We start from the raw sequence: 68,978 nt of genomic DNA, 5'->3' as shown, positions 1-68,978 counted from the left end.
CTAGAGCCCAGGAACTGCAACTACTGAAGCCCGTGTGCCTAGAGCCTGTGCTCAGCAATAAGAGAAGCCACCACAGTGAGAAGCTACTCAACACAACTAGAGAGTAACCCCCACTTGCTGCAACTAGACAAAGTCCAAGTGCAGCAATGAAGACCCAGGGCAGCTAAAAATAAATCAACAAATAAATAAAATGAAAAATATACATATAGAAAGAAATACCATTAGCTTGAGAGAAAAGATTTATGTTGTAAAGATACCAGTTTTCTCCAAATTTAATGCAATTACAACTGTGATATCAATGCTGTTATTTTTCTTTTGTAACTTTATGAAACTATTCCAGAGTTTTGATAGAAGAGTAAATCACTAATAATGAAATTACTGGGGGAGAGAAGTAGATATGATTGGGGGCAAAGGGTGAGAGGGTACTTGCCCTAGCCTATATTCCAGGTGTGTTAGAGTTACACTGGTCTTAGGAGTGTATGGCTGGCATGAGGAGACAGGCTACACTAGAAACAGAGGCAAGGATATATGATACAGACACGGCAGGACTGACACCTCAATCAGTGTGGTGTAGCTGTGGCTTCAGACTTGCTTTAGAGATGAATTTTCAGGATGGCTCTCTAGTTAGTAGGAGTAGGTGGTGATTCTTGAAGGCTATGGGAACCTTAATTGTCCACATCAAATATATATTGGGGGGAGGTTGATAGATATTGTAGGGGCTCAAGTCCCCTTGTTGTTGTCGTTCAGTTGCTAAGTTGTGTCCAACTCTATGACCCCATGGCCTGCATGCCAGGCTCCTCTGTTCTCCACTATCTCCCAGAGTTCACTCAAATTCACATCCATTAGCTACCCTTTCTCTTCAACTCAGGTGGAGAAATGATGATATTTCACAAACAGATTAAACAATCAGAAAAATAAAGCTAATCCTGAGCTTAAATATTAAACCAAATTCAATTCTGGACAGATTAAAAATTTACATGTTCACTAACAAAAACACAAAAATGGTGACAAGCCATTTATTTGGAAATGTTGAGGCTGGAGAAAGCCTTTGCGAGGATGAAAGCAAAACAAGAACACAGTCACACACCAAGGACATGTGTACCAATGAGGCCGCAGCAGTGTTGTTGACAATGGAAAGAAAGCAATATACATTGGAATCAGAAAGAAGTGGGAAATAAGGAAGTATTGGTTCAGTCATACTTTGTCTCATGCTGACAAAGGAAGATGCCCGCTGAGCCATGAGATTTTGTTAAGGGGGAAAAATGGTGGAAAAAAGCATACAGAAGAATAAATCCGAACTACTAAAATGATTCTCACCAGGCAATGAAATTATGGGTAATTTTTAACTTTCTTGTTTATACACGTTTTTCCTCAATGTTTTTATAATGTGCATACTATGAATTTTATAATCAAATAAAAATGTTCTTTAAATTAACAAAAATCTTTACATCACATAAACTAAATGATGTAAAGTTGGATTTATAGAGTGAAAAACAGGAGGGCAATAAATGCAAATTTTAATAGTGGTTTTCTCTATCTGGTGGGACTGCGACTGGTTCTTTCTGAAATTTCCCAATGGGAGCATATATTTTCATAATCAGAACTCATAAAAATATGTACAATTCCTAGTCTAGATGGTAGGAAATGAGATGAGAAAGGCAGGAAGGAGCTGAGGCTACAGAGAGGATCTGGCTGGGGAGGCAGACAGATCACCATGAAACATGAATGAATCAGCAAAATGGCACATCTGCAAATGCTCTAAAGGCAAGAAACCAGGGACTAGGAAGGAACCCAGAGTGGGGAGAGGTGGCCTCATCCAAAATCACTTTCTCTCACTCCTCCACACTGAGGTCCTGTCACCCCCTCGTGGCCCTAGTTCCTTGAGGATCAGGCAGCCAGAACAGAAATGGAATGCTCTGTATGGAGGAGCCAGTTCTATACCACAGCCAAGCAGTTGTACAGCTTGAAGCTAGGCCCTAAGGTGGCGAGGGGAGGTAGGGGGGGAATGGGACAGTGGAAGATTCTAATTCCTCACCAGAACCAGAAAAGTAGATGAGAGACTCCTTTAACTTCTAGGAACCAATGGCTATGGGGACCAGGTGGGGAGATGGTGCCCAGGCAGTAAATCAAATATGATCAGTGAGATGAATTACATTCCCTGAGCAGCAGTCCAAACTGGCCAACCTCTGGAAGTTGCAAAACCTGCTTTAGGGCCTGCAGGCTTTTTAAAAAAAGATTTATTGGAGTTTATTTGCTTTACACTTTTGTGTCAGTTTCTGCCATACAGAAAAGTAAGTCAGCGATAAGTATACATGTGCATGTGTGCTAAGTCACTTTAGTTGTGTCCAACTCTTTGTTGTCCCATGGACTGTAGCCTGCCAGGCTCCTCTGTCCATGGGATTTCCCAGGCAACAATACTGGAGTGTGTTGCCTTGCCCTCCTCCAGGGGATCTTCCCTACCCAGGGATCAAACCCATGTCTCTTGTATCTCCTGCATTGGTAGACAGATTCTTTACCACTAGTGCCACTTGGGAAGCCTTATATGCATACATATATCCCCTCTTTTTTGAATTTCCTTCCCATTCAGGTCACTACTACACTGAGTAGAGCTCCTTGTGCTATAGAGTTGGTTCTTATAGTCACCTATTTTATACATAGTAGTGTATCTGTGTCAATCCCAAATTCCCAATGCATCCCACTTTACCCCCTCTGGAACCAATACATTTGTTCTCTACATCTGTGTCTCTATTTCTGCTTTGGAAATAAGATCATCTATACTTTTTTTCTAAATTCCACATGTATAAGTCAATATATGATATTTCTTTTTTTTCTTTCTGACTTACTCCACTCCATGATAGTCTCTAGGTTCATCCACATCTCTGCAAATGACATGATTTTGTTCATTTTTATGGCTGAGGAATATTCTATTGTAAGTATGTGTTACATCTTTGGGCTTCCCTGGTACCTCGTTTAGTTAAGAATCTGCCTGCAACGCAAGAGACCAAAGTTTGATCCCTGGGTGGGGTAGATCCCCTGGAGAAGGAAATGGCAGCCCACTTCAGTAGTTTTGCCTGGAGAATCCCATGGACAGAGGAGCCTGGCAGGCTACAGTCCATGGGATCACCAAGTGTCGGCCACAACTTAGTGACTAAAACATCACCACCACATCTTTATCCATTCCTGTGTTGATGAACACTTAGGTTATGTCCATGTCCTAGCTATTGAAAATAGTGCTTCAATGAACATTGAGGTGCATGTATCTTTTTGAATTATGATTTTCTCAGAGTATTCTCGGGAGTGGGATTGCTGGGTCATATATTAGTTCTATTTGTATATTTTTAAGGAACATCTATACTGTTCTCTGTAGAGGTTGTATCAATTTACATTCCCACCAACAGTGTAAGAGGGTTCCCTTTTCTCCACATCCTCTCCAGCATTTATCACTTGTACATTTTTTTTTTTTTTGATGATGGCCATTCTGACCAGTGTGAGGTGATATCCCATTGTAGTTTCAATTTGCATTTCTCTAATAATTAGTGATGTTGACCATCTTTTCATGTTGTTGGCCATCTGTATGTCTTCTTTGGAGAAATATCTATTAGGTCTTCTGCCCATTTAAAAAATTTTTTTTATATTGAGCTGCATGAACTGTTTGTATATTTTGATTAATCCTTTGTCAGTTGCTTCATTTGCAAATATTTTCTCCCCTTCTGGGGTTGTCTTTTTGTCTTATTTATGGTTCCCTTTGCTGTGCAAAAGCTTTTGAGTTTCATTAGGTCCTATCTCTGTATTTTGTTATTATTTTCATTACTCTAGGTAGTGGGTCAAAGAGGATCTTGCCGTGATTTATGTCTTAAGATAAATGTCTTCTGCCTATGTTTTCCTCTGAGTTTTATAGTGTCTAGCCTTACATGTAGGTCTCTAATCCATTTTGAGTTAATCTTTGTGTATGGTGTTAGGAAGAGTTCTAATTTCATTCTTTTACATATAGCTGCCGAGTTTCACCAGCACCACTTATTGAAGAGGCGTTCCTTTTTTTTCTTGATGAGTCTGGCTAAAGGTTTATCAATTTTGTTCATCTTCTCAAAGAATCAGCTTTTAGTTTCATTGATCTTTGCCATTCTTTTCTTCATTTCTGTTTAATTTTTTCTGCTCTGATATTTATGATTTCTTTCATTCTACTAACTTTGGGGTTTTTTGTTCTTCTATCTCCAGTTGCTGTAGGTGTAAGGTTATGTTCTTTATTTGAGATTTTTCTTGTTTCTTGAGGTAGGATTGTATTGCTATAGACTTCCCTCTTAGAACTATTCCCTGGTAGCTCAGATGGTAAAGAGTCTGCCTGCAGTGCAAGAGATCCAGGTTCTATCCCTGGGTTGGGAAGATCTCCTGGAGAAGGAAATGGCAACCCATTCCAGTATTCTTGCCTGGAAAATCCCATAGGTGGAGGAGCCTGAAGAGTCGGACATGACTGAAGCAACTTCATTTCATTTCATTTCCCTCTTAGAACTGCTTTTGCTGCATCCTAGGGGTTTTGGGTTGTCATGTTTTTGTTGCCATTTTTCATTGTATTTTGATTTCCTCAGTGATCTCTGTTATTTAGTAGCATATTGTTTAGCCACCATGTGTTTGTGCTTTTTAGTTATTTTCCTGTAGTTGATTTCTAATCTTATGGTGCTGTGGTTGGAAGAGATGCTTGAAAAGATTTCAATTTTCTTAAATTTACTGAGGCTTGATTTGTGACCCAAGATGTGATCTATCCTGTAGACTATTCCATGTGCACTTGAGAAGAAAGTGCATTCTTCTGCTTTCAGATGGAATGTCCTACAAATATCGACTAAGTCTATTTGGTCTAATGTGTCATTTAAGGCTTGTGTTTCCTTATTAATTTTCTGTCTGGATGATCTTCCATTGGTGTGAGTGGGGTGTTACAGTCCCCCACTATTATTTTGTTACTGTCAATTTCCCCTTTCATGACTATTAGCATTTGCCTTCTGTATTGAGGTGCTCCTATGTTTGGTGATCTTTCTGTGTTGTTGGGTGTTGTCATTATAGACATGCCTGAACCGGCTAAGTCTGCTCCTGCCCCTAAAAAGGGCTCTAAAAAAGCTGTGACCAAGGCCCAGAAGAAGGATGGTGAGAAGCGCAAGCACAGCTGCAAGGAAAGCTGCTCCATGTACGTGTACAAGGTGCTGAAGCAAGTCCATCTGGACACCAGCATCTCGTCCAAGGCCATGGGAATTATGAACTCCTTCGTCAACGACATTTTCGAGTGCATCGCTGGTGAGGCATCACGCCTGGCTCATTACAACAAGCGCTCGACTATCACATCCAGGGATATCCAGACCGCCGTGTGCTTGCTGCTACATAGGGAGCTGGCCAAGCACGCCGTGTCTGAGGGCACTAAAGCTGTCACCAAGTATACCAGCTCCAAGTAAATATAATATGCCTTGCCGCTGTTAACGGAGAAGGCAATGGCACCCCACTCCAGTATTCTTGCCTGGAAAATCCCATGGATGGAGGGCCTGTTGGGCTGTAGTCCATCGGGCCGCTAGGAGTTGGACATGACTGAGCGACTTCACTTCACTTATGTTTGGTGCAGAAATACTTACAATTGTTATATCATCTTCTTGGATGATTATATCATCTTCTTGATCATTAGTGTCCTTTCTTGTCTCTTGCAGTAGTCTTTAAAGTCTAATTTGTCTAATAGGAGTATTGCTAGTCTAGCTTACTTTTGATTTCCATTTGCATGGAATATACTTTTCTGTTCCCTCACTTTCAGTCTGCATGTGTCACTAGAGCTGAAGTGAGTGTCTTGTAGACAGCATATACATGGGTCTAATTTTTATATCCATTCAGCCAGTTTGTGTTTTTTGGTGGAAGCATTTAATCCATTTACATTTAAGGTAATTGTTAGTATGTATGTCCCTATTATCATTTTCTTAATTGTTTTGAGTTTGTGTTTGTAGATCTTTTCCTTCTTGTTTGTTTTCTGCCTAGAGAAGTTCCTTTAGTATTTATTGTAAAGCTGGTTTGGCGGTGCTGAATTCTCTTACCTACTTGGTTGCAGGGGGATTGATCTTATCCTCTCAGGTGTCCAAAGTCTTCTGCTAATGTTGAGCAGGTGCTCTGTGAAGACTGTTTCATTTGTAGATGTATTCTTAATGTACTTGTGAGGAGAGACAAATTCCACATCACCCTATTCCACCATCTTGACTCCTCCCTCCCTGCAGGCTTTTAAAAAAAAAAAAATCATTATTTAAAGAAAGGCCCCGTCCCCAACACGCCTGAAGCCTCAGATGCTGTGTGGGAAAACAGTGCCATCTGCAAGTCTCAGTTAAAAAGTTATTCAGGAGAGTTAGCCTTGAAATCAAATTTATTTAATTTTACTTGTATTTTTCTTTTTCTATAAACACCTGAAAGATCTATGAGAAAAATCATCATCTGATGAAGTCTCATAGAGCTTTTTCAATAAGTACAAAATAAAAATTGTATGCACTAAGAAAGCATTGTATCATATATTAATTGTAAGTATGGCCTAATTTCTAGGCCGTGCGATTGATGTCATCTTAGATTTGATGTGTCTACTGAAGACCAGAGGCTGGTGGCAAGTGACACCTATGATGCTTGGTGAACATTCCTGTAAAGGTAGTGGCTCCAGGAGGCTCAATCTTTTCTGAAAGCATGATTCTGGTGCCCCCACCTCCAATCATCAGAATTAGAGGCAAGGAATGTATTTGGACTTGAATTTGGAGCCCTCAAGCATGGTTGTCACATCTTGTATGATCATGGTATCCAGAGAGGAAAGAAGTGTGCTTGCCAAGGATCATAGTGGCAGGTACCCTGCCCACAATGTCTAGGAGAGGGCAGCAGGGAAAATGAAGGGCAATAGGGCTCAGGGCTCTGGGAGCTTACTGCTTTAGCACCTTCCTGGCTTAGGCTGTATGTGTGTTATTGTTGTTGTTGTTCAGTGTCCGACTCTTTGCAACCCCGTGGACTGCAGCACACCAGGCTTCTCTGTCCTTCACTATCTCCTGGAGTTTTCTCAAACTCATGTCCATTGAGTCGGTGATGCCATCCAACCATTTCATCCTCTGTCACCTTCTTCTCCAAAGTATTGGAGCTTCAGCTTCAGCATCAGTCCTTCCAATGAATATTCAGGGTTGATTTTCTTTAGGATTGACTGGTTTGAGCTCCTTCCCGTCCAAGGTTGGGACAAAAAGGATGTGTGGATATTATGAGCCATATAATGGCTATCCAGCCTTGGCTTTGGTTTCTCAGCCCTGAACAACCTGGTCAACCCATGTTACCCTGTTCAGACCTCTCAGGACCCCTGGCCCAGGTCTTGAGATGCTTGTGCTGGCTCCTAGGGTTTCTGAAGGCTCCTAGAGTTTCACATGTGCTTGCTAACTTCACATGCCAAATCTGAGGTTAGGCTGCTTCCTCTTACAGTCCATCCTCTGGGAGTCATCTGCTTGGGGAGGGGGATGTGAAAGGGAGAGACAGGGGGGCATTCTCAAACAGAAAGTCAAGATCAGAGTTGTGTTTCTGAAAGTGTGGCTCACCCAGGGGCCCACATCCACATCATAGAGCCGCCAGCACACTGGATATTGGGTAAGCATGCAGACTTTGGGCTCACCGTCAGGCCTACTGCTTCTGTATGGGATACAGAGCAAGACATGAGAGCTGCCATGATCAAAAAGCATACTAGAGGATTCTTGTGCATCATAGTCTTTGATAAATCCTGGTCTAGGGTTCTTCTACCCTTAGCTGGGAAAGATGATCAAAGGGAAAATGACTGTTCAACAAAAGGGAGGAAATTCCACTGCCAGGGTAGGGGCACTGGGGACCTTTCAGTAACTGAGGGATCTTTTTCTTCCTCTCACAAAAGGACCAACCTCTAATTCCAGGTAGTTCCTCAGCTGCCCTCAACCTCCCAGTGCTCTGGACCATCAGACCCTGGATTCCCCAAGGACCACTCTGGGCCACATGGATGAAGATTCTCAGAGGTAGCTGGAGAGGCACAAGCTGCTCTGACAGCCCTAGACCTGCAAGTTCAGGATCAATAGGCTCTCTTCTTGTTCCACTTCCCCTTCCAGAGTTTGTCAAAAGGACATCAGAGCTTGCCAGGAATGTTCCAAAGTCCAGGGTGAGGGCCATGCTGGTAAGGGTAGAACTTCCATTGTGATAGTTTGCATACTTCCAGGCTGGATGAAAGAAATCAACCCAGAAGCACCCCCTGTGCCACACCATTTACCCCAGACTAGTGTAATTTTTTAGTTGCTGTTGATTGAGACCCTGTTGAACCTAGCTCTGTGCTAAGCTCTTGGCTTGCATTGTCTCAGTCAGTCTTGACAAGGATTTTTGAAACTGAGATTATCATTCCCATGATTTATATGAGAGACCTGAGGCCTGGAGAGGTAAAGTCACTTGCCCAAGGCACCCAGTGAGCAAGTAGAAAGCCTGACTTTGAACCTAGATGGTCTGACTCCAAAGCAGGATGAAGTGAGGAGCAGGCAGAGGTGCTGAGGAGGATGTAAGTGATCAGGAATAGGAGCTAGAGGATAAGCTTGGTGAGGAGGAAGGAGATAGGAGATGGAGTGCAATCTGAGTGAGGTGATGGATGGTATTGGGGTGGGACTCAGGAATAGATCATGGACCAGCTGAGAGTTGAGGAATATGATGGATGGCATTGGGGGCTGTTCTGAGGTCAAGGCCAGGAAGAAGGTGAAGGTCAGAGCTGGGGTTGGAATGGGGAGACTCTGGGGGAGTGATTGGAGCTCTCTAGTGTCACCAGGAGCTGGCCTGGAGTGAGAACCCCACCAGGCCGGGGTTAGAATCAGGATGAGGTAGAATCAGGATGAGGTAATGGTCAGTATAGCAGTCCCCCTTCCCAGCTTTGCACCTCTGCCAACTGTCTTCTTAGGTCTTTTCCATGTTTGCTAGTTTATTGTCTCTCTCCTCCAACCAGAAGGGAATCAGGGCACAGACTTAGTCTTTTTGATTCACCTTTATGTCACCATCATGAGGCAGAATTCATGGAACATAATAGGTGCTCAATAAATGCTCAGGGGCAAGGCTCAGGGGAGTAATGATGGATTAGAACATGGGGTTTGGCTCTCACTAGAGTGTAGGCTCAGGTGGGGTGATCTCCAGGACAAATGAGTTTGAAGGAGGGGTCAGGCCCTGGGAAGAGCTGAAGGGCACAGTGGGGTGCCCTTTGTGAACTCTCAGGTTCACAAAGAGTCCAAAGAATAGAGTGAGGTGTTGGGGAGGAGGTAAGGCTTCAAGGGCTATGGTACAATTCAGTTCAGTTCAGTTGCTCAGTCGTGTTCGACTCTTTGTGACCCCATGAATCGCAGCACGCCAGGCCTCCCTGTCCATCACCAATTCCCGGAATTCACTGAGACTCACGTCCATCGAGTCAGTGATGCCATTCAGCCATCTCATCCTTTGTCGTCCCCTTCTCCTCCTGCCCCCAATCCTTCCCAGCATCAGAGTCTTTTCCAATGAGTCAACTCTTTGCATGAGGTGGCCAAAGTACTGGAGTTTCAGCTTTAGCATCACTCCTTCCAAAGAAATCCCAGGGCTGGTCTCCTTCAGAATGGACTGGTTGGATCTCCTTGCAGTCCAACGGACTCTCAAGAGTCTTCTCCAACACCACAGTTCAAAAGCATCAATTCTTCAGCTCTCAGCCTTCTTCACAGTCCAACTCTCACATCCATACATGACCACAGGAAAAACCATAGCCTTGACTAGACGGACCTTTGTTGGCAAAGTAATATCTCTGCTTTTGAATATGCTATCTAGGTTGGTCATAACTTTTCTTCCAAGGAGTAAGCATCTTTTAATTTCATGGCTGCAGTCACCATCTGCAGTGATTTTGGAGCCCAGAAAAATAAAGTCTGACACTGTTTCCACTGTTTCCCCATCTATTTCCCATGAAGTGGTGGGACCGGATGTCATGATCTTCGTTTTCTGAATGTTGAGCTTTAAGCCAACTTTTTCACTCTCCACTTTCACTTTCATCAAGAGGCTTTTGAGTTCCTCTTCACTTTCTGCCATAAGGGTGGTGTCATCTGCATATCTGAGGTTATTGATATTTCTCCTGGCAATCTTGAGTACAGTTTGTGTTTCTTCCAGTCCAGCGTTTCTCATGATGTATTCTGCATATAAGTTAAATAAACAGGGTGACAATATACAGCCTTGACGAACTCCTTTTCCTGGCTTCAAGGGCTATAGTACAAGAGCTCCTTAAATATATGCCTTCTTGCTGATTTCAGCGTCCACGTAGATGATTCAACTCCTTGGTCTGTCAGTCCATTGACTTTCTCTTCTCTCTACCTATCACAGCAACTTAATTTTCTGGTCATATCCTAATACCCATCCTTATCTGTCACTACCACCCTTCCATAATCGCCATTATATCCTGCTGTCCCAAAGCCAGTTCATTCCTTTTAGTTCTACAAGAACTGCAACAATCCTCCAACTCCAGCCACCACTGGGGACCCTTCAGACAGCCATACTTTTTTTTCTACTGCCTTTTACCAGACCCTGAATCTATCCTTCCCTTCCCTTCTTACCCAGCCTACAATCCAAGATCAGTCATCAAAATCTCTCTTTTGAATCCACTCAAAACTCCTATGTCCCACTCCCGTTTCTTTGTACTCAACTAGCAAAACTCGGCCCTGATAAAATCCAACTTTCCACCTACTCTGTGAAGTTCAACATGACTGGAGAAAACCATGCAGACATGCTGAGTAATTTCACTTTAAACGAATGATCATTAAACCTCAAGTGAGCCCTTAACGCAGCCCAGCAATCATGTTATATTTCCATAGAACATCCAGCTCTCCATCAGCAGCTGATGCCCGTCTCTCACCCTTACTCCCAGCTGGTGGCCTGGTTTCCTGTTTCAATGAGAAAATAGGATGCATCAGAAGAGAGCTGCTCTGAGCTCCAGCATCACCTCTCCCACCTACGTGCATCTTGGCATGTCTCTCTGGCATCATCAACTGTTCCCTCTTTACTTGCTCATTAGCACACATATGTTGCTATGCTGTAATTTCTCCCATATTAAAAAAAAAAAAACAAACACTTTCATGTGGTCCCCATGTACCCCTACAATTACCAGTTTCCCACTTCTCTGCTCTCCTTTACAACACAACTCCTCAAAAGAACTGCCAGTTGCTACTCACTGGCATTTCTTTTTTTCCACTGTAGATTGAAAGCATTCTCAGCTGCCTTGTTTCCCCACGTCTCTCTGGAAATTGCTCTTAAAGGATGGGCTGCCCTGGTGGCTCAGAGGATAAAGCATCTGCCTGCAATGCAGGAGAACTGGGTTTGACCCCTGGGTTGGGAAGATCCCCTGGAGAAGGACTGATCTCCATGTTGCTGTAATTCTTTGTCCTCCTCTTATCTGTCCGGTCAACAGGACTTGAGGAGCATATGGGTCCTTCCTTCTTGATACACTTTCTTCAGTTGTTTCCACTTTCTCCTGGTTTCCCCCACTACCTCATTGATCACTCGTTTATTTGCTGGTTCCTTCTCAGCTATTGCCCTTCTAGATGTTTGCCTGCCCAGGGCTTGGTTCTTGGGTTGCTTTTCTTTTTCTACACTCACTCTTTTGTTGATCTCATCCAGTCTCATGACTTTTAGTATGGATTAGATGCTAATTATTCTCGTATTATATCTCCAGCCTTGATGTTACCCTTGAACTCCAGGCTTCTCTAAACAACACCATTGCCATCTTCCTCAATTCAGTTCGTGTACTTCCATCCTTCTTGTTTCTCTGAATAAAATCCTGAGAGCTGTCCTTGACACCTGTCTTTCTGTCATAGCCTAATACCAATCTGTCATCAAATTCTAGTACTCTACCATCAAAATGGACCCCGAATATGCTTACCTCCTACCACCTCTGCTGCATCACTTAGTGGGAGCCACCATGACCTCGCACCTGGATTATTTCAATTAATCTAGCATGTCCCTAAATAGTCTGTTTCTGCCCTTGTCTCTTTATATCACTCTAGCAGTCGAAGTCCTTACAATGACTTTCAAGGCCCTGCATGATTGCTCGCCACCCCCATCGTGGCATGTCTGATCTAATCCCCTACTATCTTCCTCTCTCACTTGCTCTACTTCAGCACACTGACCTCTTGGTTGACCCTAGGACATGTGAAAACTGTTGCTTCAGGGCAGAGGGTGTTTACATACAGTGGTTGTGGAAGACCTCACTGAGAAGATGGCACTTGAGCCAAGACTCTTCTCTGCTTCATTTTTCTCAACACCCAATATCCTGTATATTTGCCTTCTTTGGAGTTTCTTTTTTTTTTTTTGTCTCAGTTCCATGAGGGTAGGAGTTAATGTTTATTTTGCTGGCTTCTGTAATCCTGCATTCTAGAACAGTCCTTGGTACATATTAGCACTGAGTGAATACCTGACATCTTAGCGTGCAGAGTGCCACAGACTGAGTGGCGTAAACAAGAGATATTTGCTTTCTCACAGATTTGAAGGCCAGAAGTCTGAGATCAAGATGTCATCAGGGTTGATTTATTCAGAGGTCTCTCTTCTTGGTTTGTTAGTGGCAGCCTTCTTCCTGTGTTCTCACATGGTCTCTCTCTGTGTATGTCTACGTCCTGATCCTCTTTTTGTTTAAAAAAAAAAAAACAACTTTTGATTTATTTTTTCATTTATGTATTTATTTATTTTTGGCTGCACTGGATCTTCATTGCTTTGCTCAGGCTGTTTCTAGTTGTGCAGAGTGGGGGACTACTCTTCACTGCAGTGCTCTGGTTTCTCACTGGGGTGACTTCTCTTGTTGCAGAGCACAGGCTCTAGGCACATGGGCCCAGTAGTTGTGGTGCACAGGTTTAGCTGCTTCACAGCATATGGGATCTTCCCAGACCAGGGATCAAACCCATGTCCCCTATATTGGCAGGCAGATTCTTATACACTGAGCCATCTGGGAAGTCTGACTATTTCTTCTTATAAGGACAACAGTCAGATAGGAGTTGACTCCACACTAAAGACCTCACTTTACCTTAATTGCCTCTGCAAAGACCTTGTCTCCAAATATGGTTATATTCTGAGGGGATTCCCTTGTGGCTTAGTTGGTAAAGAATCCGCCTGCAATGTGGGAGACTTGGGTTCAATCTCTGGGTTGGGAAGATCCCCTGGAGAAGGGAAAGGCTACCCACTCTGGTATTCTGCCTTGGAGAATCCAATGGACTGTATAGTCCATGGGTTCTCAAAGAGTTGGACACGACTGAGTGACTTTCACTTCATTTCACTTCAATTCTGAGGGGATTAGAACTTCAACATATGAATTTGAGAGGGGGGTGTAATCCAGTACATAATACTAGATTAATTTATTGATCAGTGTACAGAGATGGATTGAGACACTGATGGAGTAAGGATCAGTGTTAGGCTCAGGAATACAGCAAGGCTTGGTGAGGACATAAGAGATTGGTGGGCAACAGAGCTCATAGGAGCAGTCAATTCTGGGCTGGATGACAATGGGGTAGAGAGTGATGTGCCAGGGTTGAATAAGACTGGAAGAGAGTACTTTTCTCAGCCAAAGGGAGAGGCCATGGCGAGGAAGATGATGGAGTCAATGCAGTTGAGGGGTGAGGAAAGGAGAGACTGGCCAAAGTGGGCAGAAGGGAGGAGGGAAGGAGTCAAAGACTGGTTGGGTGGTTGAGACCTTGGGATGGGACCCTCGGGAATGTTGGGAATGTCCTTGATGGGCAGGGTCATACATATTCTTTGATGGGCCCAGTGAAAAATTCAGATCTCTTACTCAAAAAGTATTAATAATTTTAAATGGTGACAGCAGAGCCTTGAACCAAACACAGGGAACCTTTCTAGATATTGAACCCTGTCCAACTCCATTGGTCCAACAGCCATGGGCCTGGTCCTGCCAGATGGGCTCTGGATCAGAAATGGAGACAGTTTAGAGGTTCAGATCAGGTTGGGGTGGAAGATCTAGCCTCTTGCATTGCATTGGGCATTTTTATATGATCTACCTTTTGCCATCTTTGTGTCTTATTAGGAACTGTACCACACACTTTTTTGAAGCTGGGTCATCCCACAATGTACCCTACACATGTGATTTTCATGTGTGCAAGGTGTGTTTGTTGAGATCACCAACGTACTAAGGGAGGCTGCTCATTGAATTTGATGGAGATGGAGGAGAAGTGAACATGCACAAGAAGACCAGGGCAGGTCTAGAATTCAGGCAATGAAGATCTGAACTGTACAAGTAGCCTGGGAGAGGTTATAAAGGAATTGTGATTTGATTGGAAAAAGAAAACCCCTCGAAGTGCATCTAGCTGCCCAGTGCCTGGCCAAGGCAGAGAAACCAGTATCCAAGCCCTTGCCATCCTGGTGCAGAAGGGGCTGTTCAGACCATGATTTACAAATGGGGCCAGAGGGAAGATTGCAGCCCTCCCCATCCAGTCCTTGGGAGAGCCTGGAACCATCCTGAGGGGTGATGGAAAGCATTCTGAGCGGGGCAAAATCTGGAAGAAGCCAGGACACAGGCTCCCACAAGGAGGATGCAGCGGCTGGGGCTGCTGGTGCTCTTGGGGCAATATCTTGGTGGTAAGTTGAAGGCTGACTCTCACTCCAGCTTCTCACTGCACCCCAGCCTCTCCTGCCTCATCTCTGCAAGAATCTACTGAGCCTGCTGTGGATGTGCCTCTCTGTTGGATGCTAGGGACACATGAACAGACAAGGTCCCTGGCCTCAAGATAGAAGAGGCAAATGTGCAATGCCAGTGAGCAACCAAAGAACACAGCACAGCTGGGTGTGGGCAAAAGCTAGCATGTGTCAGACTCATACAGCAGGCACACTTGATGGGATTATCCCAATTTGCCCTCTTCCCCACCATTGGAAGGCTCCCCAGGTAGCTCAAATGGTAAAGAATCTGCCCGCAATGTGGGAGACCTGGGTTTGATTCCTGGGTCAGGAAGATTCCCTGGAGAAGGGCATGGCAACCCATTCCAGTATTCTTGCCTGTAGTAGTCCACGGGGTCGCAGAGTTGGACATGACCGAGCAACTAACACAACCACTGTTTGAGGCAGGTACCATTATTGTCAGTCTCGTTTGACAGATGAGGAAACTGAGATGCAGACAGGTTAAGTCACTTGCTGAGAACTGATGTGTGGTACTGCCAAGAGATCACGCAGGCAGCATGCTGCAGACGCCCTGCTGTTATTCCTTCTTGCCCTTGGCACCCACAGAAGGCCCCACATTTATAGTCTCTGCAGACAGAGAGCTGGGAATGGAACAATCAACACAGGGCCCAGGGTGGAGAATCCCTAAGACCTCAAGAGTAGAGATGTCATCTGAGCTCCTTGGGAAAAATGAATACAAGTGCACAGAAGCTGACGGTGGGAGGAAAGGAATTCTGGGCAGAGAGGGAACTAGAAGTAGACTGGCTTTGCTGCATCCAGAAGCTTAGCTGGGGCTGCTGGAAGACGGTGAAAGCCATGGACCTTCACCTCATCCTGAAAGCTTGTAAAGTCATCTGTGAAGATCAGGATGGAGGACACAGTGAAGGAGTAGGGGACCCAGGAAGTGCGGTCCTGAAGAGCCACAGACCATTTCCCCACGAACTAGGGCGCAGGATCTCAAATCAGGGTGCCTTGAAAACATACATAGCCCTCTGGGCCCTGAAGGAGCTCCATTCGCAATCCTAGGTGAACTTGATTTTTTCCGTGGAAGCCCACTCAACAGGCCAGGGAGCTGGGCTTGCTGCCTTCGTTGGGGAGGGTTCAGATGGTCTGTGCTGAGCAAAGAAGGCTCCCGCAGCCTTGGAAGAGCAAGCCAGCCAGGAGAGGACTCTGCAAACAGGGGGCAGGGTTGGAGAGGAAAGCACCACTGGGGTGGGGGAAGGGGAGGAAGAGGGGACCGAGGCCCTGACCAAGGCTGCTTTCTCCCATTCCCCGCCCCCGGGACAGAACCGGAAGCAGCTGGGTGGTGGACGCTTTCCTGCCAGAGCAGGTAGGTATTTCTCTGCTTGGAATCGGGGGCGAGGGTAGTTCCGGGGTACGTCTTCCAGGCTCATTATGCCCCCAAAACACCAAATTAGGGGGATGCATCAACTCCCTGGTGGGGCTGGGCTCCAGAGGTGCAGAGAACAAAGAGAGCCCCCCAGAATCCAGCAGGCCTGATGGGCCTCTCCTGGGAGGCTTTAGCAGCCTGGGCCCCAGAACTGACCTGCCATCTGTCAGCCGCCCACCTCTCCTGGGTTCTCCCCTCACATGTGTCAACCCTCTACCACCAGGGTCCAGTCGGTCCTACTGAACCTCCCACAGGGCCCCCCACCCCCAACCCGGCGCTCCCCTGACAGACCCAGAAGATTCCATCCTCGTCCATTTCTGTGCCCCAAGAGTCCCCAAGCCCATCTCTTCCTTTATTTCGCGGCAGCACCCCGCGAGGGCGGCGGGATTCTTCCCATTTGCCAGACTTGACCAGAAAGAAGGCAGCCATTCCGGGGCAGGGGTGAGGGGTGGGGGTAAGTGACGAAGCCAAGGTCACCCAGTCATGGGCAGCGGAACGTGGCCTCGACCCGGCCCTTCTTCTGCAGGCCGGCTGGCACCCGGCTGAGGCAGGTTGGGGCGGCCGGCTCGTGCCCCTCTTGGCTCCGCGGGCAGTGGCCGGCCAGAATGACAGGTGAGCCGGGACGGGGGACACTTAGGGGGTTGGGCTGCGTGGTGCCACCTGGCGCGCCGCCTTTGGGTGCGGCCGCCCGAGCCTGAGGCGGCGCGGGGCCTCCGAAGGCCAGAGCCCCTGGGTAACGCCGGGGTTGGCGCCTCAGGCCGAGGGTCGCGGGGGCGCCCCGGGCCCGCCGACCAGGCCCCGCCCCCTGGCGGCACGGGCGGGGGCAGGGGCGGCGCCGGCGGAGTGGGGCGCGGGCGCGCGGTGCTCGGTGCGCGCCGCCGCCCCTCCGGCCCAGCTCGCCCGCCCGCCCTACCCCCTCAGCCCGCTCGCGTCGCCCCCCACCCCTTCTCCTCTCCTCGGCCTGGCGGCCCCGCGCGCGGTGCGACGCGACAATCGCGGCCTGGCGCTCGGGGCGCGGGGTTCGTGGCGCTCGAGGGTGGCGCGCCAGGCGCGGGGCGCGAGGCCAGACCTGGCGCGGCAGGGAGTTGGGGGGGCGGGCAGCAGCGGAGCCCCCAGAGGAGAGCAGGGCCAGGGGGGTACAGAGGTAATGGGTAGGGCCTGGGAATCCGGCTGCGAGGGGCGGGGAGCTCCAGGCGCACTTTGGCCCGGGCCGGGCTGAGCCCCGGGGCGCTCAGGGGTAGCGGGGCGGGGAGGGAGGGTGGGAGGAGACGGCGGGGCCGGGCCGGGGGGCTTGGCCGACGGGGAGCAGGTGGGCGGGGACAGGGGCCCTGCTGGAAGAGGCGCCGCAGCGAGGTGGCGGGCTGCGTGCACAAACAGGGCGGCCGCCTCCTGGGCCTGGAGAACGGTGAGGCCGCTGGGGTTGGGCGCCCCGGCCCCGAGGGCACGGTTCCGCGTCCAGGACCCCTGAGCCGGGCGCTGGGCACTGTCGGGGGAGGATCTGGAGGCCTGGCCGGGCCACAGCGCCAGGGATTCTGCAGCCGACCCAGCTGCTGGGCCAGAGGCAGGAGTTCTTGGGCAGCGCGCCGGTGGCGGGCACTGGTGGCGAGCGATGGTGGGCGAGGACAGGCACCTTCAGGGTTAGCATGAGTGGAAAGGGGACGAGGAGGGCCCAGAGTTTGAGTTGGAGGGTCATTTGGGAGTTCCGTGTCACCGGGTGGGTTGATGAGTCATGAGATTTGGGGATCACAGAAGCCTTTCCTGGTGATCAGTTCTGAGTGAGGGCAATGAAGAGGGCTGGGATTTGGAGAAGCGTTTTTGAGGCCACCTTTGGGACACTCGGTCCTCCTGTGGCTGCCGGTCCCCCGCGAGGGACTTTAGAGCCGACGTCCCAGAGTGCTGGGATGGGGCAGCTGCGGTCCGGGGAGGGGTTAAGGAAGGTCTTTGTGGTGGCGGGTCCCAGCCTTCCTTCCTTTCCAGGCCTTCAGGATTCAGCTGAGTTCCTGTGGGGAGTGGGTTAAAAATTCCTCCTGCCTACAGTCAGCCTTAGAGTATCCACCAGGGGCAGGAGGGACATATACGTGCGTGACTGCCGCAGCATTCTCTGTCGTGGAGCCCTCGCGCTTCCTCACTGTTGCCATAGTAACGGCCTATTGATGGTGTATTTATAGGGAAGAAGCAGGCGCTAAATTTTGGGGAAGGAGGGGGAGGAGGCCTCAGGCAGCAGCAGTGAAGGCGGTCACGGAATTGTTAATGGAGTGGGCCATGCCCGGGAGCTGTTTGGGAGAGTTACTGGCTTGTCTGAAGCTTAAAAATGAACTAATGACTTATGCATGTGTCAGGCTAACCTAGTCGGCCTGTGATACCTGTGGGTGTGCGTCCACCATGGTCGGGTGTGTTTGGGACAAGGCATAGCTATCTAGAAGCTGTTACATAATTTCTGCACAGAAGAAAAATGTAAAAAACAACACTGCAGTTCTCATTGATAAGCAATGAGACATGTATTTTTCTGTCGTCACTTATTAGTAAGCCTTTACTCATTCTTTTCAATTCCTGACAACAGCTCCATTTTTCTTCAATCAAAAACCTTGCTGTTAGGCACGCCACACCCACACCCTAGACACATGACTGGCACTGGCCTTAGGGGAACCTCAGAGATCCAGAATGGAAGCAGGATTTTGAGATAATATTCCATCTTCTCTCTTCTAAACACCAAGGGTCAACTTTTCTCACCATGGCAGGCCCGTCTGTGGAAAAATTCCCATGTTAAGAGTTTTGGGTGGGATTGTTGTGGGGTGCACAAGAGAAAGGCTCCCTCAACATGGTGTTTCCATAGATGGATGTTAGCTTTGCTTTTTTCCTTCAGTTTTCATTTCATTTATGATTCACATTCTACCTGTTTGCCAAAAGGATTAGAGGATATATTTTAAATATACATAAGATTGAAAACATAAGGAGAAAAGTGGATACCATGTCACAGGGGAGAAAGCATATGTGTTTAATAGCTAGGCTTCCAGGGATCCTGTGCTTTATGGTTAATGTTAACACTGAACTTCTTGACAGCCTAGGCAAAAAGGGTAGCCCCGTGGGTGACACCGTTGTGTCTAACATTCAGTTAGTCATAAAACCAGAGCTTCTGCTTGGGGAGGGGAGCCATGGGGTGATTGCTCCCAGATGTGGACACCTTGGCCAGTGCTCCAAAATATGTGCGTGAGTGGGAGTGTATGTTGTGGGTGGGGGCAGTGTGCTGCTGTCATGGTTTACATACTGGCTGGATAATTCCCGAGCTTTTGGCTGATAGCTGCGATTAGAAGGAACAGTCTCATCTAGCCAGCAGCTCAGTTTTGAACATGTCCATCCATGTCTAGGTCCTCTGCTGCTGTGTTGTTTAATGCACAGAGAGGAGAGATGACTCTGTTTCAGGAGATCCTTGCCAGCCTGTCTGGTGAAGAGGAACACAGCAGGTCCTCTGGGCTTGGGCTGTGACTTTGGAGATGGTTGTTGTGGCTGTGGGAAGCATTACCAGTGCCCACTTCTTAAACACGCATTGCCTGGTTTCAGGGACCGTGCTTGTCATTAGAGGTATGTGAGACTTGCCATTGTGAGGAAGCTTTGTTCCCCAAACAGGTCCTGTTTCTGTCACTGTTGACTTGCTGGACCTTCCCAAAGTGCCCCTCTTTTCTGTGGGGTGTTTTCCAAGTCAGAAGTGCACATGTTCATCGAATCCAGTAAGGAAGGCAGAACCTCAGACTGTAGGAGTTTTTCTTTTTTTTAAAAGAGAAAAGATCAAGCCTTAGGTCTAGACTCTCAGACTGTGTTCTTGGGGGAAATAGCTGGAAGGTTTTCTGTGGGCTCTGCTGTGCCTCGGGAAGCTCTACAGGAGAGCTTGGACAAGGATGAGAGTGCCAGGGCTGGGAGTGGCTGCACAGAGGGTGATGTGCGCCATGAGGGACTGCTGTGACGTTTGACCAGGCCAGTGTGGGCGGGGTCACATCTCAGGGCTGAGAGGGTGCCCTGTAGGTTTGGGGGTGTGATTTCACCATGACTTTGCTTTCCTCCTTTGCCAGGTGAGTGACACACTGGATCTGACAGAGAACCATGGCAGGTGAGTTTGTCTGGGCCCTGGCCAAGCCGGGAAGGGCTGTGCCTAGGTCTTATGGAAAAGTGCTAGCCTACCTTTCAAGGCCTTTCCAGCTTTCATCATACTGAGGGTGTTCCCATGGCTCCTGTTCAATTGTCTGGGTCTCATCTGTCCACTCTCAACTCTTCAGCTCCCTTCTGGAGCACAGACTCCCCTGGAGAGGTGCGCCTACCCAGGCTACTCGGAGAGAAGCTAACATGGCAGGCCATGGGGGTTTAGGGAGAGATGCCTACCTGGGACCAAGAGGGCCTGGCTGACATGAGGACTAAGAAATCCCAACTCTAGGGGCACACTAGGAGCAGATGTCACCTCTTCTTTCATCTTCCAAAGTCTCAGCTCAGGCTTCTGGGGTTGCCAGTCAGCTCAGCTGGAACTGGGGGTTCCCCTTGGGAATAAGAGGATATGGCTCCCACTCCATGACATTTTGGCTGGAGGCTATCTGTGCCCAGTTTCCAAAGGCCTAGATTCTCCATCTCGAGCCTGCTACCCCTCTTCCCAGAGGTCCTCTCAGATTCATGTGTGTCCAGTCTCCCGATCTCCTGCAGCAGGGTTTGTACTAGACCGTCTAGGGCAGGACTCTTGATACCAGGCCATCCGACAGCCCAGGTGGCCATTCAGGTGGGGGATGCCAACATCAGCCTCACAGGGAAATGCATCCTTATGATAAAGGCTCTGATTTTCTCTTTTGGGCGTGAGGCTGAAGATACTGGGGACGTATTCACTGGTGACTATAACATTCAAGATGTGTCATGTGCAAGGTTCTCATGCAACACACACTTCCCTCTTACGAGGGCCCCATTGTCCTCCAGAGTCTTGTCGGCAGATACAGCATGGTATCAGAAAAAGTCAGCCCTCCCATCTGTTGTACATGTCCAGGAGGGTGTCCTGCCTGCTAACTCTGTCTTGCTTCCCTCCATCCTTGACCCTCTGTGCCCAGGCTGAGTCTGGTTGGCAGGTGCCTCTGGGCCCCTCCACCCTCCAGGCCTCAGTGCAACTTTCTCCTCAGTGTTTCTGGAGGCCAAGAATGCCCATTCGGTCCTGAAACGCTTCCCTCGTGCCAATGAGTTCCTGGAGGAGCTGCGCCAGGGCACCATCGAGCGGGAGTGCATGGAAGAGGTCTGCAGCTACGAGGAGGTCAAGGAGGTTTTCGAGGACAAGGAGAAAACGGCACGTACCACCCTGGGGCTGGGTGCTGGGAGGACAGCTGGCCTCGGGAATAAGCCATGCCCACCCTGGGATCTCAGATGGATCAGAAGCAATGAAGGGAAGCCATCCGAGTCCAGGGAAGGGCCACTGGAGCCCTATAAGAACAGCTCACCTGTCCTCAGAGCCCCATCTGCCAGACCCATGGCCATTGTTGTCCTTGGTCCTCAGGGCATTCCACGGCCTTGTCAGTGGCTCTCAGAGGCCAGTCAGGGTAGGGGCAGGCGCAGACCCTGCAGAACTTGATCCCGACCTGCTGAAGTCAGAAGTGCTTACGTGTGAGTGTCAGCTGCCCTTTTTCCTTCTTTTGCAGATGGAGTTCTGGAAGGGGTACCCGAATGCGGTCTACTCAGTCCGAGACCCTGCACAGAGCTCAGATGCCATGTACGTGGTGGTGCCCCTTCTGGGGGTGGCGTTGCTGATCGTCATCGCCTTGTTCATCATCTGGAGGTGCCAGCTGCAGAAAGCCACCCGTCATCACCCCTCATATGCTCAGAACCGGTACCTAGCGAGTCGCGCAGGGCACAGCCTCCCCCGGGTCATGGTGTACCGGGGCACGGTGCACAGCCAGGGGGAGGCCTCCGGGCATCGGGAGACAGGGAGCCACCCACAGGTGGTGCTGGGGCCCAGTCGGGGAGGCAGAACCACTGTCCGGCTCGAGAGCACCCTCTACCTTCCTGAGCTGTCTCTCTCCAGACTGTCCAGCGCCACCCCTCCCCCGTCCTATGAGGAGGTGACCGCTCCTCAGGAGAGCAGCAGTGAGGAGGCAAGCGTGTCTTATAGTGACCCACCGCCAAAGTATGAGGAGATTGTGGCAGCCAACCCTGGCTCAGACAAGTAGAAGGACGCGTGTCTGGTCCCATGTGAACGCCTCGTTCAGGGGCCTCCTGTTTCCTTTTAACTTTTTTAAGACTGTGCCACCACAAAACAGCCTTAGCCTCCTCGTTGCCAAATAATTTCCTTACCGTGGATCTGTAGGAAGTCAGTTGTCAGAGACAGGTGGAGGCGGGTAGGGATCATGCATGCAAGCAAACCCCCTGGTGAGAGCCACGGGCAAGAGAGCCCAGCTCTTCCAGAAGCCCCTACACCCCTGCCATCCGGCCCTCCTGTCAGGGACTGGCTTCTCTTACGCCAAAGGAATCACCCCATGCAGTTGACTGTGGCCCCAGGCCCAAGCCCTGGGATCCCACAGCTGGCCAGAGACCTGTTTGTCCAAAGCCTCACCGCAGAGTTGAGGGAGAGAAGCCAGCCCTCAGCGCCCTTTTCCCTCACTAGCCCTGTGCTCTCTGTCCTCACTCACATTGGACAAGGACAAGGACAGAACGAAAACAACAGTAATAACATAATGAACACAATACAACAAAATGATACCACCTGGGCCACTGATAGGGGTTCAAGGGAGATCAGTCACACAGATGGGTGACGCCCCCCCATACCCACCCCACACTCCCAACCAGGTTCAAAGGAATGTCTGGAGCCACCTGAGAGGAGGACAGGCTGTGTGAAGGATGAGGGCTGGGAGCTGGCTGGCCAAGCTACCTCCTCCACATTGGGGACGTGGTCATCTGGAGGGACTCTGGTCCTACTGTGCTTGGCCTCCCTCAGACGTTGGCTCTCCAGGTTCTCTTTCAGCTGTGCTAAAAGCCACTACCCATTGGCCTGAGCCATATCATGGCCTTGGGAAAACAGATAACGCTAGCCCTGCCTATGGAGCCCGTGGCCTTTGAACGGTTAGGCCACAGGCTGGGGTAGAAGGCTGAAGTTTTCTCCTTGTGAGGTTGGCCTATAGGATGATTAAACCCACGAACTCGGTTTCCTCAGCATTGTGCTCTCTAGCCTTAAACTTTTAGGCAACTGCCCTTTTTTGTGAGTAGGTGTGTTGAGATGAACTTGAATTTCAGATGGCTGATTTCTTCTTAATGATGGTGCCCACCTGGGGAGAAGATCAGAAAGTGTCCCTTTTTAGAAATTTCTTTGTCGTGGAGATGGGGAAGCCCATGACCTGGGTTTGAGGGCCTGTCTGGGATATGCTCTGTCATTGCCAGGTGCTGGTCCATTTTTAGCAACCCCTTTCTGTGGCCCAGGAACTGTCCACCTCTCCATTTCAGTGAGGCTTTGGGCAGCAGTGGGGCAGAGGTGACCCGCCCTTTAAGTGTCAGTGACCACGCAAAAGACACTGTCAACACTGCCTCCCCACCCCTCCATCTTCATCCTCCTGGCCTCAGCACCAAACCATTTTTCCTCTGTGGTGCTTTAAAAAATGTAGCAAATTTTTGTGGGGCCCAAAAGAGTGCACAGCCAGGGTCTATTGGCAACCACAGCAGTTTAAAACCCACTGAGAAGATAAGCTTCTCTCTGTCTAAACAGGTCTCCAAGGCAGGCCTTGTGCCTCATTCTTTGAATGTGGCCCTGCCTAGAGGCCACAGATAACTTCTGGAGGCCCCTCCGGTCCTCACTCACCCAGAAACATGCCACAAGCAAGGAGGCTTGTGTTCTTACCCCAGCGAGGCCACCAGCTTGGCCAACTCAACCCTGTGGCCCGGTTCCATCCTTCCCCTACCTCACAGGCCTGCTGGAGGGTGATTGAGCTAATGCCTGTGCAGTGCTTGAGACACCAGGAAGCCCAGTGCGGTTTGCCCTTAGGAAGATTCTTCTAGAAATACGTAGATCACGAGGCACCTGTTTTAGCAGAGGTCTTTGTAGGACTGTGAAGTCAAGTCTCAACCTGGGGAGTCAGTCTCCTGCCAGTTGGACTGTTCCTCCCCTCTCTCTCCCCACCCACTCCACCCCGAGAGCTCCCTGATGCCAGAGGTGCTGACCAGGTGGCATCCCACCTTTCCTTCGTCCCTCTTTTCCTCCTTCTGGGCCTCCAGCACCGCACTCCTGCCCTTCCTCCCAAAGGCATTTTGGGTGTACACTGTCCATGAGGGATGCTGGGATCCATCCTCTTCAGCCATGTTGGAGGACCCTGGGCAGCCTGAGCCTCCAGGGCCTGTCCCTGCCATCCCTGCGTTTTCTTGGGGGCCGTGCCTGTGTGTCAGCCAGGAGCATGGGAGAAGACACTTAGCCCTCTGTGTCTCCTCCTCACTGGGCAGAGAGCCAGGGGTGGGCCCCGCAGACCCGAGCCAGAGGGAGGACGCTGGGGAGTGCCTGCTCCCATTGGCCCGTGTGAAGCCCTTTCCTGCCGAGCTGCTCACTGTTTGGAGCCAGTTTGAGGTGGGAGCCGGAAGGATGGCCGGGAGCCCATTGCAGGGCGGAGACCAGCCTGCATCGTGCGGGTACCAAGCTCTCCGGTTCCAGGCCTTTGCAGCATTGTTCCACATGGGGTTCAGTGGTCCCCGGGACGTTTCTCACAGTTTATCTTAGACAAAAAGGCTGTACAGTACACCATGGTCATAACTCCCTTGCCGTGCACATTTGGCTTTAAGAACGCCCTGTACATATCTTTTCGAACTCTGTATGGATGTCGATTTGATACAATGTTCAATCTGCGATAGCCACATTTTTGTTGCTTTTGGGCTTCGGGTGTGTGAGTGTGTGTGTGTGTGTGTGTGTGTGTGTATACAAGTGTATGTGTTGTTGCCTTTTCTCACATGCTTATCTGAAACAATAGCCGGTGTGTGGCTATATTTGTACCAGGAGGGTTCCGGTCTGAGGGGAGGAATGTCACCTCCCAGGGCTAGGCAGTCTGAGGACAGGACCCTGAGTCAGGAAAACTGAGATGAGCTGCTGGAGTGAGCCCTCCAGAGTTACCACCTTCTGCCCTCCTTCACTAAAGCTTTTGGAAGAGGATGAAGCAGCTCTATCCTGTGGGCCTCCCTCCTGTGGGACCTTCGACTCACACACTCTTTTGGAGCAGTGCCCCCAACCTCGGCTCCTGTTCTGTGGGTGTCAACAATGGAAGGAAATCAGCACTCCTGGGCCTTTTTGGTTTTTCTTTTTCTTTTTGGTGGAAAGATGTGTGACTGTTGATTTTGGGGTATGGCGGGCTGGTTATTTAGATATTTTTCATTTTAAAACTAAAAGGCTTTAACAAATTCCATGGAATGTGACTTTCACGTGTTTTCAACCAAAACCTTTTTAAGACTTTTTGAAGCAAGCATCACTATCTTGTCCCTCCCCTGCTACTCCCCATCACCTGGGGTTTTTCAAAATGAAAGCACAAGCAGAAGTGTGTGCGGCCCCAGGACAGCTGCCTTGTGCCCTGGCTGACGGACACGCGACACTGTGCCGTCTTACCCAGAGGCCAGGGGCCTCCTCTTCAACTTGCGAATCCCACTGCCATTAGTGTGAATTCCTTTGGGTGCTTTGGAAAATAGGAACCTGCCCAATCTGTTGGACTGTGTCTTTCGGCTAGCCTGAAGATGACCGATCTGGGATACAAAAGCATCTTTCTGCTAAGGAGTTGGAGCCAGATGGTTCCTCTCTGGCTGGGGGTTGATCTTTTCACAACCAAATGGCATCACACAAGAACTAAGAACAACACTGCCTCTAGATTATTCCTTTGTCCAAAAGAGAGAGACAGAGAGAGATTACTAAGAGCATTTCTCTTACTCACCTGTGCTCTATCTTTCCAGGAGAGTGCATGTGTGTGCTATGTGTCATGTGTGTGCCCTCACATTCAAGGCCAAGATGGAGAGCTGGGTAGCCAAGCTGCTGTCTAGGCTGCTTTGAACGCAGCTCCATCTCAGGATTGCACCAATTCAGAAACAAGCACATCCTCCCCACTGAATTCTAGTCATACTAATCAGTGTAATTAGCTAATTTAAAAGTACTGTAATCAAACTGCCTGCAACTGTGGTAAAAGCCCATTAATTCAAAGCCCACTAGTTCAAAATGTAGGAAAAAAAAAAATCACTTTTTTTTTTTTTTTTTTGCCAAACTCTAGATAATGCATGGTATCTGCAATTTTTCCTCTGTAGAAATATTTCCAATATTCTTCCCTTGAGTCAATTTTCAGGTTCATATGTGTAAGAGGGATCTAGTTTAAAACGAGTCCCTTTTCCCAATAAAAGGCTCACGATATGATGGATCCCTTCACTGTGCCTTCAGCAGTTCTCGTATGTCAGGCTCTTCGTGTACACGATGACCTCTGTTCTGTCTCTACTGTGTGTATGCTGGGTATGGCAGCGTTTCATTCTCCTCCTTTATTTGCTCTGTGAATAAAAGAGTTTGTGAACTAAATTGCAATTTAAAGTGATATAACTGTGCAATAGTCTGTAAAGCAGATATTTCGCTATCAGTCTGGCCACTCCCATCATTCGCCCCCAAATATTCAAACATAGCAAGCTTTCCCTTTCCCAGGCTGTGGGTGGTGAGGCTCATCTGAGCAAGAATTTCCCTGACAAAGAGGTCCAAACAGCGCAGCCCACCCGCTCAGGCTCAGTGCCTCAACAGTTGTCCCACTGTCCTGAGCTATGTGACTGGCGCCCAGTGCCTGCCCCCAGCCCGCCCCCAGCTGGAGCATTAACACAGATATTTAAGATGGGGACAAGTCCCACAGCTTTTTATGCCTCCCCATCTGTCTCCCCATATGGATGCCACTTTCCCAGGCTTGAACACACCTGTTCTTTCACTCTGATTGTGACTCTGTGACAGTGGAAACCCTGATATGTGCAACCGAGCTTCTAGACGTGATTACTATGAAATGGATTCATTTTGGTATCACTTTAAACTGTGCTCGTAATTCGTGCTTTGACCCATGTTGGCTGGCAAATCTGTACATTCACTCATATGTCAGGATTTCACTGGAGCCTGGGGTAACAAACAATTGTACTTCTGCTTTCTCTCTCTCTCTGTAATTGTTGAGTTTAGCTGTTAAGTTTCGTCTCTTTCTGTACCAGAAGGTAATGAATAATAATAAAAAGCAAATGGCATTTACTTGTGTTCTCTCCTCACCCATCTTGGATCGCTGCTGACTCTAACTTCCTTGGGATATGGAAGGTTGTGGGCCAAACTTGTTTTTCCAAGAGTCAGACTGTAGATAAGGAAACAGCCTGAACCAGTTTAGAAGCAGGAAGCAGAGAGGTCCTGGGTCCTAGAGCTGGTCCCATATGTGTAAGATGATCTGCTGACCCATCCCCCTGGGAGGAGGTTAGTAAGGTCTGCCACAAATCATGTTAACAACTTCCCTGTCGCCTGATCCCTGGTTACTCATCGAGATGGCCTTTACTAGAAAAGATGTTCTGCTTGATTTCAGAGCTGGAGGAGGGGCAGGAGGGAGGAATTTTTTGGAGCTCTACATAGGTGGGATGTAATCCTCAGCTTTTGCTCTGGCTCAGTGTCCTGAATTCTGAAGGTAGCAGGAGTCTGAGACTATTCAGTGGGCACTGACAGTTTAGCCTCCCCTTGGAGGAAGCATGGTCTTAGCCCGGAACACTGCCAGCTGTTTATCTGGAGTGAGATGGGGCCAAGGGAAGTTATTGGTAAAAGTTGTGCCTGTCCCCCATAAGGAAAGTAATCCATCCTTTAATAGGAAAAGCCATGGCAGTGATGAGACAATGGCAGTGACATTCACAGCCTCCTTCGAGGATTGAATGTGGAGGCCCAATGCCAAGAATGACAGCCAGAGGCCTTAGGTTCTTTTCTTATCCTAAGCTGGCTTACTGAGTGATGCCAATCTTCTGAAGATGCTGGGCAGTCAAATGAAGACTCCTCAGGCAGACTCCAGCACACAGATGGGGTCATGTTGTAGACATAGGTTTGGAACTTTAATTCCTTTTTTTAGAAACTAGCACTCTAGGCAGCCACTAAGGGTCCCAGCCTAGCCCACACAAGGAAAGTAATACACGAGAGCGTCCCCCTTTCCCCAGCCCCCTCTTGTACCACAGCCACACCCTTAGAGCAGCTGGCTTGAGATCTCACAGAATGAAGGCACTGAAGGACAGTGGAGAGGGGCCACAAACTGGGCTTGAAAATGATCACAACCAGCCCTTATTGAGCACCTGGTATATGCCAGGCCCTGTATAAGGATTAACTGAGACGATCCTCCCAACAAACCTGTGATGTCTGAGAGAAGCAAGGACCAAGAGAATGCCATTTGACCAAGGCCTCCGAGAGAAGTGCTGACCTCATTGTGTGAACCCAGGTCTGTCCAGATTGTCCCACCCCCGGCCAATTGTACTGCATTGCTGGTCTACTCTGGTGATCACTTTGCTTTTGTGTTCTTGTTGACTGTTCATCCTCCCAGCACCCATCCCTCCACCTCTTTCTACCTAACTGTTAATTCCACAAGGGCAGGGACCATGGATAACTTTTGTTCTCATCATTTCTTCGCCAGAACTCAGCTCAGTGCTTGGCTCACACTCAGTGTTCAATTAAAAAAATGTGTTGAGTGATTTTATTCTGAAGTCATAACTCAGGCCCCTTGTACTAGTTTGCTCAGGGTGCTGTAACAAAGTCCCATAGACTTTATAGCTTAAATAATAGAAATATATCGTCTCCCAGTTCTAGAGGCTGGAAGTCTGAGATCAAAGGTTTGGTAAAGTCAGTTGCTCCTGAGGCCTCTTGCCTTGGCCTGTAGACGGCCATCTTCTTCCCGTGTCTTCATATGATCTTCCCTTTGTTCATGTTTGTATGTTAATCTCCTCTTCTTATAAGGTCACCAGTCATATTCAATCACGGACCACCCTATTGACCTCATTTAAACTTAATGACCTCTTTAAAGACCCTACCTCTCAGTACAGTCACATTCTGAGGTACCAGAGGTCAGGATTTCAACATAGGAACTTGAAGAGGGGATATAGTTCATCCAATAATACTCTATTCATGGTGGACAGGAGTCTTTGTTGCCCTTTCTCCCAACCCTGAGCGCATCATACACACTCTGGAAAAGCTTAGGGGTGGACATTATGACTTCGCTGAGATTCTGGCAAACACAGGGGCACCTTGCCATTCTCAAATCACACTCCAGAGCAGATGCTCCCCTGCCACAGATGGTGCACCCAGGACAGCTGTCAGAGTTCCCCACAGGGCAGGTGGACTTCGGTGAGGCGACATGGGCTTCAGAATGGTTTTCCCAGGGTACCTCTTTGGAGAGTGATGGGCAGACCGAAAGCCTGAAGAATAGACAAAATATTTGTGCCCCTTTAGATTTTTTTTAAATAGACAAACGTTGTTTTCATGAATCACAAGCCTAGCAGCTCCAGTAACAGTGGCTTTCAACAATTTCTCTGAAGAGCTCAAACTGTGTGATGGATTCAGTTTCACTGGGCTTTATGTACTGTAAAAATAGAGGCTCTAGAGGCTGGGTAACATTTGTATCATGCTGGTTACACTTAATCACAGGAGCACAGTGGGTGGGCTGGTGGATGCCAGCACCCTGGAGTTCCGGGACTCACTGGGCATAGAGGGAGGGACGCTGGTGGAGTGCAATGTTTACCAACCTGGGAGTGTCACTGCTTCCACTCTGGCCATGGGACTCCTACCTGTTTGGAACGTTGGGCCTAGCTTGGTGGGGGAGGCATGAGATAAGAGATAGCAGCAGAGCATGTAGAACTTTCTGCTACAGGACAACCATGGGTCTGGAGGTGGAAGATGCCAGAGAAAACCTTCCTGGAGAAGCCACGTCCAACCTCAAGCTTACAGGATGAGTATAAATCAGTAAGGCAAAGAGCATGAAAGAAAACAAAAGCAGGCAGAGGGACCTCACGTGAAGAGGCCTGAAGACCAACAAGGCCATCATGATTTTAAGGAAACAGGAAGCCAGGACAGCAGAAAGGGAAAGACTTGTGCAAGACTGGAAAGATAGAGGGAAGCCAGTCCACACAGGACCCGCTAGGCCACACTCGGCGGTCTTTACTCCCTGGATGACAGCCATAGCCTCCTACCTTATCTCTTTGATCCCGTTGAGCCCGTTCTCCATACAGCAGGCAGAGAGATTGTTTCAAATAGGCTTGCTCATGGCCTCTTGCTCCCACTATCGCCAGAGTAAATCCCATGTGGCTGTGGGATTGGCTAGGCTGGTGAGACGGGAGACAGACAGAAGTAAACCCCTGGGAAGATTTGTGTTCAAACACTGAATTATATATTTAAGAAGTTGTATTAGGGTCCTCCAGATACAGAATGCATAGGAGATAAAGTTCTACAAATACAAATATACCTATCTATACATATAGAGATATAGAAAGATATTGATTTATCCTAAGGAATCACCTCATGCAATTGCAATTATGGAGTCTGGGAAGTCCCTCACAATATGCCCTCTGATAGCTGGAGTTCTGTGAAAGCCATCGGTATGAGTTCTAGTTCAAAGGCAAGGGAAGATCAATGTACCAGCTCAAGTCCTCAGGCAGAGAGAGAGAGGGAAAGGGAAAAAGATGTGTGTTTGTGTGTGTGTGTGTGTGTGTGTGTGTGTGTCGGGGGTGGGGGGCTGAACAAGTTTCTCCTTCTTATACCTTTTGGTTCTATGTAGGCCCTTCATGGATTATATGATGCACACTTACATTGGAGAGGGTCATGTGTGTTACGCGGTTCACCAATTCACATGTTGATCTCATCTGGACACTGCCTCACAGACACATCCAGAATTCATGTTTAGCTAAATATCTGGACACCCTGTCATCCAGTCAAGTTGACACACAAAATTAACCATCACAGAGGGAACAGAACCATGTACAGTGACTGAGTGGGTTGTGAGAAAGTTGGGAGGACCCTCACATATGAGTTTAGGGGCTCAGACAGTAGGATAGATGGTGAGCCATTCTAGAAGGTTGAATAGGTTCACTTCCACTGGAGGAAAAGTAGGTTGTGGCATGTTGAGTGTGTGGTGTGGAGTGTCTTAGGGGAATGAAAGAGGGAGGTCTAAGCTGAAACAGCAGGTATTGGAGTCACTTGAGGTACCACGAAGATGCTAAATGAAGTCTGGGTATGGGCTCGATGGGCCAGGCAGGCAGGAGACTATAAAGTCCTAGAAAGCAAGGGAGGAGAGTGTTTTTAGCAGAAGAGAGAGGACAGTAATACAAAATGCTTCAAGGAAGTTGAGTAAGATGAGTAAGATGGATTGAGCTGTCAGAAGGGCATTGGTGACCTTGGCCTGGGGCACTTTTAGTTTGCTGGTGGGCCGGAGTCAGGTAAGCAGAGGAACGTCTGGGAGGTAAAAGGGTGGAGACAGAGTTGGGGCAACACTTTCCAGGAGTTAGGCTTCCCTGGTGGCTCAGGGGGTAAAACATCTGTCTGCAATGTGGGGGACCTGGGTTCGATCCCTGGGTCAGAAAGATCCCCTGGAGAAAGAAATGGAAATCCACTCTGGTATTCTTGCCTGGAAAATCCCATGGATGGAGAAGCCTGGTAGGCTAGAGCCCATGGGGTCACAAGGAGCCGGACACAACTGAGCGACTTCACTTTTCCAGGAGTTGAGAAAAGATAGTAGCACCAATGAGACAAAACACCATGGTAAGAGAGTTGGGTTCCTTAATATTTGTTTGTTTACCATTCAGGTCATTTTTATTCAATAATTATGAGTTTCTACCATGAGGGACACAGTGCAGTAAGTGCAGGGGAGACAGAGAGAGGCAAGCAAAGCCCACAAGGTCTCTGCCCTCATGGAACTGCTATCAAACGCTGAAAAGGATGTGGCAATATTTTTGTGCTGAAGAGAGTGATCCTGGAGAAGGGAGTACCCAAATGCCCAGGAAGCTGCATAGATAAGTCCCTGATAGAGCTGAAGCTGAGCACAAACATGAGGGCCACCAGCTCTGCCAAGGACGGCCTGCGGGCAGTGGGAAAATCCCATGGTGCCAGCTTCCAGTGAGAACTCTGCTAGAAGCTGAGTGCTTCACAGTCCGTGGCCCCTTCCCTGCCATTTTCTGAAGGGATCACCGAGGTACATTGCCTAGGGTCACACAGCTACTCTTGAGGAGCCATGGCAGGAAGGGCAGAGCAGCGGGATGGCAGAGCCTGGACTCTGACCCACCCCATCCTCCCTGGTGTGTCCTACTTGTGTTATGACCTGTCTGCTGGCCCTGTCTTGCAAGAGTAAAGGGCAGGGCAGAGTGGGTCAGGGGCAAGAGGATATTTCCTGAAACTCTTGTGAGTCATTTCCTCCCTTGGACCTCCTCCTGTTCTGTCCCAGGGTCCTTGAGTTAAAGGCAGGGACCTAGCCTCATGGATCTGCATCTAAGCCCTGTCTATGAATTGCTATGTGAACTGACTCACAACCTTGTCCATCAAGGGCCCCAGATTGCCTGTCTGTAAAATGGAGGACCCTGGGAAGAGGATCGGCTTTGTGGATCTTTGGAGACCTTGTCATTAGTTTGCCAGGCCTCTCTCTCACTCACCCGGGGTTATCGTCTCTGTGTCTTCCTCCAGGTCAGAGGGGCTGCCGCTGGATGTGCTTTTGAGGCTTCAGCGTTTGCGTCTTTACAGAACTTTTTCCACCTCTCCATTATTGTGGGCCATGTTCCTTTGGCCCCTGACTGTCTTGAATTCTACAGACATGTCACATTTCTCTCACTGGATATGGAAACAATGGAAAGCAGGTGCAGCGCTTTGTGACGAGTTACCTGGCAGGCAAGGCCAAGGACTCGGTGAGGTCACCTGGTCCAACCTCATCCCTGGGGAATCAGGAGAGAAGTCCTTCCCCACCCATGACAAGGATTCCCTGCACCCGAGGGACTGATAGGCAGTTGTCTATGCCCTCCGGGTTTTTGAATCTACTGCCAGCTTCTAGTGGAAGGGATTTGTGGGTCAATGGGGAGATGGAAAGGAAGAAGGAGCTGCGGGGTGAGCAGCTGCTATGCTGGGCTAGCCGGGGGAAGGGGGTAGAGGGTGAGCTTCCTGTCATCACACTTGCTCTTGGCCCTGCTTCTGTTCCACCTGAAGGGCAGTCCAGAGTTATGCTTCGGGCCATTAGCCAGCAGCTATCACCCTAAACTAGGTGGTTACATCTCCCCCTGACTTGTCCAGGCGGCCACTCTTCACAGGAGGAGCTGAAGGAACTCAGAGCATCTCAGTGGTCCCTTTCTGCAGGTAGGCTCATCAGCCAGGTCTGGGCCTGTGCCAGTGTCTTTAACTCACTTCTGCTGGAGCTGCTTCCCCCACACTCCCAGGGAAGCAGAATGTGGCAGTATTAAGGGCAGGACCAACACAAAACAATGCCCTGCTCCTCTCCCCATAGAGCCATGGACTTCCGACCCGTCGGTTTCTATCTGTCCTCGAGAGCAGGAGCCCCATGAGGATGGGGACCTGGCCCCTAGCCCCAGAGCCTGACATGCAGGCAGGCTTTTTTAAGATGGTCCTTCTGGATGAGAGAAGCCCACACGTGGAAACCAAGGAACCCCCTGTCGCTTCCCACTGATGACTGTGTCCCCTGCCATTTATTTCCCTCTCTCTGCTCATGATGTGGCCCCCCTTCCCTGGGCCAGCTACCATCCTTGAAGTTTGCTTTCTGTCCTTCCTGTTTTTTTAAGGAATGGAGGGACATCTGCCAGGCTCTGGCTTGGGGAAGGCCCTGGGGCTCCAGGCATGACCTCAGTACCAGCTGCTTCCAGAAGCAGGAAGCAGAATTGTTTACAGGTTCCTAAGTTTCATTAGCAAGTAGAGAGGAAGCTCCCAGATGCCTGGAAGAACTGGGTTTGCAGCCAAAATCAGGCTTACTAGCTGGGGCTTGATGTGGAGTTGCCTGAGACTCTGCTGTCCATGGAGCGGCGGGCAGCAGACCGTCACACCCACTGGGTCTGAATGGTCTCTTCCATAGAATCCCAACATAAGAAAGGGCTTAAAGAGCACTGCTCTGGGTCAAGAGGGGCTGGAAGAACCCCACCATACTTCCCTGAAACCATGAAACAGTGGGAAGCTGGATTTTAGCCCCATTTTCCATGTGCAATGAGAAACTGAGGCTCAGCACAGAGGAAGCAATTTGCCTAAGATGCTCCAGGGTCAGAGGTAGGAGACGCTCACAGGTGTACTGACCCCAGGCCTCGGTTCTCACCACCTCCCACTTCTGCTTGCAAGGGAGGTGGGAGCAAGTAGCAGCCGTGGCTATCAGACCTCAAGCCATTCAGGAATCTCTCCACAGAGTGCGTGGCCGGCTGAACAGCTGGGAGAGGCCAGTGGTTGGAAGCTATTGGTGGGGGCAGGTGGTTGAGCAGGCAGAGAAATAGACAGACACAAGACGAGGGCAGACAGGCAGACATGCAGAAAACAGCCTGAGGTGAACCCTTGCTCTGTGGGGAGGGCGGGATTGGAGCTGTCTAGATTTCAACATGAACTTGTATGCAATTAACTGGGTTTGTTTGCTCCCCAGTGGAGGCTCTACGCTCAGGATCACCTTTAGGGAAAAAGATGATATGTTTTCTTTGGAGACGCTTAGCTTGAAGGGAGGGAGAACTTTCACCCCCAACCCTTTCTGTTAATAAAGTAGCTCTTATTTTAATAAAGATTCAAGCCCTCCAGCAGTCAGTTCACAGGAAAGAAATACAGAAGATCAATAAACATATGAAATATGCTCAGGTTTATTCATAATTAAAGCAATATAGATTCAAACAACAATGAGATAGAGATAATTTTTCACCCATCATAATGATGCCTTATGGAAAGTTTCCTAATATCTTCCACTGACATGGCTGTGAAGAAACCAGCACTTTCTTCCCCTGGCTGAGGTCCCACTTGGTCCAGCCTCTTCAGAGGGAATAGTGTCAACAGCATTCAAAACTGTCAGCACGTGCACCCCTGAACCCCACAATTCCACTCCTAGGCTCCAGCTCTACAAAAAACATGTTTGCAAAGAGGCATGTCCAGGAATGTTCCTTGCTCCATTGTTTATAAGAGAGAAAGGCTCTAGACACCCCACTGCCCGCGAGTACGTCAATAAACAGAAGTGCAGTAAAATACCATGTTGGGTTCAAATGACGTGAGGCAGATTTGTTCTGACACGGGAGATCCCCAAGGCACACTGTTCACTTCAAAAAGTAAGTTTCAGAACAGCACGTACTGCAAATGTATGATCTCATTTGTGTAAAACACTGCAAATACACAGACACATACATCTAAGCCAGACGTTCTCTGCACCCATCCTCCCCGCTTCCAGGTCATCAGTCTAACCTACAGCTGGGGGAGATATTTGGGCTCCCTGGCTCTCTTGTCTGGAAGCCTTCCACTAGGGTTGAGGTCTCTATAGCCCACCACTCACACTCGGCCCTGGGCCGTGTTCCTGGCCCCCCTTAGACTTAGAATACCGCTCTGTTCCCGGGGTGCTCTCACTCTCTGGGCCCCTAAGGTTGTCCAGCCAGACAGTGGGGCTTCTGGAGTGTTTGGAATGAGAGTTTGGGGCAATTTTAGAAGGAAACTGTGGTGTTGGTGCCCAATCCAAGAGAGGTGGACATGTTAAGGTGGTGAAATGCCAAGGTTTCTGGGTGGCACTGGGGGCGTAGGGATTGGGAATGAAGTCTCCCCACCCTTTTTGCTTGGATTTAGGTGGTAGGGTACTTTGCCACCAGGGGACAGTTCTTCTGCATGCACCTGGTCCTAGTGACCCAGTGCCCAGGAGTGACCCGGGCACCCAGGGCCTGGGAGTGACCCGGGGGCTAGAGTCAAGGCCAGTTGGTAGTCAGAGAGGAATCTGATCTGAGGTCAATAGTGCAAAGTCATGCCCATACCTGGTGCTTCCCAGGTGGCATTAGTGGTAAAGAACTCACCTGCCAATTCAGGAGACATAAGAGATGTGGTTCGATCCCTGGGTCATGAAGATTCCCCAGAGAAGGAAATGGCAACCCACTCCAGTATTCATGCCTGGCGAATTCCATGGACCAAAAAGCCTGATGGGCTACTGTCCAGGGGTCGCAAAGAGTTGGACACAGCCAAACAACTTAGCATGCACGCATATCCATACTTATTCAGCTCTGCTGACTTGACCGCTCTCAAGATCAGCCACCCTGTAGGGAGGAGGCTATTAGTTCAATTTTCCAGTGGGGAGACTGAAGTCCAAAGAATTAAGTTCGTGTGGAGGATAGGCAGGGCATATGGCTGCCACGTAAAATACAGGGTACCCAATTAAATGGGATACTGTTTTAGTGGACATACTTCCCAAATGTTGCATGTGTGAGTGTGAGTGTGAGGGAAAGGGACTGAACCTGGGTCTTCTGCATTGCAGGTGGATTCTTTACCATCTGAGCCACCAGAGAAGCCCACATGTTGCTTACTTAGGCTAAAAAAGAAAAAAAAAGCATTGTTTATTTGAAATTCAAAGCAAGTGGGCATCCTATATTTTTCTCTGTTCAATCTGGCAACCAGCGCCTGCCAGAAACCTACGGCTGGTTTCTGCTTTGCAGGCTCCTAAGTCCCACAGAGCACACTTCTTTCTCCTAAGGTGACCCTTCAGAAAGCTCAGATTTCATCACAGCTGCTCCACCAGAGCTGGAAAGGGCTTCTCCTGGGCCCTCAGGAATGCAGGCAGGGCCTCTGTAAGCTCTGTTCTAGAGAGCTTGTTCCTAGCACTGGACAGGTGGGACCAGGGAGGAGGTTAGGCAACCCAGATCAGCCGCCCTCTCTAAGGGAGCTGGCCCCTCACTTTCTTCTTCCTCACTGTTTTCTTCCTCCCTTCCTCTCCTCCCCCCACCCCCGTCCTCCTCTCCCTCCCACCTGGCCCCAGTTGTGCTTGGTTTCTTTACAAATAGCCTCCTCTTCCTCAGGAGCTCTGAGGCTATTCCCAAGAGCTGAGGGTTTGCCTTTGGTGGCTGTATGAGTCAGAGTTCTCCAGAGAAACGGAACCAATAGGATGTATGTATGTGTATGTATGTGTGTTGTTGCACTCACTCACTGAGTCGTATCTGACTCTTTGCGACCCCATGGACTATAGCCCACCAGGCTTCTCTGGCCATGGGATTTCCCAGGCAAGAATATTGGAGTGGGTTGCCATTCCCTTCTCCAAAGGATCTTCCCGACCCAGGGATCAAATGTGGGTCTCCTGAACTGGCAGGTGGATTTTTTTACCACTGACTTACTATGCATATATGTGTGTGTAAAGAAAATTTTATTTAAAGAAATTGGCTAATGCCATCATAGAACTAGAACGGCCAAAATTTGCAGGACAAGTCAGCAGGTTGGAATGTTAGGGAGGGGTTGAGGTGTAGTCTTGAGCAGAATTTCTTCTCTGGGAAACCTCAGTCTTTGTTCTTAAGGCCTACAACTGATTGAATGAGGCCCATTCAGAGTATCAAGGATACATAATGTCCTTTACTTAAAGTCCACTGATTATAGACATCAACAGCTAAAAAAAAGTCTTGATAGCAACATCTAGACCAGCACTTGATGGAATAACTGGAGACCTTAGGCTAGCCACATGGACCATAAACATGACCACTGAGGTCTATTCAGTAGGGAAGCTGAGGGAAAATTTGACTTAGAATAGGGGGTGCAGGGCTGGGGACACTGGGGGCTCCAGTAAGCAGGCCCCTCTTCTCCTGCACATCCCTCCTTTGGTTCTCATGGTTTCTGTCCAGGCTGATCCAGGGCATCAAAAGCCATGTCCCTTGCCTGGGAACTCTGGATGGGGGAAGGAAGGATGCACTCTGTAGAGGATGCTTTCTGAAGGGGGCTATGGCCTGGACTACTAGCCAGAGCTGGCTTTGCAGAAACCATGATGGGATCTAAACCTGCTTTGGCCACTGACTGACTCTGGAGTCCTGTGCCAGCCCCTGCCTCTATCTAGAAATGAGGTCAAATCGGATGAGCTGAGAGCTAGGGCAGTTTTCCCAGGCAAAGATTCAGAGCCTATCGCTTCTCCTAAGTTGCTTACAGAGTAGCAGAGACGAAGACCTTGAACCCAGCCAGCAAGATACAGCAGGAACAGGAGGTGCTGGGTCCAAGGCTTGAACTCAAAGTGGGAGTCTGGCTCCACCCCTGTGTCCAGCTATATCTTCCTCAGAGAGCTGATTTCCCAAGCCTCCTCTGAGCCTTGGTCCCTGTGCCTTCTTGGCCATTGCTTACAATTGGTGGTGATGGCAGGAGGAGCAGTCCCTAACCTTAAGGAAAAGATGCAAGTGCCAAAGGATGAAGACCTGCTTCTTGGAAGCTTTAGGGATAACCAAGAGTGCTCAGTGGCAGCAGGTAAGGAGCCCCCGTAATGTCCCTTCCCTTGGGTATCTGCACCTGTGCATGTATGTTAGAAAATGCACAGGTGTGGCTTGGCAGAAGCATGAATGTGTGTTTGCGTGTATTTGTGGGTACCTGTGTTTGCGTGTATTTATGGGTACCTGTGTGTGAGGTAACGGGATTGATAAAGTGAGTCTTTTGTAGCGTGTGAGAAGGAAGGTTGGATGAACACCCCTCCCATTGCAAACCACCAATGGGTCTTATTGCAAAACACTCAGTGGGCTCAATTTATAAGATCATTCAAAGCAATTCTCTCTCCTAACCTTCCAGTACCTTTTTCTGCCCTTTAGAGTAAAGCTCCTTAAGATCCACATAAGGTCACCTCCTCAATATACTTACTGCTGTGGCATGCTCACCCAGTCCATAGTGCCTTTAAGCCTGTCCTATAACATCCCAAGACTCTTCTTCACAGCCTTTGCACTAGGTGTTCCCTCTTTCCCCAGATTTTCTATGGCTGGATTCTTTCAGGTCTCTGCCTCAATGTTGTTTCTGACTTTTCTAGAAGTATCCCCTTCTTTCTGTCTTGTTATCCTGTTTTTATTGTTTTGGGAGCATGCATCTCTTGATTTGCACTGATGGATTATTTCCTGTAACCCCCGCTTTTTCGTCACCACTTTCTTTGTACACATACAATCAATTTTTTATTGGTGTGATCTTATTTCTTGGCCATTGCTTGCTCTTTAAGAACCTAGCCCAGAGCTTGACACTCAGTAAACACTTACTATATTTTGAGTACATGAAGAAATTGAGATCTGAGATTAGCCAGTAGATATCAGAGAATGGGTGTTGAGTGCTTCCTAAGATGTTGGGGGACCCTATCCTATTTTTTGGTGTATTCTGTGCCCATGAAGCCTTGGGATAGCCTCTATGGGTGTTCCTTGGGTCTCTGTTCTTCTCCCTAGAAATGAAGGAGCATATGTCTCGGTTGCTGGGTGCTTCTCAGCGGCGACAGAGGGTGGATCCAAAGGCTGTTGGCTCTGCTGTGGTTTGGAATACGGCTGCAAACCAGTCCAAGAAGATGGTACTGTATGGCATTTGGTGGCTAGCTTGAGTTTGGGGGAGTTTCCTACAGTTGTAGCAGCTCTGGTATGGAGATGGTAGGTCAAGCAGGGCAGATGTTGACTTTGGGGGAAGGACAAAGCTCCTGTGTACTGGGCAGGCAAATGAGGGCAACGAAGTCTGGCAAGAGATCATGGCCATTCTTTGTTAGTTCAACCTTGAGGGTCCAGAATGTCTGAAACACACATTGCTTGGGGAGTACATATCTACTTTCTTTTATTAATAAATGAGTAAATATATCTATATTTGAATCTCTATATGTATATATATGTTATGTCTACTTCTCTCTATATATATATTTCTGTATAGAAATATGCAAAAGTATAAAAATCATTATATATATATAGTTGCTGTTTAGTCTTTAAGTTATGTCTGACTTTTTGAATCCCCATGGACTGCAGCACGCCAGGCTTCCCTGTCCTCCACTATCTCCCAGAATTTGCTCTAATTAATGTCCATTGAGTCAGTGATGCTATCCAACATCTAATCCTCTGCTGCCCCCTTTTCTTTTTCCCTTTAATCTTTCCCAGCATCAGGGTCTTTTCCAGTGAGTTGGCTCTTTGCATCAGATAGCCAAAGTACTGTAGCTTCAGCAACCGTCCTTCCAATGAATATTCAGGGTTGTGTATATATATCTAAGCATATATAAATATAGATATACATGTATCTATATCTATCTTAGGGCTGGGACTAGGATAAGGCAAGTGAAATGCCTATGCTCTCTGGCTACTAGGAAATCCAGTCAATTGAATCTGAGCATTTTGTAGCCAATTCTTTAAGTTACATTCTATATGAGTGAGGGAATGTTCTAGAAAAAATGGTGGCTATGCTGTTGCAAAGGATACTGGGAAAAGGCAGCTATTTTGGAGAAGAGGAAGTCCTGACTCTTCTTGGGAATCACATGAATCCCATCATCCTTCTGTAGCCAATTCTTTTAACTACATTCACCTTGGGTGACAGAAAGTTTTAGAAGCATGGTTGTTAAACCATTGCACGTTTACTAGGAAAAGGCAACACCTTTGGAGAGGAGGGAGACCTGACTTTTCCAGGCAATCATGTGAGTCTCATGTTGTGCAGCCCATCTGATAAGTAAGCTACTTTTACTGCAGATGCGGGCAGTTTTAGAAACATGGTTGTTATACTGTTGCAAAGGTTATAGGAGGTGGAGGGAAGGCAAACTGACTGGAGAGGCAGGGAGACCTGATGTTCTAGAAAATCAGCTGAGTTACATTTTGTTCCCTTGTAACGAATTTTTTAAATTATGCTAACCATTTGAGGGAGTGTTGTGGAGAAAATGGTGGCCATGTTGTTGCACTCAGTTCAGTTTAGTTCAGTCGCTCAGTCGTGTCCGACTCTTTGTGACACCATGAATCACAGCACGCCAGGCCTCCCTGTCCATCACCAACTCCCGGAGTCCACCCAAACTCATGTCCACCGAGTCAGTGATGCCATCCAACCATCCCATCCTCTATTGTCCCCTTCTCCTCCTGCCTTCAATCCCTCCCAACATCAGGGTCTTTTCAAATGGGTCAGCTCTTCGCATCAGGTGGCCAAAGTATTGGAGTTTCAGCTTCAACATCAGTCCTTCCAATGAACACCCAGGACTTATTTCCTTTAGGATGGACTGGTAGGATCTCCTTGTAGTCCAAGGGACTCTCAAGAGTCTTCTCCAACACCATAGTTCAAAAGCATCAATTGTTCGGCACTCAGCTTTCTTCACAGTCCAACTCTCAAATCCATTCATGACCACTGGAAAAATCATAGCCTTGACTAGACAGACCTTTGCTGACAAAGTAATGTCTCTGCTTTTTAATATGCTGTCTAGGTTGGTCATAACTTTCCTTCCAAGGAGTAAGCGTCTTTTAATTTCGTGGCTGCAGTCACCATCTGCAGTGATTTTGGAGCCCAGAAAAATAAAGTCTGACACTGTTTCCACTGTTGCCCCATCTATTTGCCAAGAAGTGATGGGATCAGATGCCATGATCTTAGTTTTCTGAATGTTGGGCTTTAAGCCAGCTTTTTCACTCTCTTCTTTCACTTTCATCAAGAAGCTCTTTAGTTCTTCTTCACTTTCTGCCATATCTTCTTTACTTGCATTAAATATGGGGAAAAGGCAGCCATTTTGAGGAGGAGGGAGACCTGATTGTTTCATGAAATCACTTAAGTCTAGTAGTTCTGTGGATGATTCTGTTAGCTATATTCACCTTGGATGTGGGCAAGCTGCTTATGTTCTAACTTTGATGTAGAAGGTGGGGGCACTGAGAGGGATTTAATTAATCTCTAGATTAATTAGAGTTGCCTGTTAGGACTAGAGGAATTTACCTTTAAAAAATAGAGTCCTTATATTAATTGTACAAATTAAATTTAGACATTTAGAATTAAATGTATCAATTCTATATATTTATTCATTATTTATTTTTGAGTAAAATGTTAATGGAATGCTATTGCCTCTGAGAGAAACACATGAAAGAAAAAAATCATAATACTACTCTGCTCATTTGGGAAAAAAGTGTAGTGTGCCTTAAAAATATATGAAAATAAAAATAACATTTTTTGGAAATAATTGACAGAGGGAAGCTGCACTTGCTGCAATTCATAGATTTAAAAAAATCCCCATCAAATGTAAATAAAAATCTGATGTTTTGAAATGTATATAACTCTAAGTAGAGAGTTTCTAAAATTAAAAAGAAAAGAGAAAAAAAGACAACTCCTTTGAACAGTTAGACCTGTCAAATGATTGGTGATCACAAGTTATCATCAGGCTTGCATATGTTGTTAAATTAATTCTTATGATATTGATGTGTTAAAAATAAAATGTTTTACCTCAAACAAACAAACAACACATCCTACTCACTCATCATTATTTTACCTTCAACTCTCTCAAAAAGCATTTTCTCCTTCTGATCCCAATCTATAAGAAAATCAAGGGGGTGGTATGGAAATTTTTCTAGGAGAGACTCTCCATTTAATATTTCCTAGGCAGGTTGATAGGGAGTCTAGGGGTCCCCAAGGAGAGAGGGGTCTGGAATTCTCAAGGAGGAAGAAAGGACAAACTTTTTTTCTTTCTCCACATTCCTTAGGATTATATAACAATAATGTATCCTGCCTGAGGACAGTCTCTGGATTAAGGACAGTCTTTGGATTAAACCTTCTGGCTAATTCTGTTATCTTAAAATGTAAATTATGGGAGTAGGTCTGACGAGGTCTTTACAACCTCCAGACATTCTTTGGATTCATTAGAGAGTATATAACTTCATTGTCAACACTAGCAAGCGGGTACTCTTTCTGCCCCCTTCTGATGCCTATGTCAGAAGCTTTCTCTATCTCCTTTATACTTTAATAAAACTTTATTACACACACAAAAAAAAAAAAAAAAAAAACTCTTCTTTATAGTCCTGGAGTCTTCCTGACACACACTGTCCTTTTAATGCTGTTTTTGAGATATCTTACTGCTTGCAATGCAGGAGACGTGGGTTTGATCCCTAGGTCAGGAAGATTGCCTGGAGTAGGAAATGACAACTCACTCCTGAAGTCTTGCCTGGAGAGCCCCATGGCCAGAGGAGCCTGGTGGAGGTGGGGAGGTGGCAGGCAGCCAACTTGTGTGACTCTCAGGCTCTTCTGATTCTGGAGGATCAGGCACCACATGACTCCCAATGGGGTGTGCTGATGCTCCCAGACAAAGTATGGGCCCAAGCAGGATACTTCGACTGATGGTTCCTTTCCCTAGGGGCCGCAGCTGCGGGGAGTTGGAGTGGTGGGAGAACAAGGCGATGGCGGTGCCCAACCCCAGGAGAATCCTGGCGGCTCCCAGGGCATGAGGTCCCAGTTTGAGCGGTAAGAAGGACCCCATGGACCCTGCGGGAGAGAAAGGCCAGGGCTTTGTGGGCAGGGACCCAGGGAGTTGGCAAGCAGACTGCCCAAGAAGGAACAGTGAACAGCTGGCCATGCTTGGAGTATGGGGGCTCTGTTGCCTCCTCACCACAGCCATAGAGCCCCCTGGCCCCTTGCCTGTTCAGGGCCTCCTAGCATCCCACAGCTGGGCCAGCTCCCAGTCCTCAGGCTTCAGGACCTGCGACCAGAGAAGGGGAAAGCTCCAGGCGGACAGACTTACGGTCCAGAGGAGTCCACAACCTTACCCATCTGCCTTTATGGCTCTCCTGGGACCACCAGAGGCTCTGACTCTCTGTGTTTTATTTCCCAGCAGCCGAGAGTTAAATACACTGGCTGAGATTGGTCTGGAAGAGCTCAATGAGCTGGAGATGGAGATCATGAGAAGACAGGTGAGTGTCTGATTGCCAGGGACCCACTTGAAGGTGGGAGGCAGAATCATGGTGAATGGGTGGGTGGGGCCACCCACCTTGAGGATACCCAGCCTCTCCAATCGTATTCACCTGCTAGCAGTGGAGGCGAAGTCAGGCTTGCTTCCCCATTCACCCAGCCTTCTTGTCCTCAGTGTCCTATCTTGAAGCCTAGACTCAACTCCATCTCTCTGCCTGACATGTGGGAAGGGAGAAGGGAGAAGAGGAGGAAGAGGGAACATCAGAGGATAAGAGAAGTTTATTCATAGAGAGTGATGCCAAGAGGTCTGATCCAGGGGTCATGTTCATTCAGGCCAAATTCAGGTCTCCTTGGTTTGAGACCCCAGCAGGCATGGGCATGGGCAGGAGGGATGTCTTCCCTGGTGGCCCTCTCTGGCCTTGCATGTCACCCCATCCTGAGGCCCTCATTCTGGTGCTGCTGCCCCCATCCCCTTCCCTGGCAGCTGGGATGGGCTGGCTTCTTCCAGACAATGGGAAGAACTGGTGATGGTAGGGGCAAGGTGGCGGGGACTGAGAACACAGACCACCCAGTCTCTGGGTTCCACTGGGCCCACCCCCAGCCCCTGGTCAGCTGCTCTGCCTGTTTGTTGCCCAGAGACCCATTTCCTCCCACAGTGCAGCAGAAGCCTTTTTTGGTCTAAAGTCATATTTTCCCCCCATTGGTGTGTTGTGGACTTCCCTAGAAGAGCCTTGTTCACCAGCCAGCTCTGGTCTCTCTGCAGCTGTTCATGATTACTGAGCGTCTGCGCTACCTGGAGGACCAGAGTGCCACCTGGCACCAACGGGAGGTGCTGTTATTCACCATGCTGCTGTCTTCCTGCATCACCAACCTCTGGCTGTGGATGCGCCAGTGATGTTTCCTGCCGGTCCACCGAGCAGCTAGAGCCCTTCAGTCCTCCCCTTCTTCCCTTCTCTCCCTCAGCCACCTCTGCCCATCCTCCTTCTAACTTTCAGCAGCCTTCAACAGCATCATGACCATTTTCCACCTCTGCCCGAGGGAGGCCCTAGCTGCCAGGAGGTGGAGGAAGTGTAGAATCGTGAGGGTCAGAATGGGCTGAGATCGAGCCTCTTTGCAGGGAGAGGATGGTGGTTTCCAGTCCCCACAGTAACAGCAGGGGTATGTGCTTCCTCCTTCCCTGTCAGGGCTCCATGGTGACCATCTTGGAGCTAGACCTTGCCTCTGGGCCCTCAGTGTCTCTTCTGTTTCATCCTTAGCAGGAGCTTGGCTGTGTCTTCCCTGTTTTCTTCAATGTTGTGCTCAGGGCTCTGCACATAGAATGTTCTCAATAAAAGTTCAGTTATAGCAGCAAACCCTGGTGACTGAGTTTCTTGCATCCAGAACTCGAGTGGGGACAGCCCCTCTGGACAAAATCCTTGGTTCCTCCTTCCCAGGCTCCTCCTGCCTCTCCATTGCCAGCCCAGGTTGGGGAGGCACTCCTTAGGAGCAGAGTTTGGCAAAGCCCTTCCTGTGGGACTTCCACCAGCAAATGCTTATAGGGATGTGGTTTTGCAGCAGCAGCTTGTCCTGGTTGGACATTACAGGGATTCAATCAGAGAAATCTCCTGGATAGGACCACAAACTTTTCCATTTGCTCAGGAAGAAAGTGAGGCCCAAAGAAGGGAAACATGGCCCTGGGGTCATCTGAGACAGGGATGGGTCTAAGATGGGTTCTCCTGAACCCATCTAAGGTCTAGGGCTTGGCCTGCCTCCAACAGATCGCTCGGGGACCAGCCCCAACTCGGCTCTGGAGGCTGGATGCAAGATCACATAGAGGGACTTTGAACCCTTCTCTGTGTCCACAGCTCTGAAATGTTCTCATAGAGGACAGGGTGCTGAGTAGGATACTGGGACTTGGCCTAAGAGGGCAGGAGTGTCACTGCTTCAGGCCTGGCCTCAGGGCCAATGTGCTGGGGCCAGGAGGCCATCAAAAGAACTGTTGCCCTTTCTCTGGGACCAAGGGTTAAATACACATTTCTCCACGGGCAAGGACCTGGATCATTACATTATTATTGGCTTTAGTGGCTCAACAGAGCTTATCCCAGCCCCCAAGTCGGTCAAGGCTTCTCCATTTCTAAAGGTGAGAGAGTGTGCTAGTCACTAGATATAAAATAAACATGATGGCATGTGTGTGTGTGTGTGTGTGTGTGAGAGAGAGAGAGAGAGAGAGTGTGTGTGTGTAAGTGAGGAGGGAGGGTGAAGGGAAGAAAATTGAGTCCTGGAGCCTGCTCTGACTCCGCCTCACCCCCTCTTTGTCCCTCATTGGCCCCATACAGTGAGGGGGAATTCCTCCTCTCTTGACACTCGGGGGCTTGCGGTACTTCTGAGAGTAGAGCGTGGGTCTCCTGTTAGCACCATGCCATCCCATGCACATCACCACTGGAGCTTGGGCTCTGCTGAGAGCAGAGATAAGAGCATTTGGCAAAGAAACCATTGGAAGATTCCCTCTCTGGTCCCAGAGCAGAGGGGTGGGACTGGGGTGCCAGAGGAAAAGCCCTGCAGAATGGGGACGAGGCAGTGCCCGGCCACAAGGCCCAGGGAGGACCAGGAAGCCACCCCTCCCCGCCTCCACCGCTCCTGAAGATGCTCCTTGCTTCTGCTCCAATCAGGCTATGGCCACACTCAGAGGCTGGCTGGTACTGCAGGGCGGGGCTGGGCCTGCCCTCTGGGACACGGTGTGCATGTGTGCGAGCAGACACAGACATGTTTGCAGAAAAAGTCTGGTTGAAAATATGTTGTGAAACAAAGGTTCACCCTTGGGAGCAATTTAGCTACGATGCAAACAAACAGTGGGGCGGCCCCTGGAGAAACGCCTCCCGGGCCAGGTGGCTGCCCCTCCAGCCTTTGCAGTGACTGCTCACTGATCTGGGCCCTGCCTGCCTGCACCATGTCCACTCCAGGCTGGCCTCCTCTTCAGGACTCCACGGGGGTCCTATTGTGGGGGCTGGCGTGGTCTGCCTGGCCCTCCAGCCCTAGTCTACCTGGAACATCTGTCCCCTTGCTGATATTTCCCTGTCAAGCTGCCCTAGCCTCGCCAAAGCACTCCAGCAGGTGCCCAACCCTTTTCCACCTTGAACTTCCTCATGGACAAGCTGGGCCAGTGCGGAGGAGATGGACGCGTTGATAGTTGGGGTGGGTGGGTGCTCCTCTGCAGCAGGTTGTTTAGCGCTCTGCTGTGTTACTTCCCACGAGTGGCCCAGGCTTGGTGGCCATGGCCATTTCCCCTCTGAATCAGGAGCTGCTGGAGGGGCAGGGCAACCTTCCATTGCCTTCCTCACCTGGCACCCAGCAGAAGTGAAGGGGCTGGCGGGGTGGTCTCTGACCAGGGTCTCCAGGGAATAATTCTGCCAAATGGCCTCCCGAAGGGAGGGCTGGCCTCACCTTGTTCACATGGGCCTGCTTTTCTGTGGAAAACCCGTAGGAAAGTCAGTCCATTCGGACCTTTACTACCCCTAGCACTCTCACTTTGAGCCAGCACGCTGTGTCTTTAAGGTATTAGATCACAAGGGTCCTGCTTCACTACGTCCTCCAGAAATAGGTAAAAAACATGGCATGTGCAGCTAACAAAGCCCCTTGTCCTCCCCACAACCTCTGCCCCATCAAGTGCCTGCATAGAGGTAAGTCCCATGATTGGCTTGGTGTGCACCCCAGCAGACTCTGACTGTCATGTGCAGACATGTGTCCCTGTGCATGCCCTGGGCTCTGTGCAGAGGAGCCGTGCAAGCCATCCCAGGCAGCCCTCAGAGAGGGGCTGGGCCCCCCAGCTATGAGCCCCTTTCCTGTGTACTCAGTGGTGTTCGACTCTTTGAGACCTCATGGACTGGAGCTCGCCAGGCTCCCCTGTCCGTGGAACTCTCCAGGCCATAATACTGGAGTGGGTTGCCATTTCCTTCTCCAGGGAATCTCCCCAACCCAGGGATAGAACCCGCGTCTCCTACGTCTCTTGTATTCGTGGGTGGATTGTTTACTGAGTGTGTGCAGGTGGGGAAAGCTATACACTTGCTCCATTGGGCTGGCCCTCAACCCCCCTCCAGCCCTTCCAGAAGCTGGAACTCAACATATTCCAGGTTCTTTGTCTCAGCAGCTGGGAGAGGCGGCACGTGGGGTGGGAGGGTGTGTGGAGGGGCTCTGTGTACCTGGCAGCAGCCAGAAATCTGGGCCTCTTGAGTCACCACCCAAGGGCTCTCACCCACTATTGCTTCCCCAACCCTGGCCCCTCTTGGACACCAAGTCCAGGGAGCCCTGGAGGGGAAGGAATGGATTCCCCTCAACCCTGCCCTGCCCCAAGTACCTCTTGTCTCTCCCAAGTTTCCACTTGGCTTGCCCTCTGGCCAGGTAGGTGGGCTGGGACTGTGAACAAGGCCAGGAGGCAGGTGCATGGGGGTGGTGAGCTGGTGACTCTGGGTCCCTAGACACAAAGTCCTGAGCGGTATGAGTTCCATGTAAGGGAGGGCTCCCCAGGGAGCTTGGGAGGGGCTGGCTCCTGAGTCTGGGCAGACGAGCAGCTTCCACCGCCAGGCAGCCTAGTATCCAGCCCTCACCTACTGGCAGGCTGGGGTGTGCAGGCCCCACAGTGAGAGGGTCAGACATCCAGCCAGTGGGCAGAACTGTTTCTCCAGTGGGCAAGTGCTGCCCTGGGCCGAGGCCTCGACCTCGCCTCAGCTGTAGGCATGGGCTCCTCTGAGTCACTGCCGGCCTCCCCTGCTGGCCTCAGGCAGGGCGGGCAGCTCTTTGACTGAGAGGCTGAGAAGCTGCGTGGGGATTCGGGGATCCCCCTGGTCTGGGGACAGGAGCTTTGGGAGGTCTCTACTGTCCCTTGGTGCTGATGAGCCCCCGAGGGTTCGTCTCTGACTGGAAGCTTCTTGGACAGACCTATAGCCTGTGGCCAAGGGACACCCTGCCTCGGAATCCGTCTGACTGGTGAGGAAAGGTCGGTGGCCTCCTTAGGGTCAGGTTTGGAGCCCTATGTGCGTCGGTTCTGGAGCTGGACTTGACATGGGCCCTTGTGTGCCTGGTTTGTCCTGGGAGCTGAGAGAAAGTGGCTGTGTGGGGGGACTTTGTTCCTTGTCCAAGTGCATGAATGAAACCCTGGGGGCTTTAGGGGTATGGAGGCACTAAGTACGTGTGAGGCTAGGCCTTCTCCAAGCCTGTGCTCTAACCACCCTCCCTGCCACCTCCTCCTGCTGTTGCTGCTAAGTCACTTCAGTTGTGTCCGACTCTGTGCGACCCCATAGATGGCAGCCCACCAGGCTCCCCCGTCCCTGGGATTCTCCAGGCAAGAACACGGGAGTGGGTTGCCATTTCCTTCTCCAAAGCATGAAAGTGAAAAGTGAAAGTGAAGTCACTCAGTCATATCCGACTTTTAGCGACCCCATGGACTGCAGCCTACCAGGCTCCTCCATCCATGGGATTTTCCAGGCAAGAGTACTGGAGTGGGGTGCCACTGCCTTCTCCGCTGCCACCTTCTAGGGGACAACATAGGGGCCAAGCATGCACCTGGTCAGAAGGGGTGGGGTGAGAGAAAGTGGGGAGTCTGTGGGCCTCACCTGCTGCATCGGCTTCCACTGCCAGCCTGCCCAGGGCATTTATGGGCATCCGAGGTCAGAGCATGGGGACCTCACCCCTGGGAGCTCCCTGGCTCCCTGCATGTGAGGAGTAATGGATGTAGAGCAGGGCAATGTACATGTGACGCTTCTCCCATAAACTCTGCTGGGACTGCAGCCTTTGCTTTCGGCTCTTTGAGTTGCACCCCACCCTCCTCAGGAGATTCTTGAAGAAGGGCACCTGTTGTGGGTCTCTCAGGCTTTGGGAGGCAGCCCCACTGCCATTTTGGTAGATATTTCTACAGTGAAGCCCATTACAGCTTCTGCCTGAGGGAAGATTCCAGAACCAGCCTGCAGGCCTGGGGCAGGGATAGGCTCCCCATTTCGGCCCTCCAGCTGAGCTTGCCCTGCATGTCCCCTTGAGTCAGACCAGCCAGCGTCTGCTCCATCCCTGTCAGACTGTGGTCATAGGAGGCAGCTAGCATGGGCAGCCAGCTCGGTCTATCTCTTGCCAGTGTCTGGGCCCTGCTGCTGGTGGAGCATGCACAGAACTTTTAGTATCACTTGTCAAATGGTGGCTGACTTCTCCAGAGGGAGGGTCCCTGAGTGCTTGTGCTGTACACATTGCGCATGGAATTGAGTCCCAGCTGTGGCTGACATGGTGTGAGCCTGGTGGTCCTTGGCCTCAGAACTGCCAGTACTTGCCCTGGCCACCTCCCTCTACCAACAGGCTTCAACATGAGATGGTTTTACAGGAGATGAAGCTTCAAAGATGGCTCTGGTCAGATCAGGAAGGGGTTTTAATGTCCAAATACAGAGTTTGTATTTTTAATGTAGATGATCTTTCAATCCATTCAGTGAGTACCTGACACTCTCCTTGGCCCTGGGACGCAGTAGGGAATAAGGCACTCCTGGTTGCTACTCACATGGATGTGATCATCTCACCAGGGACAGAAAAGAAGCATGGAAATCATGATCAGGACATGATAAGTCTATGATGCAAATAAAGTGGGGAAAAGTGAACACAAAACAAGGCGTGGATTGGGAATGTGCAGAGCAAGTTTAGGGAATTCATTCATTCATTCACACATCCAGAATATGTATGTGCTTGCCATGGGGCTAGGCTCTGAGACTTAGTGATGAAACAAAACAGACAAGTCCCTGCCCTGATGAAGTTTATTTCTTTGGTGAGGGCATCTGTCCATGGGTTTTAAAAGCAGGAGTGATACATAGATCTGGGTGTGGACTTACTGAACTCACCCTGGGGTATGGAAGGTAGAGGAGAGAACATGCTGGGAATATGAAGGCAAAGAAGCAATGAGTCAGAAGACTATGACAGGGTTGAGGCCAGGCCTAGGGCAGCAGCAGGCAGGATAGACACAGAAGAAGGTACTGGAGAGAAATTTCAGCAGTAGAACCAATAGCATTTGAGGATGGGGAGGAAATGTCAAGAATGACTCCTACCTAGGTTTGTAGATTGAGCACAGATAGGGAGAGATGTACCTTTCTCAAGATAAGGCACTGGGGCTGGGGCTGAGGTCAGAGAGTCATGTCAGTCTGGGACACACTGAGGCAGTCCAGTGACTGCCTCTAGGAGATAGAGCTGGCCTGTGGGCACCTGGGGGTGTAGAGCTCAGGAAGGGCTTCTCAGTGAGGACAACACGGGCTAGGGGCATGTGCTGCTATCTCTAGGGTCCAGTGTATCCTGTGGGGTAGGGGATGACTATGACTGGTGTCAGATATACTGCCCCAGTCTCACATTGATTTATAAAGAAATAAAGCCTCAGGTGGCAAAAGCAGTCCAAGTTTGGAAAGTTTCTGATGTGATGGTGTCCACACTAGAGGCTCCAGTCCCTTGTCGAAGGAGTGACCCAACCTGGTGTTCTGCCAGACCAGCTGGGCAGAGCCCTGTTTTCTGTGTGTCCCCCCGGAGATTTCATTCATTTAGCAGATAGTTGTCAAGCATCTTTTCCATGGAGGTGCTAGCCTGGAGCCTGACCGCAGGGTGGCTTCTGATAGCCAGAGGCAAATTGGCACCAAGGACCCATGCCTGCCCAGTGAGCGCCAAGCCCTTGCTCTATCCTCAGCTTGGGGCTGCCTATCCATAGCTGAACCCCTTCTAACTGTCCCTCCAGACCTGGGGCACAGGGTCACTGCTGTGCCCACTGCAGTGCTGAATAAGTCTCCTCCTAGTACTAAGGCCCAAGTCCCTTCCAGGCTGGCCCTGTGGTTAAGCATGCTTTTGGAGCCATGCTGCTTAGGTGTGAATCTGTAAAATGGGGATAGTAATAAGATTAGCTTTGTCAGATTGCTGTGAGAATTAAAGAAGTCAACTTAGGTCAAGTGCTAGTAGCTCATGGTAGCTGCTTCCTGAACAAGAAGTTGCTCCCTACACCCCACCCCTCTTCTAACTTCCTCTTGTTTCTCCTTGTCAATGTCTGCCTGCCTGCCCACCTCCCAGCCACCCGTGATGCACATGACCCTCCCCTTGGCACTGTTCTCTGCCTGCTGTTCAGGATTTTTCCTACTGCATTGGCTAGAATTGACTATCTGGGGCACTAGTTTCTGGCTGGGACTTAGCATCTGCTTCTCTGGGCTGTCTGTCATGGAAGAGTTCCCTTCTCAGTCACAGTGTAAACATTTTGGCTGGTATTATCTTGAATCTGAGGCCAGAATGGCCTGAATTATAAAAGAAGCTGAGAAACCTGGTCACCTGTAGGGTTTTATCAGCCTTTTGGGAAGACCCACTGAAACCAGTGTCACCCACCAACAGTTAGCTCCCTCTTCTGAGCTCTGTTTTCTAAGATTCCTCAGAACCGTACCAAGATTTAGCCTGTGCGTCTCCCTCCCCAACTCCCTGCCTGCCTTCCTTTCTTCCCTCCACTGTTATGTATGGAGTGTTTCCCCGAGCCAGCCCCCGTGCTGTGTAGGGATGCAGAGCATCACAAGCAGACACTGATGTCTGTCCTCAGGCAGTGCTTGTACCTCTCCAGTGGGTACTGGCAAGAGGGGTGGCATAGTCTGGACTTGGACTTCATCCCAGGACTTTGAGAACTTGGCGAAGTGGTGCATGGGGAGAATGGGCATGGACATACTCTTAGGGGAGAAGTTTGAGTGCCAAGCCACACTGAAGGCCAGAAGCTGAAGGCTTGAAGGCTCAGTCAGTCACAAACATTTAAAGGCCGACAGTGGTGATGCACTGAGTATGATTTGGGACAAAGTAAGCTGTCCTTGTCCAAGGGCAACCAGAGACTAATGTCCAACTGGCAGATGGAAGGAAAGCCTGAAGCTCTTCAAAGAGGTTCTGCTGTTATCCTTATCTTTAGTACCGGGCAGTGGATGCCATCCTTACTTCTGTGACTGTGAATAATGTGTTTTACTTCCCTGGCTGCTTCTCAGGTTTCCCCATTATCAGTGGATTTGGGCAATTTGATTACAATGTGCCTTGGTGTAGTTTTCTTCATGCTTTTTGCTCTTGGGTATCATTGAGCTTCTTATGTCTGTGGATTTGTAGTTTTTTTAAAAAAATAAGATTTGGAAAAATTTTGGCCATTATGTCTTTAAATACACTTTCTACCTCTCCCTCCTTTGGGAACTTCAACTACATCTCTATTAAATCCACTTGAAACTTTCCCACAATTTGCTGATGCTTCGCTCTTTCTTTTTCTGATTTTTTTTCCCCCTCTGTGCTTCCCTTTGAATAGTTTTATTGTGTTGTCTGCAAGTTCATGGATATCTTCTTGTGAAATAGCTGATCTCTTGTTGATTTCATCTAGTATATTTTTTATCTCATAGTTTATAGTTTTCATATTTAGAAGTTTTATTTGGGTCTTTTCATATATTCTATACCCTTATGTAACTTTTTGAACATATGGAATACAGTTATATTAACTATTTTAATACCCCTGTCTAGTAATTTTGTATTTGTGTCAGTTCTGGGTTTATTTTGGTTGGTAGTTTCATCTTTATCTTGGAGAAATTATTTGTATACCTGGTAAACTTTAAGTGGTTGCAACACATTGTGAATTTCATTCTGGAGGGTATATCTGACCCCTGTTACTCCATCTTCTTCAGAAGCAGAACTGTCATATACTCCTTTAAAATCAACAAATTGATATAGCAGAGGTCTAATCTGACTAATAGAAGTAGAGAGACGGAGTAATGGACAGGGAAAGTGCAAATATTCATTGAGCACCTACCATGTACCAGGCACTGAGAAAAGATGGTAGCTTGGACTAAAGTGTTAATGGTGGAGACAGTGAGAAGTGGTCGGAAGTTTGGAAGGTGAGGTGAGGTGAGGTGAAGTCACTCAGTCGTGTCCGACTCTTTGCAACCCCAGGAACTGTAGCCTACCAGGCTCTTCCATCCATGGGATTTTCCAGGCAAGAGTACTGGAGTGGGTTGCCATTTCCTTCTCCAGAGGATCTTACCGACTCAGGGATCGAACCCAGGTCTCCCGCATTGTAGGCAGACGCTTTATCATCTGAGCCTCCAGGGAAGTCTTTGGAAGGGAAGGTAGAGACAACATGAATTGCATATGACCAGATGAATCACATAGGTATGAGGGTATGAAGGGGCTTCCCATGTGGTGCTAGTGTAAAGAACCCATCTGCCAATGCAGGCGATGCCAGTTCAATCCCTGGGTCTGGAAGATTCCCTGGAGGAGGGCATGGCAACCCACTCCAGTATTGTTTCCTGGGAAATCCCATGGGCAGAGAAGCGTGGTGGGCTATAGTCCATGGGGTCACAAAGAGTCAGACATGACTGAAGTAACTTAGCAGCAACAGCGGCAGAAGGTGTGAAAGAAAGGGAGGAGGGAATGATGACTCTAAGGTATTTTAAAACATTTTTATTGCAGTATAGTTGATTTACAATGTTGTGTTAGTTTCAGGTATATAGCAATACCAGTTACACATATAACATATATTCATTCTTTTTCAGATTCTTTTCTCATATAGGATGTAAGAGTATTGAGTAAAGTTCCCTGTGCTATACAGTAGATCCTTGTCAGTTTTTGACTTGGGAGAACTGCATCACCTTTATTGAGATGCAGATGCGTATTGGAGGATAAGGTTTTGAGGGGAAAGATCAACTATTTGGTTTTGGACATATTCAGCCTGTGATGTCTATTCACATGGTAATGTCAGGGAGATAAACTGGAGTCCAGGAGAGAGGCTGGATAGGTGTTGAAATTTGCAAGTCATCAGTATACAGACATGTTTAAAGCCAGAAGACTAGATGAAGACATGATGAAGAAAGAAAAGATAAGGCATCTACTCAAACACTGAGTTCAGGACACTCCAAAGTTTAGAACTAAGAAAGAGGAGGAGGCTTCATCAGAGGGCACAAAGAAGAAGTGGCCAGTGAGGCAGGAGGAGAATCGGGAGCATGGAACCCGTTATTTCAAGGAGAGAGTGTCTAAACTGTGCCGAATGCTGCTGAGAAACACAGTAGATGTGGACAGAGAACTGACTCTGAGGATGAACTGTATTCATGGCTTTCCCTGTTTTTCTGGGAGAAATACTGAGGTCAGAGACTCTGCAGAGTCATCTTTCTCACCCCAGCCGCTTGGAGGCCTGGTGCACAGCAGGTGTCTTGGCCATATGCACGGGATGGATGAATGAATAAAAGGGCACTGGGCAGCAGTGAGACCTGAATGAGCCACAGACTGGAAGGTAGTAGCTCTGGCCTCTAGCCTTCGCTGTATTTCTAACTTGTTTCTTCTGCTCCTGGTCTTAACATCTCTGAAGGAATTGGCCTCAGAATGCTTTCAGCTAGCGTCCGAGAGATTCTTGGGACCAGGCTGGTGTTTCTGTAAAGGTCTTGGGCTGGATGTTCAACTTGTGGATGAGGAGAAAAGAGGCCCAGAAGGGCACCATGATTGCTGTTGGTTTTTTTGTGGAAATAGTGTGTCTTACTCCTAGTTTGGGGCTTCCCAGGTGGTAAAGAACCTGCAGGAGACATAAAGAGACAAGGGTTGGATCCCTGGGCTGGAAAAATCCCCTGGAGAAGGAAATGGCAACCCATTCCAGTATCCTTGCCTGGAGAATCCCATGGACAGAGGAACCTGGTGGGCTATAGTCCACAGGGTCTCAAACACTCGGACACGACTAACATGCACACACGCATTCTTGGTTTGAAAGCCTCCCTCCTATCTACGTTCAATGTCCATCTCTTGTCTTTACCAACTATATTTGCTGTCTTCCTCATGCAGCTTAGCCCTGAGCAACACTTGCTTGGTTTCGCCACTGCATCTACTGCTGCCTGATGCCTCTGAAGATGAAACCCTTCCTGTTTCACTGAGAATGCTGGGGGTTGGCATGAGTGAGCCTCTTCACCTGTCTCTCACTCTTCCCTAGCTGCATCTAACATGTTTGCTTGTCACCTCCTCCCCTTTCCGGCCCGTTCATCCAGCCCCTCTGCTCCTTGTTCTTCATAAGTCACCTTTCACATCCTCTGTTCCCTGGACCCACCCATTCTATCCATCTTTCATGAGCTCCAGCCCTAACTGTGGTTATGTGTGTGTTAAGTCACTCAGTCATGTCTGACTCTTTGTGACCCCATGGACTGTAGCCCTCTAGGCTCCTCTGCTCATGGGATTCTCCAGGCAAGAATACTGACTGGATTGCCATGTCCTCCTCCAGGGGATCTTCCTGACCCAGGGATCGAACCCTCCTCTCTTCATCTCCAGCATTGGCAGGCAGGTTCTTTACCAGTAGCGCCAACTGGGGTTATGAGCACAGATATTTTCACTGTCTATTGAATCCCTCCTCAAACCTTTTAATTTGCTTCTCTATGTCCTTTCTGTACAATGGTAACAATAATAGCAACACAAAAAGTTTACAAATTTACATGTCCCAGTTCCCACTCTCTCTCCCTCAAGCTTCTAGAAAGAGTTAGCTATATTCCCCATCTATTGTTCCTCACCTCCTACCATTCAATCAGAAACCCTGCAAACATGCCCTCTCTGCTTTTGACGAGGTGGCCAGTGAGGCCCCTAGTATTTGACACAGGGCTGCTCCAGCTCTCATCTCAGGCTCCTCCCTTCCTGAGACTCCCTCTCCTGGGGCCTGTCCTCCATAATCTCCTCAGAACTCTCCCCTCAGCCTCCTCCTCTGCTCTTATGCTACGAGAGTGCTCATCCCCTCTGAGAGCTTGAACTGCCAACAACCCTGATGGTGTCCACGTCTCCCCTCCAGTCCAGACCCCACTGAGCACGGATCTGGTCAGAGACTGCTGCCCCAGGCCTGGAGGGTGATTGGAAAGGCTGAGACTAGGCTGGGGCCTTGGGGACAGAGGGAAGTGAATGGAAAGATTTTTTGACACTTTGTAGAGGGGATAATCAACTGAGAAGGAAACTGCTTGGAGGTGGTGACTGAAGGTTTCTGGCTTGGGTGACTGGGTAGAAGGTAGGCCATATTCTGAGGTGAGGAAATTAGAGGAGAAGCCACTTTGTAGGTGAAGGTGTCAAGTTGAGTTTTAGCTAGGTTGAGTTTGAGGCACCTCAAAAAAGAAGATGCCTGGCAGAGACTGGAGAGATGGGTGGGCACCTTGGAAGAGATGCCTGGGTGGGGACGTGATGATAACTGAAGCCTGGGGCTAGATGAACTTTCTGGAGCGAGCATGTAGACCAGAAGCACTGGCCTGGCTACCTGTGGGCCATGGATAGCTGACAGCCCAGGTGCCCTCTGTGAATGGCCCAAGGGGCAGTTCTCTTGAAGGGCAGTGTGGGTGGCAGCCAGACTGAGGGAAGAGCCTGTTTCTGGCAGAGAAGAAGCAGGGATCATGGGAGAGGAATCTGTCTTGGTGCCAGAAACTCACAGAGGGTATATGACTTGTCATATGCCCCCAGGGCTGCTCCCCTTGTGGGCTCAGGGCCACTGCTATCCCAGATGACCAGGAAGGATGGGAGGGGTCCGAGTGCTGGCAAACAGGGCCGATGCTGGCTCTCTATCAGCAAGAAGCTATCCCGAGTCCTTGGCCTGGAGTTTGCAGCCTCCCTGGGCTGGCCTTGGCTTCCTCTGCCTTCTTCCTATAAGCAGAGCTCACTCTGTACTTCGGGTCCCGCCTCCCACACCAGTGTCCTCTACACCCCTGCCATGGACAGGACCATTACTTCCACTGCTCCACCCCAGCCATTCAGCCACTGAACAGGTCTCTACTGAGTACCACTCTTGAGCCTGTGTTCCAGCCCCACTTCAGCTTCAGGCTTCCAGGAGGCCAGCCCTGAAAGCCTGCTTAGTGCAGGTGGCCCCAGCTTTGTTTGCATTGCTTGGAACTTTCTGTCACCATGGTTGGCCACCTCTCGGGTCCAAATGAGGACACAGGGATGCCAGTTCCTGTCCCTCAGGTGCCCTCATTAGCATCCCGGTGACGTGTTCCCACAGGGAGCAGTGGGTGAGAGGCTCTGAAGCTGCTTGTTATTACCACTCACTGCAGAGCTTGATGTGCCTGCCGTCACCATGGGGACCACTTCCGAAGCTGGAGAAGGCTGGGCTCCAGTAGAAGCTCCAGCAGTTGGAGGCCACCGGTCATCCGTGGGGTATGCTCATCCTTTCTGAGCAAATCTGGCAGGGCAGCCTCAGTGGGGAAGGGCTGTCCCACCTCCCTGACCCCGTGTAAGACACACGTGGAACACCAGGTCTCTCTTCCGGACTTTTCCTTTTCAGGATGCTCCTTCTTGGTCTGTTTTGTGGCTGTCTCCTCCTCTGTTCAATTCTTAAGTGTTGGGGTTCTTCAGAGTTCTTCCTGTGTGACCTCACCCACTTGTTCTCCCTCAATCTCCACCCCCAGTGGCTTCTTCCTTCTCTCGGGCTTCATCTGTACCATCTTCTTCAGACTTCTCCACTGCACATCTCTCCACCTCTCTGCTCCCTTCAGGCCAGCCTCCACTTAGCAGTCAGAAGGCTCTTTCTCTAATATAACACTGTCCTTATCATCCTCCTGCTTAGCCCTTGCAAAGCTCCCCATAGCCCAAAGGAGAAAGTATTCACTTGTACCACTTCTTATAGAGCCCATGGGTGCTCTCCTTTCTCTCGTCTCACCCTCAGCCCCACCCACTGTTTGTTCCTCAGCTTCAGGGTGCTTGAAAGAATGTGACTGAAGCTTAAAGGAAGGGCCCTCAGAGTCCACGCCCCTTGTGAAGAAGTCAGTGGGAGGCAGGACTCTCATCTGAGGACAACCAGAGAGCTGAGCAGGCAGGTGGCAGCTTCTTTGGGCAAGGAGGTATATCTCCTCTCATGGGGCAGGAATTCGGGGGCAGTGACTAGTTTGGAGGTGCTCAGTGGCTTCAGTCTCTGCCAGATAGCTGCAAACAGGGTCACCGGAAGATGGCTGAAATAGGTTTTTGCTTGTTTTGTTTCAGCTTGGTTGGTTCACGAGTCAGAGAATTAATTCCGGTAAAAGAAAAAGAAACACACCTTGCAGTTTAGCACAGTTTGCCTTTTAAATAACCTGTCAGGGTGGGGATAGCACCAGCATCTTGCCCTGTACCACCATAGAAGTACTGCAGGGAGTCGGGGTTTGCCGACTGGGCCCTGGTGTTGTTCTCAGTGCTCACCTGAGGTTCTTATGTGGGTACTGGGGTCTTCTGTGAACTTTCTTTGGGCTTCTCCCTGGCAGGTGAGGGTCCTGGTTGTACATGGAGGATGACAGAAAAAGCCAATGGCGTGAAGAGCTCCCCAGCCAATAACCACAACCACCATGCCCCTCCTGCCATCAAGGCCAATGGCAAAGATGACCACAGGGCCAGCAGCCGGTGAGTCTGTTGACACTGGATCATTTCAGAGATGGCCTTGAGCCTGCTACTTCCTCCCAGCTCTGCCTCATTGTCACAGAGTAAACAATCCTTGGCTCAAGTGCAGCCTCTAAAAGGACCATGGGATTTCTAGGTTATCTCCTAGGAAGGGGGAGGGCTGATAGGAGATGAAGCATGCACAGAAACAAACAAACAAACAAAGCCTTCAGTTAATTCTGCTCCTTCCTCTGCAGGCCACAGTCTGCTGCTGACGATGACACCTCCTCAGAGCTACAGCGACTGGCAGAGATGGATGCCCCCCAGCAGAGGAGGGGTGGCTTCCGCAGGTGGGTCTCACCACTGCCCTGCCACTATCCCTTCCCTCCCATGGGGCCTGTCAGATCATGTGGTCCTCTCGGCCCCAGGGGCCTTTCTAACAAGACCTCTAGGAAACCCTGTCAGCCCTGCCCTAGCTCAACTTTTCTCTCTAGAGGAGGCTCCTGTCAGCAAGTTTGGAGGGGCCGGAGGAGGTTTCTCTTCAGACTTGCCTGTGGCAGTGTCAGGAAGAGACTGTCTTCCCAGCAGAGGGGCTCAGGTGGAGGGCTCTGAGGTCTCCAGCCAAGAGTTGTAGGCTCCATGCAGAAATCAGAAAGCTTGAAGCAATCTTTCTCCTGACTTGTAGGAGAAAATCTTTCTTCTCAGCACCATCTCCATTTTACCCCAGAGACCCCGTGTTTGTTCTTCAGAATCGACAGAAATGGCACCTCCTACAGGAAGTCTTCCCAGAGTAGCCTCTTCAGGCTGCTGGGCTGAGTCATGCCCAAGCCCTATTCCCTGTCTTGGGCATGGGTCCTCTCTCCAAAGCACAGGTCTCTTATGCCTCACGCTCCCTCTCTCTGCTCTAGGATTTCCCGCCTGGTGGGGGTCCTCAGAGAGTGGGCTTACAGGAACTTCCGTGAGGAGGAGCCTAGACCTGACTCATTCCTTGAGCGTTTCCGGGGGCCTGAGCTCCACACCGTGACAACACAACAAGGAGACGGCAAAGGCGACAAGGACGGCGAGGGCAAGGGCACCAAGTACAGCAATCCAGCCTGAGGGATGGGAAGGGCCCCAAGCATGTGTTGGGAGGGCTTGGTGGGGTTCCTTAGACCACAGCCAGGGAGGCCTGCTGTGCTTTCAACTCTAAAATGTTCCTTGGTCTGTGCCCAAAGTCTTTCTAATGGCCAGTGGCCCACCAGCTGTGGGATCCCCTGCTGGCTCCTCTCACCTTCACCACCGATTCACAGAGCTTCTCCTGCTGCTCAGGAAGCAAGGGGCAAGGGCACGTGGATGTGGGTGGGAAGAGGACTCAGCCAAGGTTGCAACGGAGGGTGCAACTACAGAGTGCTGTGGAGCCCATGTCAACCCCAGCGCCCATGTGAGTGCAGAGTGGGGGTGTGAAGAGGCCATGCTGGGGGCTGCCTGGCTGCTGGTGCAGGGGAGGAGGCCCCGAAACAAGTGAGCAAGACAGAGTGAGTGGGGAGGCCAGAGAAGGCAGGTCTGGAGGGCCTCTTCTTTGAGGAAGGAGTAGGCGACGGGGGATGTCTGGCCAGGCCGACATTCCCCACCTCTGACCAGTAAAGGAAAAGCGCTCCCGCCAAGGCAGGACCTGGCATCTGGAAAAGTAATTTGGGAGCTGTAGGCCAGACCAAACAGCGGGGATGGGCAGGAAGCACAGTCACTTAGAGGCCCTCTCTCTTCCCAGGAGGGATGTGGGGACCTGCCCTGAGCCCTCATCACCATGCTGTGTAAGTCCCTCCCTGGGGCCCGAGGCCTGCCTCAGTGACAGCACTCTCCCTCATGCACCCTCTCGGCAAGAGGCCTCCAGAGGGCCCAAGAGTCAATGGGTCCATGTAGGGTCAAAATCAGAAGAAGGCTGTTTCTTACCCACCAAGCTTTAGTTAGATGCCCAGTGCCAGGCTGTGGCTTCCTCATAAATGAGGCCCTAAGAAAACCCACGCGTCACCCTGGGCATCCTGCAAGGCACTGCATTTTCAGGGTCCTCTGGCCTCTGGGAGCCAGGGTGCTGCCACATCAGGGAGCTGGTTCCCAAGCCTGGTCTCTGTGTGTCTCCTCAGGAAGAAGTTTGAACTCTTTGTCTTGGACCCAGCCGGGGACTGGTACTACCGCTGGCTTTTTCTCATTGCCTTGCCCGTCCTCTACAACTGGTGCCTATTGGTGGCCAGGTGAGCAGAAAGTGGTCTGGGAGGGGGTGGCCCGAGCAACCTGGTCCAGCTGTGGACACAGAACTCACCCTACCTCAATCATTCATTCACCAGAGCTTTAACTGAGCACCTAATGGGTGCCAGGCTCAGTGCTCAGGGCTGGGGACCATGTGTGAACAAGGCACACATGGTCTCTGCACTCCTGGAGCTCTCAGGCTTATGGGAACACTGACAGTGAACCTGAATATACCAGTGCCCAAGCCAACTTCAGGGACTGGAGGCAGGGAGCTACTGATACTAGAGAAAAGGCAGTCAGGGTGAACCTCTCTGAGGAGGTGGTGCCTTAGCTAAGACCTGAGTGATAAGACAGGGTCTGGAGGACTGCAGGTAAAGTGTTGGAGAGGCAGGTGCAGGCCGGCGCTGCAGGCTTTGTGCACCAGGGAGGGGGCTGGGTTTCATTCGAAGTGTAACCAAGTAGTCAGAGTTAACTGCTCCTATTTTTGACTTGTACACTCACTGAGTCATCCTGGGTTCTATCCCTTCCTTTGCCTTCTCCCATGGCCCTTACCCACCCAGGCAGCAAGACTCAATTCCTCCTAACACTCTCCTGCAGTCTCCAACCTCTCTTCATTCCCACTGTCTCGAGTCTAAGCCCAGCTACCACTCTCTCTCGGGTGGGTTGGCCAGTGCTCCATGTTGGGTTCTCAGTAGGTGTGTGTTGAAGAGCCAAACATGGAGGCTAGTCAGCTGTGTATTGTGGGCATTCTTCCAACGACTCATTTTTCATTCAACTCACTTCTGTTGAGCACTTGAATCCTAGGCTAGGATGTGCTCTGGGCTAGCACATGGGGCACCAGCTATGTTGTAATACTAAGAGGTAGTCTCTGTCTCCATGGAGCTCACAGTCCAGTGGGTCAGATAGACAAGTAATGTTCAGGAGCAAAGTCTATGTATAATAAGGGTTGGAGTAGGAGTTACTTGTGAATCCGTGTCTTCTGGGCAGCAGACTGACTGTGACTCATCAGTGCCCCTGGTGGCCTTCCCAAGCTCTGCTTGTGGTGGCCAATCAGTTTGGGGACTTCAGGAGTCATTGGATGGCTTTGAGGGTGAAGCTCAGCACTGTCTTCCTGCAGAGCCTGCTTCAGTGACCTGCAGAAAGGCTACTACATAGTGTGGCTGGTGCTGGATTACGTCTCAGATGTGGTCTACATCGCAGACCTCTTCATCCGACTGCGCACAGGTAAGTGATAACTGGGATGCACAGGCAGGAGCATGACCCCTGAGTCCAAAGGCTTGAATCTAAATTCTCAGGAAATCCCCTTGGCATGGTGTTAGCCTCAACTATCTAGCTGGGACACAGGCTGATGCCTTTCCCTCTTTGAATCTCAACTTCCCTACATGCTCAGTGAGTTTTGGATCTGGGGGTGATCTCTTAGGATACTTATGGCCAGCTATACGGTGTGAGCCTCCTATACCCTTCTTGGGAAGGAGGGTTCAGTGATCATATGCTCCTTCCTGAGCATTAGTCTATTAGAAGGGACAGGTATGAAGTCAGAGGTGATATACATTGGCTTGTGTCTCCACTAGGTTTCTTGGAGCAGGGGCTACTGGTGAAAGACACCAAGAAGTTGCGGGACAACTACATCCACACCATGCAGTTTAAGCTGGATGTGGCCTCCATCATCCCTACAGACCTGATCTATTTTGCTGTGGGGATCCATAACCCTGAGGTGCGCTTCAACCGCCTGCTACACTTTGCCCGCATGTTTGAGTTCTTTGACCGCACTGAGACACGCACCAGCTACCCCAACATCTTCCGAATCAGCAACCTGATCCTCTACATCTTGGTCATCATTCACTGGAATGCCTGCATCTACTATGCCATCTCCAAGTCCATCGGCTTTGGGGTAGACACCTGGGTTTACCCCAACATCACTGACCCTGAGTATGGCTACCTGTCTAGGGAGTACATCTATTGCCTTTACTGGTCTACACTGACCCTCACCACCATTGGGGAGACACCACCCCCTGTAAAGGATGAGGAGTACCTGTTTGTCATCTTTGACTTCCTGATTGGTGTCCTCATCTTTGCCACCATCGTGGGAAATGTGGGCTCCATGATCTCCAACATGAATGCCACCCGGGCTGAGTTCCAGGCCAAGATTGATGCCGTCAAACATTATATGCAGTTCCGAAAGGTCAGCAAGGAGATGGAAGCCAAGGTCATTAGGTGGTTTGACTACTTGTGGACCAATAAGAAGAGTGTAGATGAGCGAGAAGTCCTCAAAAACCTGCCAGCAAAGCTCAGGGCTGAGATAGCCATCAACGTCCACCTGTCCACACTCAAGAAAGTGCGCATCTTTCAGGACTGTGAGGCTGGCCTGCTGGTGGAACTGGTATTAAAGCTCCGGCCTCAGGTCTTTAGCCCTGGGGACTACATTTGCCGCAAGGGGGATATTGGGAAGGAGATGTACATAATCAAGGAGGGAAAATTGGCAGTGGTGGCTGATGACGGTGTCACTCAGTATGCCCTGCTCTCGGCTGGGAGTTGCTTTGGAGAGATCAGTATCCTTAATATTAAGGGCAGCAAAATGGGCAATCGGCGCACAGCCAACATCCGCAGTCTTGGCTACTCAGATCTGTTCTGCTTGTCCAAGGATGATCTTATGGAAGCTGTGACTGAGTACCCTGATGCCAAGAGGGTCTTGGAGGAGAGAGGCCGGGAGATTCTGATGAAGGAGGGCTTGTTGGATGAGAATGAGGTGGCAGCCAGCATGGAGGTAGATGTGCAGGAAAAGCTAGAACAGCTGGAGACCAACATGGACACCTTGTACACTCGTTTTGCCCGCCTGCTGGCCGAGTACACGGGAGCCCAGCAGAAGCTCAAGCAGCGCATCACAGTTTTGGAAACGAAGATGAAGCAGAATAATGAGGATGACTCCCTGTCAGATGGGATGAACAGCCCAGAGCCACCTGCCGAGAAGCCATAATGGCTTGGCCCAATTGCCCCTCCAGCCTTGGCTTTGACCCCAGGGCTGGAAGAGCTGTGTAGGTCCCCACATATATATGCATTACCACATCCCCTTGAATTCTCCCAGAAGCCTCTCTGCTGGAAGGTTTAGGGCTCGACCATCCAGAAGCCCTCCTCCAAGTCCGACTAACAGCTAATCTTGTGCAGGGCATAGACTGTGCTTAGCTCGGCTTCCAGAAGCTTCAGCCTGTCTAAGTTTGAGGAAGAAAGAAAAGAGGAGCATCTCTCCAGGCTCTTTTGCATCTAGTTACCTCCTACTTGATTCTTTTCTAATATGTGTTCTGAATATTTCCATTTCCCTGCAGCAGTATGTAGTTAGAACACTGGCTGCAGACACCCAGCACTGGTCCCAGTGTCCTTTTCCCAAGGCAGGCAAAAGGTGTGGAGGGGAGCAAGGAGGAGATGCTCACTCCAAGTCCTGCCGTGCTGATTCCTCCGCCTGTCTGCCAACCCAGAGTGGGAGCCCTGTGGTCTTTTCTGAACCAGGGGGAGGAGGATGCTCCTGGTCTCCAATCCATCCCAGGACATGGAGTGAGGAACTAGCAGTTGGCCAGCAGGCAAGGCACCTGGAGAAGGTGGTGGGCAGGAGCCTGGCCATCACCCCTCTATGCAGAGTGTTTCTCAGGAGGCCCTGAGGCTGATGGTGGATGGATGACTCTTCAAGTTAACATCTGCAGTAGAGACACTTACAAGTTAATAAATTCCTCTGAACTTTTTGTGGTGATTGCTCCACTCTGCTATTAAGATTCTCTCCCTTCTTCCCTCCCAACCCATCTCTTTCCCCCTTATTTCTCTCTTCCCCTTATCCAAGACTCTGCCTGGAATCCCCTCTGCTGTTTTTTGCTGCCTGTTTAAGCCCTACTAGGGCTTCCCTCATGGCTCAGTTGGTAAAGAATCTGCGTGCAGTGCAGGAGACCCTGGTTTGATTCCTGGCTCAGGAAGATCCCCTGGAGAAGGGCTAGGATACCCACTCCAGTATTCTTGGGCTTCCCTTCTGGCTCAGCTGGTAAAAGAACCTGCCTGCAATGAGGGAGACTTGGGTTCAATCCCTGGGTTGGGAAAATCCCCTGGAGAAGGGAAAAGCTACCCACTCCAGTACTCTGGCCTGGAGACAGTTCATGGGGTCCATGGGGTCGCAAAGAGTCGGACACTACTGAGCCACTTTCACTTTAAGCCCTACTGGTCCTTCTGTATTCAGCTCAGGTACCACATTTTGGGAGAAGGTTCCCTTGTCTGAATCAGCTCCCATATTAGGCAATCATGAGTCTAGGCTCTAGGCTGCTCTAGGCTGCTCATGAGTCTCAGTCCTGGCTCTTTATCACACGGTGGGGTCTGTTTTGATGCATCTGGTTTCCACTGTGGGCTCTCTGCAGGCAGGGCCAAGACAACCTCTCTCACTGCTCTGCTGGCAGCCTTGGAGACATGCCTGGCACAAAGGAGGTGTTCGGAGAAGTTTATTCACTGGGGTGATAAGCGAGCACATCCAAACTCCTATGCTTGCATTTGCCAGCAACCATGTCTTTACAGTCATGTAGGCTACATCTGGGGATTTGGGAAGGCTCTCCTGAAGGCATAGATACTTGAGTGGGTACCACTAGGTGATCCAGAGCCTGAAGGACATTGCTAACTAGTGTACAGGAAGATCTAGCTGCAGACTTGGGTGTCTCTGTGTATACCAGTTATCTCTCTCTATCTCTCCATTAATAGTGGTTCAGTACACACACAATTTATCCATGATTTTAACATTTATCTTTGTTTTTACAGTGTACAATCTGGTACTGTTAAGTATATTTACGTTGCTGTGCAACCAATCTCTAGAACTCAGTTCAAACTGTGAAACTGAAACACGGTCTCCAGTAAGCAGCCTGTCCTCATTCTCCCTCTGGCAATCACCATCCTGCCTTTCACCTCTATGAATTTGACTCTAGATATGTCACATAATGGAATCATATAACGTAGGTCCTTTTGTGACTGACTTATCTCACTTAGCATAATGTTCTCAAAGTTCATCGTGTTGTAAAAAGTGTCAGAATTTTCTTCCTTTTTAAAGGCTGAATAACATTCCATTGTATGGATACACTGCATTTTATTTATCTACTTCTCCATCAATGAATACTTGCATTGTTTTCATCATTTGGTTACTACGGATAATGCTACTGTGCACATGAGTCTACAATTGTCTGTTTCAGTTCCTGCTGTCACTTTTTTGGAGTGTATACCTAGAAGTAGAATTGCTGCATCATGGAGCAATTCAATGTTTAATTTTGAACAGTATGAAATGCCATACTGTTTTCCACAATGACTACACCATTTTCCATTCCCACTAACAGTGTACAAGGGTCCTAGTTCTCCACATCCTCACCAGCACTTGTTGCTTTCTGCTTTTTTTTTCCCCACACAATAGCCATCTTAATAAGTGTGAGCTGGTATCTCTTTGTAGTTTTGAGATTCACTTCCCTGATGTAATTATTGATGTTGAGCATCTCTTTGTATGCAGCTGACTGGACCATTTGTATCTCTTTTGTAGAGAAATGTCAATTTAGTTCTTTGCTCAATTTTTAATTGGATTATGTCTTTTGTTGTTGAGTTGTAGCAATTCTTTATATATTATGGAAATTAACCCAAATCAATTATATTATTTGCAAATTTCCTCCATTCCATGGGTTGCCTTTTCACTCTGTTGATCACGTCCTTTGATGCACAGAAAATTCTAGTTTTGATGTAGTCCAGTTTATTTTTTCTTTTGTTGCCTGAATTTTGGTGTCACCATTCATTTTTATTGGAATTAATTCTTTTAGCGAGACTTCTTTTAAAATTTAATGTAATTTCTTGACCTCTTCTGTAGCTTACAGTGGTAAATGGTAATCGGGAGAAGACTTACTTGCAGAGATCTGGAACATGTTCCATGCCTAGGCCCTGGTCCCTAAGAGTGGCAGCAACAGGGTGGCAGCATTTGTGATGGGCCAGTGTTCTCTGACTGCCCTCCCTTAGGGTATAGGACTGAAAGAAAAGGCTTTCCCCTTCACTTCCAGAGAGGCTAGGCCACTAGGAATTGGAATCCCTGGAGACCCAGCCAGATGCTTGCCCAGATTCACATGGCTAAGGCTGTGCTAAGGCCATCAGTTTCCACAATCTGCTAAGACTGGAAGTAGACGTTAGTTTTGTAGCCCTAGGATGGCACTGGGCCCAGAGGCAGGGGGATGACTGCACTGAAGAATATGACCTTGGTTTCTGCAAGACATCTGCAGCATTTCACCCTCAGTCCAGCACCAACGGGTGCCTGATTTCCAGTCCACATCAACCAGGTGAACATTGCATTTTGGATCTGGTTTTCCCCTGGGAACAGCAAGTGACACATCTGGGTCACAGAGGGAGCCCACCAGTTTGAGATGCAGACTTCAGGGCTCTCAGCTCTCACTTGCTTCCCCACTTCCCTTTCCCTAGACCTCCTCAAGTTTAATCACCTATTTTTGTGTGTGTGTGTGTGTGGTGCCTTGAATGCCTATGTTCTCTTAGGTGTCTAGGATTTTTCTCATGCTGTTCCCTCTTTCTGGATCAGTCTTTTCTGCCTTTTCTTCTAAGACTCAGCTCCTCTTTCTCTGAGCTTTCACAGACTCAAAGCCTTCAAGGTGAGACCGCCTTGCACCCAGACTGCCAGTGACTGTGGCAATTGGTCTCTTCTCATCTAAACACAGTTTAAAGTGAAAGTTGCTCAGTTGTGTTGGACTCTCTGCAACCCCCTGGATTATACAGTCCATGAAACTCTCCAGGCCAGAATACTGGAGGGGGTAGCCTTTCCCTTCTCCAGGGGATCTTCCCCACCCAGGGATTGAACCCAGGTCTCCCGCATTGCAGGTGGATTCTTTACCAGCTGAGCCATCAGGGAAGCCCAAGAATACTGGAGTAGGTAGCCTATCTCTTCTCCAGGGGATCTTCCCGACCCAGGAATCGAATCGATGTCTCCTGCATTGCAGGCAGATTCTTTACCAACTGTTCATTGAGAAAAGGATGAAGGAGCAACAGCAGGAATATCCATGCAGCTTGGGGCATGTGAGCATGTGAATGTGTGTATGTGGGCACCTATGTTAAGCCCCATGTGAGCACCTGGGTGTGGACCCTAGGCAGACAGTGTTCCTCTCTGTGCTCTCCGTCAGCCTGCCCAGCCCCCTCCTCAGTTGCTCTCTCTACAACAACGTGACTGTCTCCTGCTTGTCTCTGGCCACCACCCCCGCTTCTCTCCCATAACTGGCTGTAATATAAGAACTGAAGTACATTTTCCATTATGTGTCGTTTTTATTCAGCACAGTCTGAAGTTTCCTGCTCTTAAAAAATGTTTCAATTGGAATGTTTTTTTCTTTTCCTCTGAACATACCCATGAAGGTAAATTGCCCTCTTGGTATATGGTCATGAATTTGCTTTTCTCTGTGTTGTTGACGTTCTATAGAAAACAGAAGCCCTTTCTCCTGCCCACCACTTCCCCTCCCCTTTCAGTCTGACCCTCAGTGGCTCCTGCCTGGCTTGCAGACGGCCGCCCCCACATTGGCCCAGCCTAAGTCCCAGACTCAGCACTATTTATCTGTCCCTCAGTCTGGA

The 68,978-nt window shown here is 49.4% G+C and overlaps 4 protein-coding genes across 9 annotated transcripts; all 4 read left to right on the top strand.

Annotated features, from left to right (window-relative positions):
• Nucleotides 1-5,031: 5,031 nt before the first annotated feature.
• LOC147341153 (histone H2B type 2-E-like) lies at nt 5,032-5,435 on the top strand. The gene has a single exon (XM_086389005.1). It carries the CDS (start codon nt 5,055-5,057, stop codon nt 5,433-5,435), a length of 381 nt encoding a protein of 126 aa, XP_086245131.1. The 5' UTR covers nt 5,032-5,054.
• An 11,100-nt stretch (nt 5,436-16,535) lies between these two features.
• PRRG3 (proline rich and Gla domain 3) lies at nt 16,536-27,287 on the top strand. Of its 4 annotated transcripts, none has more exons than XM_086385973.1 (4): nt 16,536-16,678; nt 20,131-20,168; nt 21,211-21,371; nt 21,721-27,287. In XM_086385973.1, the coding sequence occupies exons 2-4, from the start codon at nt 20,162-20,164 to the stop codon at nt 22,246-22,248; spliced, it is 696 nt and encodes a 231-aa protein (XP_086242099.1). In that variant the 5' UTR covers nt 16,536-16,678; nt 20,131-20,161; the 3' UTR covers nt 22,249-27,287. The 4 variants fall into 4 exon arrangements, with proteins under 4 accessions (XP_086242099.1, XP_086242098.1, XP_086242096.1 ...); XM_086385972.1 differs by lacking the exon at nt 16,536-16,678 and adding an exon at nt 16,895-17,210; XM_086385970.1 differs by lacking the exon at nt 16,536-16,678 and adding an exon at nt 17,351-17,471.
• A 9,740-nt stretch (nt 27,288-37,027) lies between these two features.
• Nucleotides 37,028-45,184, top strand: FATE1 (fetal and adult testis expressed 1). 3 transcript variants are annotated; one of them, XM_086385977.1, is made up of 6 exons: nt 37,028-37,121; nt 38,349-38,450; nt 39,398-39,516; nt 43,282-43,388; nt 43,756-43,834; nt 44,596-45,184. In XM_086385977.1, the coding sequence occupies exons 2-6, from the start codon at nt 38,378-38,380 to the stop codon at nt 44,725-44,727; spliced, it is 510 nt and encodes a 169-aa protein (XP_086242103.1). In that variant the 5' UTR covers nt 37,028-37,121; nt 38,349-38,377; the 3' UTR covers nt 44,728-45,184. The 3 variants fall into 3 exon arrangements, with proteins under 3 accessions (XP_086242103.1, XP_086242102.1, XP_086242100.1); XM_086385976.1 differs by lacking the exon at nt 37,028-37,121 and having other exon boundaries at nt 38,284-38,450; nt 43,759-43,834; XM_086385974.1 differs by lacking the exon at nt 37,028-37,121 and having other exon boundaries at nt 38,284-38,450.
• A 13,858-nt stretch (nt 45,185-59,042) lies between these two features.
• Nucleotides 59,043-65,101, top strand: CNGA2 (cyclic nucleotide gated channel subunit alpha 2). The gene is made up of 6 exons (XM_086385969.1): nt 59,043-59,171; nt 59,405-59,497; nt 60,056-60,226; nt 61,268-61,375; nt 62,488-62,594; nt 62,942-65,101. The coding sequence occupies exons 1-6, from the start codon at nt 59,062-59,064 to the stop codon at nt 64,342-64,344; spliced, it is 1,992 nt and encodes a 663-aa protein (XP_086242095.1). The 5' UTR covers nt 59,043-59,061; the 3' UTR covers nt 64,345-65,101.
• Nucleotides 65,102-68,978: the final 3,877 nt, after the last annotated feature.

The sequence above is a fragment of the Bos grunniens genome, chromosome X, assembly GCF_055505025.1.
Source record: "Bos grunniens cultivar Pamir isolate PY7600 chromosome X, Bosgru_T2T1.0, whole genome shotgun sequence".
Taxonomy (NCBI): Eukaryota; Metazoa; Chordata; class Mammalia; order Artiodactyla; family Bovidae; genus Bos; species Bos grunniens.
This window is presented reverse-complemented; position numbering and strand designations above follow the sequence as displayed.

What these genes read in the sequence shown, in the direction of transcription:
- LOC147341153 (XM_086389005.1), top strand. Translation starts at nt 5,055, where the DNA reads ATGCCTGAACCGGCTAAGTCTGCTCCTGCCCCTAAAAAGGGCTCTAAA.
- PRRG3 (XM_086385973.1), top strand. An exon ending in TCGAGGACAAGGAGAAAACG is followed by an intron (nt 21,372 to 21,720) that starts GCACGTACCACC and finishes CTTCTTTTGCAG; the next exon opens with ATGGAGTTCTGGAAGGGGTA.
- FATE1 (XM_086385974.1), top strand. Translation starts at nt 38,342, where the DNA reads ATGGCAGGAGGAGCAGTCCCTAACCTTAAGGAAAAGATGCAAGTGCCA. An exon ending in ATGAGGTCCCAGTTTGAGCG is followed by an intron (nt 43,389 to 43,755) that starts GTAAGAAGGACC and finishes TTTATTTCCCAG; the next exon opens with CAGCCGAGAGTTAAATACAC. An exon ending in TGGAGATCATGAGAAGACAG is followed by an intron (nt 43,835 to 44,595) that starts GTGAGTGTCTGA and finishes GTCTCTCTGCAG; the next exon opens with CTGTTCATGATTACTGAGCG.
- CNGA2 (XM_086385969.1), top strand. Translation starts at nt 59,062, where the DNA reads ATGACAGAAAAAGCCAATGGCGTGAAGAGCTCCCCAGCCAATAACCAC. An exon ending in AGGAGGGGTGGCTTCCGCAG is followed by an intron (nt 59,498 to 60,055) that starts GTGGGTCTCACC and finishes TCTCTGCTCTAG; the next exon opens with GATTTCCCGCCTGGTGGGGG. An exon ending in CTTCATCCGACTGCGCACAG is followed by an intron (nt 62,595 to 62,941) that starts GTAAGTGATAAC and finishes TGTCTCCACTAG; the next exon opens with GTTTCTTGGAGCAGGGGCTA.